Source organism: Lepus europaeus, chromosome 5, assembly GCF_033115175.1.
Source record: "Lepus europaeus isolate LE1 chromosome 5, mLepTim1.pri, whole genome shotgun sequence".
Lineage (NCBI taxonomy): Eukaryota > Metazoa > Chordata > Mammalia > Lagomorpha > Leporidae > Lepus > Lepus europaeus.
In genome coordinates this window covers 128,727,957-128,800,045 of record NC_084831.1, presented here as the reverse complement: position 1 = coordinate 128,800,045, position 72,089 = coordinate 128,727,957, and the positions used below count along the sequence as shown (strand labels likewise).

Genomic DNA, 72,089 nt, shown 5'->3' with positions numbered 1-72,089 from the left:
AAGAACATAGGATAATGAAATTAAAATTTCTTTTTTTTTTTATTTTTTTTATTTTTGACAGGCAGAGTGGACAGTGAGAGAGAGAGAGAGAGACAGAGAGAAAGGTCTTCCTTTGCCGTTGGTTCACCCTCCAATGGCCGCCGCAGTAGCGCGCTGCGGCCAGCGCACCGCGCTGATCCGATGGCAGGAGCCAGGTGCTTCTCCTGGTCTCCCATGGGGTGCAGGGCCCAAGTACTTGGGCCATCCTCCACTGCACTCCCTGGCCACAGCAGAGAGCTGGCCTGGAAGAGGGGCAACCGGGACAGGATCGGTGCCCCGACCGGGACTAGAACCTGGTGTGCCAGCGCCGCAAGGCGGAGGATTAGCCTACTGAGCCGCGGCGCCGGCCTAAAATTTCTGATAAACAACAAATATAGATAAACATGTGACATACTTATACTAAAACAAATTCACCACTTATCCAATATTCTAATTTACCTGGGAGTCCTGTATTTTATCTGCCAATCTTAATTTTAGGTCTTTACTATGATCATCAAGCCTTTCTATAGAGACACTACCGGAACATTCACAGGCTCTGGAAAATGCAGAGGTGAGGCGATGTGTCTGAATCGTGCCCTGTGGCAGCAGAACAAAGACTGAGCTCCTGGAATCCTGAGCCCCAGATGAAATTATCTGTGGTCAGAGCACCGTTGAATGCTTTGGTTGGGCAAGTCATTGGATGAATTTCATTATCTTCCAAACGATTCCATGGAATTGTATGTAGCATATCCAGAGAGGAAAAAAAAAAAAAAAAAAAAAAAAAAAAACTTGTTTAAACAAACCACAAATTATCCAATTTCCCACTTTGAAGGTGACCATTTTGAAGCTACCCAGTCCAAATGTACAATATAGGACTTTTTCTTCTCGAATGGGACTTTCTAAAAACACAACTATATGAACTGCAAATGAAAATACTCACTTAATGGGACATGGTTAACTTAAGAAGAGCTCCTTGTGCATCAACTAGAGCAATCATAAGATAGGATTTGGACACTCATCTTCATTCCTTCCTCATTGAGAAAGTAGAGGAGGGGCCACATTGTGGCACAGTGGATTAAGCCACCACGTGCAACACTGGCATCCCAGTTGGAACTCTGGTTCAAGTTGCAGCTGCTCTGTGTCTGATCCTGCTTCCTGCTAATGTGCCTGGGAAGGCAGAAGATGATGAGCCAGGTTCATGGGCCTCTTATTCCTATTTGGGAGACCCGGGTGGAGTTCCTCACTCTTGGCTTCAGCTTGGACCAGCCTTAGCTGTTGTAGTCAATTTGGAGAGTGAACCAGCTGATGAAAGATCTCTCTCTCTGTCTCTCTTTGTGCCTCTCCTCCCTGTCACTCTGCCTTTCAAATAAATAATAAGTATTAGGAAAAAGATCTTCAGTACAATGAGGTCAAAAGAAAAACAAATCTCTGTTTCTACAGATTTCTCGTCAGTTTAGTCCTAAATGTGGAGATTCCACCACCTATTGCACTCTGTTCTGGTCCTACTCCTGTCTCTCTGGAATGCTGCTTCCATGTATCCAAATTCCTTATTTCTTAGTATCTATTTGCAATTGCTCATTGTTTGTTCTCAGCTTTAAGTTCTGAGTATGTTCCAAAAGCATTGCTCTGGATGTTTGTGTCTTCCAACACATTCTGCCAAATGTGTGCTAATTACTTACCACCCTAGGAATGGTTTCTCTATTTGTCTGCTTGGTGCTTCAGCTCTACTTTCTAATCCACATCACCTGTGCCATCAGCATTCTTCCCCACTGGATTGTCTTCATGCTGGGGTGGCAGCAGGAGGGTTATTCATGTTTTGGAAAGAAACGCTTATTGGAGTCTGATCTGAAAAGAAAATCCCCACAGAAAAGAAACACTAATTTCAATCATTTGTTTATTCTGCTGCAAATTATCATTATTGGATCCTTATTATATGCCAGTCACTATACCAGTCCTTGGGACTATAATTGTGAACCAAAGAAATTTGGTCCCTATTCTTAAATGTGGAATAATGCCAATAGTATTGAGTGTTTCGATAAGAAATCCATAAAATGATATGTGAGGATATCACAGAGCGAGTTAACACAGGTTAGCAGACTTCCCGGAGGAAATGATATTTAAGCTGAATAGCAGTTAGCAAGCATAAAAGAAAGCTGCATGTGTTGGGGTGTGTGTGTGAGGCAACATGTGCAAATACCCCTAATTAGAGAAATAGATCATGATGCATTTGTGGAGACCATAGAAGAGGTTTCAGTGTATCCACAAGTGTCTGCAGAGTGAATACTATATGCCAGGTACTATTCTAGGATATAGGGACACAGCTTTGAGCATGATGGATATTGAAGAGATGCTTAAATTCTAGTGAAAGAAGATAGACAGCAGACAGGGAAGCATTAATAAGACCATCTTGGGACAGGCATTTGGCCTAATGGTTAAGATGCCCACATCACATATTGAAGTACCTAAGTTCAATACTTGACTCCAGCTTCTTGTTGATGCAGACACTGATAGTTGGGTTCCTGCCACTCAAGTCAGAAACCTTGGTTGTGGCTTCAGCTCTACCCAAGACCCATTGTTGGCATTTGGAGAGTGAGTCAGTGGATAGCAGTACTCTCTCTCTCACACACACACTCTCTCTTGTCTATCTCTATCTCCCAAATACATTATTTTTTTAAAAGATAACATCACATATACTTAAGCTTTTTTTTTTTTTTTTAAGGGAAAGAGTTTATTGGGGGAAACCCGACAGACTGGAGGGAAGAGGCGAAGAAGGAAAGAAGAGAGAGAAGGAGAGCATAAGAGAGATAGAGACAGAGGTCAGGAGATAGAGAGAAAGAGAGGAGAGAGAGAGAGGAGAGAGGAGGAAGGAGAGAGAAGAGAGAAGACTCATGTGTTCAGGAACAGGTCCTTTTAAAACCTTGCCGGAGGGCTGGCAGGGAAGTAGGAGCAGTGAATCCCATTAGGATGGGGGTGGAGCTTGACACCAGTGGTTGGGCCATGTGACTACCTGGCTTCCAGCAATGGCAGCGGGGGCTAGAGCCTAGAATGGTGTCAGGGTGTAGATTGCTCCATCAATAAGACTGCATCATTTTCCTAACATTCCCCCCTTTTGTTTTTTATAAAGCAGGTGTTGTATGGGATTACATCAGTCCAAAAGTCCAGGAGGGGAGAAGGGGTGATAGTCTGTCTTCTACAGCTGCTTCCTGCTGACCCGGGGCGACAAGTCTTAAGTTGTTATCTCCTGGGTGGGGAGCCAAGTATATCCTTGTAGCAGCATTTAGTTGACCACCTGGTTGGTGAGGACTTTTGTTTGCTCCCCGATTACCCCCTGTAAACACTTGAACAGGCATGGTAATACAAAAGACAGAGTTAGAATAGCAGCCAATGGTCCTAGGAGTGGCATTAACCAAGTAATGAGAGGATTTCATAGAGGAGAGGAAATGAGGGAAGGGGGGGGGGGTGTCGGTCTCTGGACCCTTGTGAGGACAGTTTGATGGACGTGGTTTAAAGCTGATCCCAACCAAGACCGGGAGAAAGTCACTCATCTTTTGTGAGTAGAGGGGTTTGTCAATGGAGAAAATCCTGAACAATCATACAATATCGAGTGGGGGAGAGGACCACCAATATACACAGGTCAGGAGTAGAGCTACAGATGTTAGAGGCTTTGATTCAAAGGAATGATTTGCCTAAGTGGGCTAGATACAAAGGACAGAGTCATTTTTAGAGGACCTAAGAAAGGTGCTATCTAAGCCACAAATAAGTTCTCCGATTGAGAGTCAAATAGAAACTGACAGAAGGGGCTTAATAATAATCTGGTTGGCTTTAAGGCCTTGTAAGTTATGAGACCCAGATCTATCTCTTCACATGGGGTACATCCTAAGGGAGGTGTGAACCTCCTTGGAAAGGCACTCTGTTGACTTCCATTCCCTGGCTGGCCTGGGAGGAGAGCTGGCCTGTTAAAGGCAGGTGGAATCTCTAACAGGAAATTTATAGTTCTGTCTGCAATGTTACTGACCCTACTTGGCCATCCCCTCAGCAGCAGTGGTCACTTTGGAAGCTGGGCTGAGTGAAGAGCTTTTCAGCTTAGAGCCAATAAGATCTGTGGCTCTGACCTGCCTGTCCTTCAACTCCAAGGCAGTTCCATTTCCAGTGATCCAACTTTTGGCAGAGCTGCCAGGGCTCTTCATAAGCTGACTTCTGCTGAAGCCCTGGCTTTCCATGTTGAAAACCAATGCAGTGGACTGGCCTGTTGGGTCTCTTTGAGGGCAGATCACTGTACAGAGCAGCCATTAACAGACCTGCCACCTATATTTATGTTGACTTAAGCTTGTTTTTTAAAATAAGGTAATGAAATAGAGATTGAATGGTTTGGGAGTAAAGCTGCTCTAGCCAGCATGGGCAAGAATCATGTCTTTGAGGAAGTGACTTTGTGGTGAGCTCTGCATTTTGAGCAGAAGCTTGGAGGGCAAGAAAATCATGAGACAAAGAAGTCATCAAGACTTATAAAAGCCATGCTTAGGAATCTCAGCTTTATCCCAAAGGGCAATGGGAAAAAAACAGACTTTTAAGCTAATATTATTATTACTATTATTATTATTATTGTTTTACTTATTTGAAAGGAGAGGCAGAGAAAGAGAGAAAGATAGAGGTCTTCCATCAGCTGGTTCACGCCCCACATGGCTGCAATGGCTGGAGCTGGGCCAATCCAAAGCCAGGAGCCAAGAACCTCTTCCCAGTGTCCCACGTGGGTGCAGAGGCCCAAGGACCTGGACCATCTTCTGCTGCTTTCCCATGCACATTAGCAAGGAACTGGATCAGAAGTGGACCAGCTAGGACACAAACCAGTGCCCATATGGGGTGCTGGCACCGCAGGTGGCGGCTTTACCTGCTGTACCACAGCGCCAGTCCCAAGGATAGTTTTCTTTTTTTACCAGTGATTATTTTGCTGTTGCTCTAGCATCAGGGGTGGAGAATAGTAAGACAAAGTATGGTCATTGAGTCCCAAAGAATGGAAAAAAAGTCCAGAAATATCTAGAAAGATGTTTGATAGGCTTGTTGAATGACTTGTTGTGGGGTATAAGAGTGGCCATGAACTGAGAGGAGGCTCTTTTTCTTTTTTGTCTTGTGCCCCTCGGTGACTGGTGATGTCATTTACTGTGAAGGGAGATCAAGATGATGAGTTCTCTTTTGGATGTGCTGAGATTGACTACTGGTAGTACATACAATTGTGATGCCCAGAAAATAGATGCATACCCAGGTCTGGTTGGACTTGTGGACTTGGGAGGTATCAGAGGGGCACATCATTAAAGCCCGGGGAAAGTGTGAATCATAGAAACAATGCCTCGCATCCATACAGCCCTGAGGAGCACCAGACTGTAGCTGCTCAGGAATGTGATGGTTTTCCATGCCCAGCCTTATGCACAGTAGACGTTGTCTAAACGCCTCTGCTGGCAGTTGTTAAAAGACCTGTCATGGTGCATGATGACTTTCCTTCTGCAAAAGTTATTAAATACCAAGCTTGCAGAAGGTCCTGTGTTAGACAGGGCATAACACATTAAGCATCCCTTTTGATTGTGTATAGGAGGCCAACGATATGAACAGAAGGCCAAGGATGCCCATCATGTAGGGCTCCCCACCCCTGCACATTGGTTAATGATTACAATAAACAGTAATTGAGTGTGCCAGACACGGTGCTGGAAGGTGGGAATCAAACAGTGAATGAGCCTTTATTCTGGAGCCTCACAGACAATGCAGTTATTGTGGAGAAATGATCATAAATTACTGTGCTCATGGAGCGATAGCTAAAAGATACTGTGGGGAGAGGAGTCATTGTCTGGAGCACAGTGAAATAGAGATGGTGATCCAGGGTTATAGGCCAAATTCCTAACTCACATACAGAGACAGGCAGTTTCAGGTAATAGTATTAACTTTATCAGTACTCTTAAATACTTAAAATACTTTAGGGTACATAAAACACTTGTGAGCTGCTCGGGACTTTGAACTTAACTTTCTTTCTTTTTTTTTTTTTAAACTTTTATTTAATGAATATAAATTTCCAGTGTACAGCTTATGGATTACAATGGCTTCCCCCTCCCATAACTTCCCTCCCACCCACAACCCTCCCCTCTCCCGCTCCCTCTCCCCTTCCATTCACATCAAGATTCATTTTCAATTCTCTTTATATACAGAAGATCAATTTAGTATAAAGGTTTCAACAGTTTGCACCCACATAGAAACACAAAGTGAAACATACTGTTTGAGTACTAGTTATAGCATTAAATCACAATGTACAGCACATTAAGGACAGAGATACCACATGAGGAGCAAGTGCACAGTGGCTCCTGTTGTTGACCCAACAAATTGACACTAGTTTATGGTGCCAGGAACCACCCTAGGCTGTCGTCATGAGTTGCCAAGGCTATGGAAGCCTTCCAAGTTTGTCGACTCTGATCATATTTAGACAAGGTCATAAAAGACAGAGTGAGGATAGTAACCAATGATCCTAAGAGTGGCATTTACCAGGTTTGAACAATTATACAGCATTAAGTGGGGAAGAGGACCATCAGGACACACAGGTTGGGAGTAGAGCCATTGGTGGTAGAGTAGAGGTTATGATTACAAAGGAATGAGGCTTAAGTGTGCTAGACAGGGTCTAGAACAAAGGACAGAGTCATTATTAGAGGAGCTAAGAAAGGTGCTGTCTAAGCTACAATTAAGTTTTCTGACTGAGAGGCAAATAGAACCTGATAGAAGGGGCTTGATAATAATCTGTTGGGCTTTAGGCCTTGTAAGTTAAGAGGCCCAGACCTATCTATCTCTTCACATGGGGTATATCCTAAGGGAGGTGTGAACCTCCTAGGGGAAGGCACTCTGTTGACTTTCATTACTTGGCTGGCCTGGGAGGAGAGCTGGCCAGGTAAAGGCAGGTGGCATCTCTAACAAGAAATTTACAGTTCTGCCTGCAATGTTGCTGACCCTACTTGACCATCCCCTCAGCTGCAGTGGTCATTTTGGAAGTTGGGCTGAGTGAAGGGCTTTTCAGCTTAGAGCCAATAAGATCTGTGGCTCTGACCTGGGCATCCTTCGACTCCAGGGCAGGTCCATTTCCAGTGATCCAACTCTTGGCAGAGTTGCCAGGGCTCTTCACAAGCTGACTTCTGCTGAAGCCCAGGCTTACCACATTGAAAGCCACTGCAGTAGACTGGCCTGTTGGGTCTCCTTGAGGGCAGATCACTGTACAGATCAGCCATTAATAGGCCTGCCACCCATTGCCCTTGATGCCTAGCTTTCTTTTCCTCCTGGTTTGTGTTAAAGCAGACCAGAGGATGCAAGTCAAGGGAGTGCCCATGTCCCATCTCTAATCTTCGGTGGCCTGAACTACAAGTCTATAGTCACAGGCATGTTCTGTAGTAGTTTTTCTAAGGTAGACAATGCCCATGAGGAAAATTATATTCTCACTTTAAAACTTTCTTTCCCTTTGGTCTGAAAGGGAGGTTTTTTCTACTTACTGTATACTTCGCTGATGGCGAAGTGAATCTAGCTATGAGATTATTATTTAAGTTCTTATTTTGGCTATGCTATTGCAGAAAAATGTTAGCCATCTCTTTTATAAGGTCTAAAGATTAAATTGTGCATCCTACAGATTCCTTCATAATAGAATTAGTTTCCTACCTTGAAGAGAATAGAGAAATGAAAGAACAAGTTGGGCTTAGAATAGAGAAATGAGGGAGCAAGTCCTAGATCGCTCACTGACAATAGCAATATCACATGAATACTTAGCAAACCGTTTCAACCATTAGGTAACAACTTAAGAAAACATTTACCAGAAAGTCCAATGCCTTCTATAAATTTTAAGAATCATGTATTTGAAAACACCTCTTAAATATCTAACATGGTGTAGTTTGTTTAACCAGTAAACTTAAGCACAACCATCTAAAATGTTTTTAGTTTCTTTCTACCAACAAGTTTAAAACATGATACACAGATTCAGGTCACACAAATTAAAATGTATCTTTGATTGATTTTAGCAGCTTAAATTTATGGACAATCTTATCTATAAGCCATTTAAAATAAAACTCTTAATAAAATTTCCTATGTGGACATACAACATGTACACACATATAACATAGCATAATAGACCAATATAGCAATTTTAATAATAGCTTTTAAAATGTTTAACTCTTTTTGTAGATTGCCAATTGATTTGAATTGCTTTTTGTTTTTAGATTACTTTAACACATTGCTTTAACAGAGCATCAGAGTTTAATTCTATGTCAAAGAGAAATTGAGCTTCCTGTGATCTTTTGCTGTGAGGTTTCCTTCCTTTACCTTCTTTCATATTGGTGACCATGTTTCTGTGTTTCTGTGTGTAACACATCTTTAAGCATCTTTTGTAGGGCAGGATGAGTGGAAAAAAAAAATTCTTTCAGTTTCTGTTTGCTATGAAAAGTCTTAATTTCACCTTCATTCACAAATGAGAGCTTTGCAGGATATAATATTCTGGGCTGGCAGTTTTTCTCTCTTAGTACCTGGGCTATATCTCGCCATTCCCTTCTAGCTTGTAGGGTTTCTGATGAGAAGTCTGCTGTGAGTCTAATTGGAGATCCTCTGAGAGTAATCTGACGTTTTTCTCTTGCACCTTTTAGAATCTTTTCTTTATGTTTCACTGTGGTGAGTTTGATTACAATGTGTCGTGGTGAGGATCTCTTTTGGTCATGTTTATTAGGGGTTCTATAAGGTTCCTGTACTAAGATGCCTCTGTCCTTCTCCAAACCTGGGAAATTTTCTGCTAGTATCTCACTGAAAATGCCTTCTAATCCTTTCTTCCTCTCCATGCCTTCAGGAACTCCTAGAACCCGAATATTAGGTTTTTTAGTAGTATCCTGTAGATTCCCGACAATATTTTTTAGATTTCTAATTTCTTCTTCTTTTCTTTGGTTTGCCTGTTTCCTTTCCTGTTCTCTGTCTTCTGATATTCTCTCTTCTGCTTCGCCCATTCTGTTTTTAAGGCTCTCTAATGTGTTTGTCATTTGATCTATTGAGTTCTTCATTTCATTGAGGTTTTTTGTCACTATCATAGTTTTATGTTCTATTAGTTGTTTAATTTCATTTTGATTCCTCCTTAATATTTCCTTTTCACGAGAGAGATTTTCTATCTTGTCCATTAAGGATTTCTGTAGTTCAAGAATTTGTTTTTGAGAACTTCTTAATGTTCTTATCAATTTTTTGAGATCCGTTTCTTGCATTTCTTCTATCTCATCATCTTCATAATCTTGAATTGGGGTGTCTTTTTCATTTGGGGGCGTCATAGTGTCTTCCTTGTTCTTGTTACCTCGGTTTTTGCGTTTGTTGTATGGCATGTTGGAGATATTTGGTTTCTTCACTGTGGTGTTTTTTCTTGTTACACTATGGCTCTATATTAAGAGGACTGTCTGCTTTCGGTGGAGCCTTAGAGGCTTGAGATGAGTGTGGACTGAGAGCTGTGTTTGGTTCCTCAGGGTTGAGGGTGTGTCAAAGATGACACTCCCAGGTTAGGCGTGGTAAATCTCTCTCTTTTTTTTTTTTTTTTTTTTTTGATTCAAAAGGGAAGTAATTCCGCACAGCTGAACGTAATTGGAGGTAGTTAGCAGGCGAATGATATACCCACAGGAGCCAGAGATCGGAAGCTCTTTCCCAAGGACCACACAGGGAATCTCTGCTGCCCTCGGTGTGGGCTCCAATTCTCCTGCAGTCTCCCACTGGATTGCCAAGTTAGATGCTAATCTCCTGTTATTTCACCCCTCCCCCCAGAGTCAGGTTTTTCTGCTAGGCTCAGGGCCGGTGCAGACCTGAGGTCGCCCAGCTTATGACGTATGTCCAAAATGGCGCCTGCTCTTTGTCTTGCTCGCCTTTGAGGGGTGAGCAGAGAGAGAGAAACTCGTGTCCGTATCGGTCACTTTTTTTTTTTTTTTCCCTCTCTCTCTTCTAGTTAGCCTGGTGAATTTTTCCCCACGGAGTTTCAAGCCTCGTTCCCTCTAGTCTCCTCTTTCCGCTTGCCCGCTGGTGTCTCGGGCTATTGAGGTTCGGCTCACCTCGCGTTCCAGCGCTGGTGTGTTGAGTCTGCCGCTGCTGTCCCGAACTTGGGCTCCCACGCTCTCCATGCAGGTCCACTGTGAATCACTAGTTCCGGAAGAGTTTCCGCTGCTGTTTCTTCCCCTACTCTTCCTTGACCCTGCAGTATCTCCACTTTTATTAACCTGTGTGTCTTGCTGAACTATCAATGTGCTCCCTTCCTATTCCGCCATCTTGCCGCTTGAACTTAACTTTCAAACACTACAATATGAAAGTCATCTTTGCTATCATATTGAGACAAACCAATGTAATTACATATCAGTTCATGACCCCCTGGGGCAGATCAGGTAACTGAAGGGGTTCTGAACTCTAAGGTAGGAAAGCCAGAGACTGCTCTCATGAATTGCTGATCATTTGTCCCATGTGCCTGGATAAAGCATGTGACCTAAAACTCTGGCCCAAAGATCCCGTAATCTAGGTGAATGGCACATGGCACTCTTTATGTTATGAGGATGAATGGCATGGTGCTCCAGAAACAGATCAAAGAGTCAGGAGATGCTCAGTACATTCTGAGTCTTCTTGTTACACCTGCTAACACTGATATAGACTTGAAGATACAGCTTTTGTACAGGCCTTCCATTTCAAGATCATGTGCTGGGCACTGCACCTTAGAATAGTACTTGAGTCACCCAATTAATTAGCAACATTATTCGGACCATTTATGAAAAAGCTTACCAAGTAGGATGTATGAGCAACTCCACTTTCTTTTTTTTTTTTTTTTAAGATTTTATTTATTTATTTAAAAGAGTTACAGAGAGGGAGAGAGAGAAACACAAAGAGAGAAAGAGAGATCTTCTAGTCACTGATTCAGTCCCCAGATGGCTACAACAGCCAGGGCTGGGCCAAGCTGAATTCAGGAGCCAGGAGCTTCATGCGGTCTCACGAGTAGGTGCAGGGGCCCAAACACTTGGGCCATCTTCTGCTGCTTTTCCCAGGCCACTAGTAGGGAGCTGGACTGAAAATGGAGCAGCCAGGACTCAAACCAGTGCCATAGGGTTGCCAGCATACAGGCAGTGGCTTTACCCTCTATGCTACAATGCCAGCCCCAAAACTCCACTTTCTTGGTAGAGCAAGACTAATGTAGATAAAGAAAAACAATGTATAGAAGGACTCAAATTGCCTAAGGTTGGGATTAATTAGCAGAGATTATTCAGAATAATGCAATAAGGTTGAAATTACACTAAAGATGTGCTTCTAATCCTAACGATGTAATGTAAATTCAGAGTCCACAATGATTGTGGCTGAAGCCATCATGTCAACTCCATGTCTTTCAAATTAATTTTCCAAATATACCAGGATACTTGTTGATTAACCTCAGTGTGAATTTTCAGTACACGTATAGCCTACTTGGTAACACAGGTTTAAGTATGTAAAAGGAGATACTTCCAGCCTTGGGCACTCTAAAAGGGTTAACTAAGGGACTAGCCAGTCAGTCACAGTATCAAGCAATGTACTAGGAGAAAGGTTCTAGTCCCGGTCAGGGCAATGGATTCTGTCCCAGTTGCCCCTCTTCCAGACCAGCTCTCTGCTATGGCCCGGGAGTGCAGTGGAGGATGGCCCAAGTGCTTGGGCCCTGCACCCCATGGGAGACCAGGAGAAGCACCTGGCTCCTGGCTTCGGATCAGAGCGGTGCGCTGGCTGCAGCGCGCTGGCCGCGGCGGCCATTGGAAGGTGAACCAACGGCAAAGGAAGACCTTTCTTTCTGTCTCTCTCTCTCTCACTATCCACTCTGCCTGTCAAAAAAAAAAAAAAAAAAAGAATGAATGACATGGCACAAGGTGAAAAGTCTCCAAAGCCATTTGGGATCTAAGGGCTGAAGCCTGCTTTAGCAGGATGTAGCAAGAAAACAGACCTAGCAGCGACTGCTCAACAGTCTGGAATCTTCTGCTACCTTCTTAAGCAGAGAAAGCTCAGACCCATCTGTTCTGTCCAACAGATGTCCAATCTGGAGGGAGTCTGGAATTAAGAAGTATCTGTCCTCTTTGTCCAGCCCTTTGGCAACAGATCTTCACCGAGCAGAGATCATGCAAAAGAGGTATAATTTCCCCCGAGCCCTGGGCTAATTTTCTCTCCTGATTGCCTTCTCATGAGCCTCAGGAACATAAGAAAATGATGGCATGTACTTCTTGTTCTAAAAATCAATACATGTCAACCTCTAACAGTCGAATCAAACATTTCGTCTAGTACAGAAATGAACCTGAACATTTTGCAATCACATCAGTGCAATGGGAAGGTCACCCGCCCCTCTGAAGCTCCAATGTGGTAGAGCCCACAGCCACTGTGCAGGGACGTAGCTTGAGCTCAGGCCCTCCGAAGGCTGGTGGGATGCCTCCCACCACTGAGCAAATCCCTGTTGTCAAGTAATGTCAAGAAACTTCAAAAATCTGAAGCAAGCAAGTGTAGTTTAGTACATTTTTAAAAATTCAAATTCATTACCATAAAAATGAGCCTCTTCTCTGTCACAGCTTGCAATTCTCTCTGACATTCAATTGACTGATCAGTAGACCTGTGCTTTATAGTAGGAGACTCTTTGCATTCCTCTTTGATCTGATTTCTCCCTATTTAATAGACAATTATAGGCTCTTAAAATCCCAAAGGTTCAGAGACAGCAAATAATTACCAGTAGCAATTTTAGAATAAAGCCAATCTAAATGAGTTCAGTTAAATTATGCAATACTAAGTAGTGGCGTTTTATATTTTAAATAAGGACAGATAACCCAAACCCCAAACAATCTTTATTCGGCCTCCAATTCCTCCTGACAGCTGCCTGTTAAACTTCTGACCTGTTTGTAAAAATCTGCACACCATCTACCAAAGGGATACACACTTGATTGCAAACCTCTGTTCTAAGGACATTAAATAAATTATTTCTTTAAGATCATATGGCAGATCTATAATTAATTAAACCCACCATGATATTACAGCAAAATAATTTAGCTTTTCTAAAAAGGTAAATGTAATTTGCCGATCTGGTATTTGGAAGAATGCTTTGCCCAAAATCAATTCCTTTAGTTTCTAGAGAATAGAAACTAGAGGCAATCTCATTTTAATTATATCTCTTTATTGCTAACAAAGGAATGATTTATGCAATTAAATTAACTGGCTAGAAAATTATTCTCAGCTGGGCTGTCCTAATTCTTTGCTTTCTGAATTGCAGGCTCTTACACTTTCCTATGTAGATTAATTTTTCTGATATGCAAACAATGCCTCTTGTGTTCCTCTTTTCCATTTTTTTATTCAAAAGTCTCCTTTTCTTCCTGCCAATGACATGAGTAATATTTGTTGAACTGCTGGGCTTTGACTAGTTTTTTTTTTTTTCTTAATGTTAAAAAGATGAAAAAGATCTTTTATTTCCATTCTCATTATTCCCGAACACAGCAAGATTTGAGGGTTTCTTATCTGTGGTACTGGGAACAGCAGCAGGAACATGGAAAAATGGCAAAAATGTCAAAGCCTGCAAAATTCGAAAGCAATTTCAGCAGCCCCAGAAGTTGTAAATGAGCAAATGCTTTCAGGGCTATCTTTCTTCATTGCTTCCCTCTATCCCTCGGCTTTCTCCACTTCCTCTCCCCCTAATCCCAGTCCCTCTCTGTCTGTCCCAATTCCTACAAAATGCAACCAGGTAAATAATGCACTGTAATATCAGCAGTCGTAAGTCAACATTTATGGAATAAACTTAGCGAGCAGAACACTGAGTAGGTTGAGGGCTTCGCAATTACAAAGAAATTCAAAGACATTCTTCTTGTTCTTAAGTAGCCGATGATTCAGGAGGCAATTTGGGGTAGAAATTCTTATGAAATAAAATGCATCTCTGTATTAGTGCGTTAAAGACCGAATGTTGAGGGAGTGGGCATTCGGCATAGCAGTTAAGCTGCTGCTTGTGACGTCTGCATTCAAGTTCCAACTCTGCTCTAGATCTCAGCCTCCTATTACGGCACAGCCTGCGGAACAGCAGATGATGGTCCAAGTAGTCGGATTCCTGCTTCACAGGTGGGAGACCTAGATTTGATTTCCTTGTTCTAAGTTTTGGCCTGGCTGAGCCCTGGCTGTTGGGGCATATCATGTGGAGAGTGAACTGATGGAAAGGAGTTCTTTTTCTCTCTCTGTTTATTTCTCTGTGTCTCTTGTCAAACAATATAAATAGTTTTTTTTTTTTTAAATAGAATGCTGACATTATTTGGAGAATGAAGGTATTATTTAGGACCTAAATTAAGTGAGATTACTTTTAAATGCAGCCACGTGTTGTCACTTAATGATAGAGACACATTGTGAGAAGTGTGTTGCTGGCTGATTTAGTTGTGTGAATGTCACAATGTACTTACACAAACTGAGACAGTCACAATGTCACAAGGTGTTATAATCTTTTGGGACACCGTCCTATACAGTCCGTCATTGGATGCCATGTGCTTATCTCCTTACTCATTCTTTTAGGATAGAATTAGGTGAAGGTTTGGAAAATAGCTAGACTGGCAAATAATAAGATGTTTAAAAATGGCAGAAAAGCGTTGAGCTGCATTTGTTTCCCCCTCAAAGCTTTAAGTATGTGTGAGATGCATGCTTCTTGGTGCCTTCACCTTTATCTCCTAGACAAGGATCACAATCTTCCTTTGAAAAATGCTAAATAATAAAAGCTTCGGTTTTGTGGACCATATGGTTTCTGTCACAGCTGCTCAACTCTGCCACTGTAGACAAAACATGAACAAATGAGTGTGGCTGTGCTCCTGTGAAACTTTATTTACAAAGCCAGTAGTAGGGGCTGAAGCTGTGGCCTAGTGGGTAAAGCCACTGCCTGAATTGCTGGCATCCCATATGGGTGCTGGTTTGAGTTCCGGCTGCTCCACTTCCAATCCAGCTCTCTGCTATGACCTGGGAAAGCAGTGGAGGATGGCTCGAGACCTTGGGCCCCTGCACCCACAGGGGAGATCCAGAAGAAGCTCCTGGCTCCTGGCTTCGGATCAGCTCAGATTCTGCCATTGCAGCCATTTGGGGAGTGAACCAGCAGATGGAAGACTTCTCTCTCTCCTCTGCCTCTCTGTAACTCTGTTTTTCAAATAAAATAAATAAAACTTAAAAAAAAAATCCAGCAGTAGGCTGGTTTGGCCCCTGGACAGTGGTTTACCAACCCCTGCATTAGCTTCTACAAGTTGTTTTTCACCATGTTTAGGAAAAACAGCCCTATTCACTCCAAAAACGGAAACCAGAAAGTGTTTATTGGACCCCAGAGAGTACAAGGCATGATAGTAGGCCCTTAATCATGAATGGCAAGTATTTTACCTTCAAGGATCTCACAATCTAGTGGATTTAATAACCTTAGGGGATTCGAAAGTCACAAATCACTGGGGCAAATATAACAATGTACCTTTTTAAAAAAGTATCATGGAAGAAGAGAAAAAAGGCAAACCACAAATAGAAGACATTTGGAAAGCATATAATGGACAAGAATAGGAATATAGAATTGTTGAAAAATATATATGTACTTGAAAGCAATAAGGAATAAAATAAGTTACCAAATATAAAATAGCCAAAAACCATGAACAGGTAATGCACCAAAAAAAATTGTGGACAATAAACATATGAAAATATGTTTATCCTCACTAGTAATCAGGAAAATAAAAATGAAACCGCAATGCAACATCATTTCATGTCTATCACATTGGAAAGCATCAAGAAGTCTGATTATGCCAAGTGATAACAAATAAATGAAATAATTGGAAAAGACAAATGCTGCTGGTGCTAATAGAAAATGACAAACCACTCTGGAGACCTCATAATTCTACTCTTTGGCATACTTGTATATCCCAGAGAAATTTCACTATGTGTGCATCAAAAATCACGCTAACATTGGGGTGGGCATTTTGGTGCAGTGGGTCAAGCTGCCACTGAGGATGACTGCACCCCACAAGGAAGTGCCTGGGATTTAGTCCTGCCTCCATTCTGAACCAGCTTCCCGCTAATGCATCTGGAAGGCAGTAGTGTTGGCTCAAGGCTTGGGTTCCTGCTACCCACAGAGGAGACCTGGGTAGAGTTTCTGGTTCCTGGCTTTGGCTCGGCCTAGCTCAAGCTACTGCAGGCATTTGGGGAATAAACCAGCAGATCAATGATCCCTCTCTCTCTTTCTCCTCCTCTCCTTGTCACTCTGCCTTTCCAGCAAATGAATATTTAAAAAAAAACATGTTAAAATTCCATAGTGCTTCATACATTTGTATGATGAGTATAATGGCAAAAATAGTGTTTGTTGACTGTGACCTTATGGTAGATATTTATAAATCTTTAGAAATATTCACTTTTATGCAGGAAAAAAGAAAAGATGGATGTAGGCCTTTAAAAAATGGGCCATAGTTTTAGCTAGAGAGTTAGGAAAAACTTACAGAGGCTGCCTGCATGACTGGACATTGATTCCTAGACCTCTTCCTCCACAGCAATGACATCTAACGTTTCATGCTGATGATCTCCTATGAAGACTTTGAGGTGCTGTGTCTCCTGGTTATGAAAGCAGGACTATCTTAGCAGGTGGACTGCACCCTGTAACCACCATTGGGAGGAAAGTCAATTATCCTGGATGCAGTCTGTGGCTGCCAAATCATCAGAACTTCCAGAAGACAGACAGATTTTGAATTCTCCAAGAAAAAAAAAATATACCAAATCAAGACATACATGGGGCAGGTGGTTGGTGGTAATCCCAGACTGTCACAATAGAAATTCAGTTAAGGAAGGATTTATATCTGTTTTTCTTATATAGCAGCCTGTGCTGAAGGAGCCAAACTGGGCTCCCCAAAGTTTTTAGATTTTAATCTTTGAAATTGCATCTGGTTTATGAAGTTCAATCTATGGGCCACTAAATTTTGGAAATGGAGCTAGTAAATGTCTAATGGCATTTCTTAAAAGTTGATATAAAATTGCTATTTAGAAGCAACTCATAATTTTGTTCTAATGTATATTGGAGTCAATGAAAAAACACTCTGATTAAAGATAATATAGGTCCAGTTTAGACAAGACTTGAATGCCAACTCAACAGTTTAGACTTGAACTAATAACGACATTGGCAATCATTTTCTGTTTTTGGGCAAGCGAAGCAACTGGTTGCCACTAAGAACCTCTCTGTGCCAAAGTTTCCCATCTGTTTCACAGGCGATAATGAGAGCTTCATCTACCAAGTCGTGCTGTGATCACATTAGACAAGTCTAACATTCCAATCAAGAAAAGGGTATGTTGTAAGAGATACACTCATATCTTCAGGTGATATTCAGCAAGACAAGCAGACTACTCAAAGGAAGGATCCAATAACTTTACCTTAAGACGTTTCCTCTATGCGGTTGGTAAGGGTCTAGAATTCCTAACCTTCCAAAACAGAGTCATCTTATAATTCCCAAAGAGAACTGCCTCTTTGTATTCATAACTTTCTGCCATCCCCTTCCATATTACCATGGTTAATCTATGTGATGAGTAGAACATGGCAGAAGTGATGGTATGTCTCTTCCAAGATTAGGTGATGACGACATTATGCCTTCCATCTTGATTTCTCTCTATATATATCATTTACTTTTAGGAAAGCTAGCTGCTACATTAAGCAGCCTTATGAAAGCTGTTTGGTGAAAAACAGAGGCCTTCTGGTAACAGTCAGCAGGACCTGAGGCTCTTGCCAAGTCCTTTGGTTGAGCCGAGTTGGAAGCAGATCATCTAAGGCCATCTTAGAGCCCTATCCAAGCCTTTGGACCACAGCAGCTATGGAAGTCGATGGACTGCAATCTTATGAGAGCTCGTAGACAAGAACACCCAGCAAAACTGTTCCTGGATTCCTTGACCCTCAGAGATTGTGTGAGATAGTAAACACTTTTTAAGCTGATAAGAATCAGAATAATTTATTACATAGCAAAAGTTGCTCATTCTTTTATGTAACACAGGGATATGGGCAACATTGAACAATAACATCTGAATGAAGAGAAAGTCTTTAAGACTTAACAGTGTCCACGGATACTTCTAGAGAACACAAATTGCCATTCTCACTTCCATTTCTTCCAACAAACTCAGACTGAACCTGTGTATGGTGGGCCCTTGGGAAAAGTCTGTTGACTTACTGAGGGAAGAAGCAGACTAGATTCTGTGAAAGTAATGGAAACCCAACCATGGGTATAAGAGGAGGGAGCAAACAGAATGGATATGTGTTCAAGGAGGACAGCCATCCTGATTTGCCCTGAACACAAGGATTTCCTGAAATGTGGGACATTCAGCACTAAAATCAGGACATATCATCACAACCTTGAAAGGCAAAGAATTTGGTGATGTGAGAGTAGAATCAATGACACTGAGGTTGGGAGGGCCATCAACTCTGGCTACTTGCTGTGCTATTTGACTACCCACCCACAGAGGTTTATGTGTTGGAAGCTTGGTCCTTAGGGTGGCAGGTACTGGGAAGCAGAGGTACCAGTAGGAGGTGGGACCTAGGTTACTGAAAGGGGTTGTCCTTGGAAAAGGGCCCTGGTATCCTGAAGTGAGTTCTTGAAGAGCCAGCTGTTATAAAAGCCTGAGCCTGGCTCTACCCAAGCTCTCTCTGACTTCTTTCATGATGTGATTTCTTCCTCTTGTAGGCATTCCCTGATACAGGAATCTACCATGAGATCTTCACCAGAGGTCAAACCAGTGGGGTTGCCCAATCTTTGCACTTTCAGCCTTCAAGTCTGTGAATAAAGTAAATCACCTTTCTTTATAAGGTTAGCCTGTCTTGAGTATTTTGTTAGAGCAACAAAAAGCTGAGTAATTCAGCACTCAAAGTGTGATCCAGCAACATTGATATTTTATACTGAGTGTTAAAGAAACACAGCGATAAAGAAACACAGGATCTCAGGCCCTACTCAGACTACTAAGCCAGACTCTTGGTTATAATAAGATCTCCAGGAGACTCTTAATACCTTTAAAGTTGACAACTACTGCAGGGGCCAGCGTTGTGGCATAACAGGTAAAGCTGTCATCTATGATGCCAGCATCCCATAGGGTCACCGGTTCGAGTCCTGGCTGCTTCACTTGTCATACAGCTCCCTACTAACAGTCCAAGTGTTTGGGCCCCTGCCATCCATGTGGGAGACCTGGAAGAAGCTTCTGGCTTCATCCTGGCACAGTTCTAGCCATTACCACCAACTGGGGAGTGAACAAGCCGATGGAAGATCTCTCTCTCTCTCTCTGACTCTGACTTTGTGACTCTGACCTTCAAATAAATAAATAAATCTTAAAAAAATTAAAAACAGAAGCACTGCAATAAAATACTGGTGCAAAGAACTCCACTCCATTTGTGAAGTGGTTCCTGATGCTGTGGTTCTCTAACTCCTGAGACACTCAGTGGCTCTCTAAAAGGGACACCTGAAGAATCAGCTTCACCTGGAATTGGCTGAAATGCAAATTCCAGAGCCTGACCCCAGACCTATTAAATCAGAAGCCTGGAGGAATCATCTGTTTTACTTTCCAGGTTATTCTGATGAATCCTGAGGTTTGAAAAAAATCCTCATTTTAATGCCAGGCCATTGCTATACCTATGCACAACCAGCAAAGAGCCAGCAGTGACACCCTGTGGAGCCAAGGGAAGTTTGCACCTCTTCTGCTTTTCTCCCTTAATAGGATAAAATCATGCACTCAAAATACAGTGCTAATTTCTTTTCCTCCAAACTCTGTTTGAGGATCCTGTGCCCTTTTTTTGTCATGCAGACTAGATTATTTCATCCAAAAAACATTTATTCATTTACCAGCAACTAGGTGGACAGTGTTTTGAAAGAGGTAGTACAGAAGACAGAAAGCACATTCAACTGGTCCCACAGAAATCTATTGAGTTATATCTGTAGCAGCACCAGCAGCCATTAGTGTTTGCTCTGACTGGTACTGCGCTCTTGTGTTCCAGAACTCACTCATTCATATATGCTTGAGATGCATTTGCTATAGCATTATATTTTATTTTTTTTTTTTTTGACAGGCAGAGTGGACAGTGAGAGAGAGAGAGAGAGACAGAAAGGTCTTCCTTTTTACATTGGTTCACCCCCCAATGGCCGCTGCGGCCGGTGCACCGCGCTAATCCAAAGCCAGGAGCCAGGTGCTTCTCCTGGTCTCCCATGTGGGTACAGGGCCCAAGCACTTGGGCCATCCTCCACTGCACTCCTGGGCCACAGCAGAGAGCTGGACTGGAGGAGGAGCAACCAGGACAGAATCCAGCGCCCTGAATGGGACTAGAACCTGGGGTGCTGGCGCTGCAAGCAGAGGATTAGCCTATTGAGCCACGGCGCCAGCCATATATTTTTTAAAAAACCATTTAATTATTTGAAAAGGAGAGAGGGTGTGTAAGTGTGGGGCCATGTTGGGGAGAGGATCTTTCATGCTCTGGTTCATGCCCCAAATGGCTGGGGCTGGGCCAGGTTGAAGCCAGGAGACTGAAGCTTCATTCAGGTCTCCCACATGAGTGTGGGGCCATCTTCCACTGCCTTCCCAGACATATTAGCAGCGAGCTAGATAGGAAGTAGAGCAACTGGGACTCAAACAAGCACTCAAATGTGGGATGCTAGCATTGCAAGCAGTTACTTGCTGTACCACAATGCTGTCCCTGTTATTCCATTTTATAAGGAAAGTAATGTGATGATTGACTTTAGTTTATGCTGTTCTTAAAGTGATCGCCTAGGATTCTTATACTAAAATCACTTAGTATGCCTATTTCAAGTATAGAACTCTGAAGACCCATCAAATCAGATTTTATACAGAGAGGTTAGAGAACTTCTGTTCTACACTATATTGCCTATATCAAAATGTTGACTTCCACGGAAGTGGGTGTTTAGGCTCACAGTTAAGATCCACATGTCCCACACTGGAGTGCCTGAGTCCAATTTCCAGCTTTGGCTCTCGACTCCAACTTCTTATTAATGCAGAACCTGGGAGGCAGCGACGGTGGCTCAAGTAATTGGGTTCCTGCCACTCATTTGGGAGACCTAGATTGACTATCTGACTCCTGTCTCAGGCCACAGCCCAGCCCTGGCCATTGAAGGTATTTGAGGAATGCGATAACTTCTTCTTTCTCTCGGCCTCTCAAATCAATCAATCAATCAATAAAAATACTTCAAAGTATTTGGGATCTCATTCTGTCAAAGAGGTATAGAAAAGTGAGGAAAGACAATCAAGTTTGTACTTTAGGGGAATCTATGTGGTGGCAGTAAGATTGGATCCGGGCAAGTTGTTGGTAGTAGGGACTTACTTTACAGGATTATCAGAGAAAAAAGGATGTCATACTGAGACAGCAGTGTCAGGGGGTGTGCACTAGGTTAATTTCCTAAACGACTTCTCATTGTATGTTATCTCAGATTTTTATCTCAGGAAAATTCAACTTTACAAGTTACATGCAATCTGGACTAGACGTCCAGAACCGACTACTAGGGGTGTAATGTCAATACAACTATTTTCTAAGAGGCTGACATAGTCACACAGAGGGTTAAGCTACCTCTTGCAATGCTGGAAGCCAATATCAAAGTTAATGTGCCTGGGAAGGCAGCAGTGGAAGACCAGGATGGAATTCCTGGCTCCTAGCTTCAGCCTGGCCTGGCCCTGGCCATTGTGGCCATTCGGGAAATGAAGCAGCAGATGGAAGAGCTCTTTGTCTCTTCCTTTCTGTCCCTTTTCCAAATATTTTTTTAAAAATTTTAAAAAATTCAAGAGGCATAGGCCGGTGCCATGGCTCAATAGGCTAACCCTCAGCCTGCGGCACCAGCACACCGGGTTCTCGTCCCAGTCAGGGTGCCGGATTCTGTCCTGGTCACTCCTCTTCCTGTCCAGCTCTCTGCTGTGGCCAGGGAGTGCAGTGGAGGATGGCCCAAGTGCTTGGGCCCTGCACCTACATGGGAGACCAGGAGAAGCACCTGGCTCCTGGCTTCGGATCAGCGCGGTGCGCCGGCCGCAGCGGCCATTGTGGGGTGAACCAGTGGAAAAGGAAGACCTTTCTCTCTGTCTCTCTCTCACTGTCCACTCTGTCAAAAATAAATAAATAAATAAATAAATAAAAAAAAAAAAATTCAAGAGGCGGAACAATGGAGATATATGGATGGAGAGAATTCCCACTCACCGGTTCACTCCTCAGGTGCTTCCAGCATCAAAAGCTGATTCTGGCAGAGGGTAGATCCAGGGGCTAGCAATGCAACCCAGGTCTTCCATGTGAGTGTCAGGGACCCAACTACCTCAGCCATTACCTGCTGCATCCCTGGGTCTACACTAACAAGAAACTGGAGTCAGGAGGCAGATGAGGGTATCAAACATAAGGCACTCTGAGCCTTATGGGTCTTAACCGCCATCCCAAATATCAGCTCAAAACAAATTTTTTTTTAAGGATAATAAATACAGGGTCAAGGTGGAATACTAGAATGTCACCCTTTCAGTAAAATTTTAAAATACTATTATCTGTTTCAACTTCCATATTTTTCCTAAATTGTGACTTTTGTCGTCAAGCACTGTCACTTTAAAATTTTTAGCCTGTTTCAACCTTTCAAATCCACAGCTATTTTAGCATTGGTTATGCAAGTTGTGTTATGCCCCCTGGTGGCAATATGGATAGGAAGATGAGAAGCATATTTCAATCAAAGGGAGAGTGCCAACTTAATTGAACTAGGTGGCAGGCCCTGAATTTGAAATGGAATTTCATATAAAACTTTTCTGGTCTTACTAAAAATAGGAAACATCCCGTTAAACTAAAATCAGATGTATTAACTTCAGCCTGCAAGGTGCATATTTCAATTTCCCTTGCTTTGTCACAAAATGGATTAGCTCCTTGAAATATGTCAGTTGAACTTGAAATTAAATATTTGCTCTACATATGGCTAAGTAGCTGAACTCATAAAAGATAACTAAAGTCTGGATCAGAACACTGTTTCCTTCACAACCAGGCCTCAACATAGCCCACATATAGGTGATATCATTTGCTTCTTGTATTCATTTCCCTGTCTTAAGAAAATGTAAAAAGGTTATATGCCCCAAATACTCATTTTCAAGAAGGCTCTGGGAATAAATTCTAAATTTTTAAATTTATCTCCTAATCAAAATAGCCAAATATAAATTTTCATGTGGATTATATTGAGGGCCTCTTCAATAAGGCTTTTGGGGACAAAAATAGGTAAGTGAAGCTATCTAATTACTATAACATGTGCTGATATTTAGTGTGAGAAATGAGTGTTTCTTGCTGAGTTTGAATAAACTTGGCCTCCATGGCTCTGTTATTTGATCACAGAAAAGAAAAAAAAAAAAGGCCATTTCTCAGGTAAACATTTAAGTTACTACCAACTGCATGGTACTATGCTAGACCTGAAAAAAAAAATTTTTTTTTTTTTGACAGGCAGAGTGGACAGTGAGAGAGACAAAGAGAAAGGTCTTCCTTTTTGCCGTTGGTTCACCCTCCAATGGCCGCTGCGGCCGGCGCATCGCGCTGATCCGAAGCCAGGAGCCAGGTGCTTCTCCTGGTCTCCCCCCCATGCGGGTGCAGGGCCCAAGGACTTGGGCCATCCTCCACTGCCTTCCCGGGCCATAGCAGAGAGCTGGCCTGGAAGAGGGGCAACCAGGACAGAATCTGGCGCCCCAACCGGGACTAGAACCCGGTGTGCCAGTGCCGCAAGGCAGAGGATTAGCCTGTTAAGCCACGGCACCGGCCTAGACCTGAAATTCTAAAACAGAAGTACTTACTGGTCCCAAGTGAAAAACATATATAAAAATTCTGATACAAATTATAGTTAAAATAACCACAAAAAAAAAGCTGGCAATTAAGATATTTTTAGTTTATTCCATAAAGAGAAAGGTTCCCTACAAAATATTTAAGAGTTCCATTGAAGTAGTTACATCCAAAGAAGTTAACAGGCATTTATGTTCTAACAATGGATGTTTCAGCAACCTAACAGAAACTGAAACGTTTTATTTTACTGTTTAGTTAAGTATTAATCGGCTATCTGTGCCTATTGGGTGCTGTACAAGTTCTCAAACTTTGGAATCAGATTCGATATTGTTGTCTCATTGTCCTATAAAAGTTTTGATTTTAATATTTGGGTTTTTTTTTCTTCACAGCAAATGCCAAAACCCTAGCCTCACAAACATATGACATGAAAAGGGATATAATGCGGCCTAACAACACCACTGAACTATGGTGAGCTAATACAGTAGTGTCTGACAGATATGAAGTCCTGTTGTTTCCTTTGGAAATTCAAAGTATTCCACAGTTCCTCTTTCAGTTAAAAATTGGCACCCTTGCAAGACAGTTTGAAAGGCCAAAAAACTGCACAGATCACTGATATAAACTAATCTGCACATCAGAATACTCTGATGACTCTGTAGGTGGCTTTGAGACTGGGAGCCTGGTAGGACTGCCCCAAGTTCATCAGGTGACAATGAGAATACAGATTGCAACATGAGCAAATGAGAAGTGAAAAGTAGGTGTGGGCACATTAATCCACAATTCTTGCTACTAGATGGATATAAGGGAGGGAGATTAACAGTCTAAAAGTGGATGAGTTCCTTTTCCAACACAGGCAAAAGCATAGTGATACAGTTCACCACAATGGTTTTAAATATTTGATAATCATATTTGAATATAATTGGTTTCTCTTGCAATCCTGTACTTTTTTTATGCGTGAAGAACATTATTCTGAAAGGGCCCGCTGGGCTTCACCAGAAGAATGCTTTCGTAAGATTTAGACACATACTGGCATTGAATATACAAGACTGAAATTCAGGCGGTATATGACAAATGTATATAAATGTAGAAGTTGTATGAATGTTTAATTCATGACTGAAGCCACAGCTAAAGGTAAAAATTTTCAAGGAGGATTATAGTGGGTATGACAAGGAAGGTCAAGGGAAGAAGCCAAGATGACACAAATGCTTAGGAGATGAACAGAAAACAAGGCCCTTGGATGGAAAAAGTTAAAAAGGACAGAGAACTAAAAGAACCAAGGCAGTGGTGTTTCTGAGACAAATGCAAAGAAGTATTAGATGGGTAGAACTGAGGAAGATAAAGCAATAAAAAGCATCCACAGAATTTTAGGAACTAGGAATTTTCTGGTGATCTTAGAAAAGTTCACAAGATTACTATGGATAAAAATAACAATGTCATGATGAAATGATGAATGGGGAGCAAAACACTCACAAGAAATCTGGTTATAGGGAGTAGGGGGAACATTGCAGTCACTAAAGCTGGAGAAAAGTCCATTTTAAATTTAAGATGACAGAGGTAAGGTCATGTTTTATGCCCACTGACTGGCCTCACTGCACGACTTTACTATGGATCAAAATCTGTGATTATTTAAAGAGAAGCAAGAAAGGGACAGGGCAGTGGTTTGACTGCTTATCCCCTTCTGTTCTTCCCTGGACACCCAGCTTTTGCTGTTCTTTCCAATCCAGGGCCTTTCCCCTCACTGAAAACCTCTATAAACACATGAACATTTTATTAAGCCTGACAAAACCACCTGGAGCTCCCATGACTGTCATACTAACAGATAATAGGAGCTGAGTGTCTACCATGCCAGACACTGTTCTAATCTGATTCTTCTCATAAAATCCTAATAGCATCAATGAAGAAAGAAACACTCAAACTTTCTCTTTCACATAATTACATTAGAAAGTGTGGTATAGTGGGACCATTCCAGACTATCATACAGAGCATGGTCAAATTTTGGCTCAGCTATTTAATTTTTCAAGATCTTCACCTATAAAGTAGAAACAATAAGAAAAAAAAAAAAACCTAACGTTGCTAAAGGGAGAAATAAATGAAATCCCAACTACAATGTTTATAGCACAGTCAGGGCTCAATAATGCCACAACTCTGTCAACAAATTAACAACAGCTATGAAATTAACAGAAAAAATATATATATACACATTTCATAGTCAACAAATTAACAACAGCTATGAAATTAACAGAAAAAATATATATATACACATTTCATAAGTACTGGTTTTTGTTTTGCTCCTCCTCCTACTGACAATAAGGGGGGAAGAATACAGACAGGAATAACTGCACAAGTTACTTTAATTATAAATTAATAAAAGTCTACTTTAAATGCGTATCTAATAACAATTTATATGAGTATATAAAAACTGATTGAGCCAACATTATTTGTTACTTCTGATACTTCTAGTAGTTTCAACTTCACTCTTCCCTTCCCAAACAAAAAATTAAAAGATGGCAAGCCATTTACAAAAAGACAAGTGATGCTGCTAATCAGGTTGACATTCTGAACATCCTCCTCTTCAGTTCAGCTGTTTTTTCATCTATCCTATCATAACACTCCTCTGTTGCCTTTTCAATGCCTTCATGGTATTTCTCCAAAGCAGTTTTCAAGTTTAGAAATATTTCCTAAGTAGAGAATGAAACAGAGTAAGAATTATTCCATGTAACAACCTAAACTAAAAATGAATTAGAAGAATTTCATTTGTATTTATTAATATTTTAAAGACTAAACTTTCATGCTTCCACATGTGCATGTGTGCCTGCTGTTATTAAACATTCATTCTACTGCAAATTCTCAAGTATTTATGGTAACTGAAAAGCTGATTTAAAAAAAAGTAGAGAATAGAAAAAGAGTGGTTACCAGAACCTGGGAAGAATGTAGGGGAGGGACGGATGGAGAGAGGATGGTTAATGGGTACAGGGGTACCACTGGATGAGAGGAATAACTTATAAAGTTCAGTAGCACAGTGGGATAACTATGATTGACAACAACTAATTAAGTATTTCAAAACAGCTAGTAGAGTGGATTTTAAATATTCCCAATACAAAGAAATGATAAATGTCTGAGGTGATAGATATGCTAATTACTCTGATCTAACCATTACACATTATATACAAGTATTGAAATGTCATACTGTATCCCATAAATACTTACAATGTGTCAATTAAAATATATTTTAAAAATTCATTCTGTAAACTATAATAATACATTAAAACAAAGTGGAGACATGGGATAACAGTTAGGGTCCCAAGGAATTCAGAATAAGCTTATAATTACCAAGGAAAAAATTTTACTTTTGAGCTTTCATGTTAAATACCTGGATTATTAAGGATAACTATAACCTCTACATTTGACCCTAATCATTCAAAAGATGTGTAAAGATTTAATAAGTAATCTATAAGACTGAAAAAAAATTAGTATCTTTTAGAGTTGTTTTAATAGATCAGGTATTTCTACTTAAGCAATGATGAGTTTTCATATAAACCTACATGGATATGCTAAGAAGACAAAATGAGAGCTGAACAATTTTAAAAGATTTAATAAAATCAGAACTAAATTATTCTATGTTGTCTTTAATCTCATACTCATTGAACATAATGTTGATCCCCTATTCATTTTTCTTAGACAAAACAATTTGCAAACAATCACACAAGAAACAGTGGTATTCTGTAAGTTTTTTCCAATGAAATCAAACAGCAGCCCTTTTCTAACAGGAGAAGAAAAAAAGTAGTAAATAGATACAATGTTCTCAAAGTACCTCTCTCATTAACTTTTTTTAACCTATAGTTTTGTCTACTACTTATCTTAGCTAAATCCTAATATGGACACTATCTGGCATTGAATAAATTAAATAATTTAATGTAGTATTAACTCATTGTGTTCCAAAAAAGAATACTATTTCTAGCAACTCTGCCACCTATGCAAGTCTGAGAACTATCACTCCAAATTAAGTGAATTAAATAGATGTATAAGGCCAAACACTCAAAAAATCTTAACATTGGTATTAAATAATACAAACTAGGGCATTTTTAGATTCCAATGTCTAAGCAGGCATCAAATTATTATGAATATGACAGAATACAAACCATTGGGAAAACAGAAAATTTCTGAAAGTTTATTTGTTAAATCATGTAGGAAAAATAAGATGAATTAGTTGTTGGCTTGTGTGAATGCCATTTTTAAAAAATCAGCACATTTAAATTTTAACTGAAAAGTGATCCCGGTTAAATATGAGAAAAAGAGAGGGAGGAGATGTACAATTTGGGACATGCTCAATCGGACTTGTCCCAAATGGTGGAGTTAGAAATGTGCCAGGGGATTCCAATACAATCCCATCAAGGTGGCATGTACCAATACCATCTCACTAGTCCAAGTGATCAATTTCAGTTCACAATCAGTTCACTGATAGGTCTAAGAGTCAAAGGGATCACACAAACAAGACTAGTGTCTGCTAATACTAACTGATAGAATCAAAAAGGGAGAGAACGATCCATTATGGGAAGCGGGAGACACAGCAGACTCATAGAATGGCAGATGTTCTAAACAGCACTCTGGTCTCAGCCCTTAAGGCATTCGGATCTGGCTGAAGAGCCCATGAGAGTATTGTAGGCATGGAAAGCCAAGACACTCTGCCAAAAAAAAAAAAAAAAAAAAAAAAAGAAGAAGACCTAAATGAAAGATCTCTGCAAGTGAGATCCCAGTGGAAAGAACGGGGCCATCAAAGAAGGAGGTACCTTTCTCTGAAGGGAGGAGAGAACTTCCACTTTGACTATGACCCTGTCTGAATAAGATCGAAGTCGGCGAACTCAAAAGGCTTCCATAGCCTTGGCAACTCATGACTAGAGCCTAGGGAGATTACTGACGCCATAAACAAGAGTGTCAAATTGTTAAGTCAGCAACAGGAGTCACTGTGTACTTACTTCTCATGTGGGATCTGTCCTTAATGTGTTGTCCAATGTGAAGTAATGCTATAACTAGTACTCAAACAGTATTTTTACACTTTGTGTTTCTGTGTGGGTGCAAACTGATGAAATCTTTAGATACTAAATCGATCTTCTGTATATAAAGGTAATTGAAAATGAGTCTTGATGTGAATGGAATGGGAGAGGGAGCGGGAGATGGGAGGGGTGCGAGTGGGAGGGAAATTATGGGGGGGTGGAAGCCATTGTAATCCATAAACTGTACTTTGGAAATTTATATTTACTAAAAGAAAAAAAATAAAAAGAAAAAGAAAAAAAGAAATGTCACACTATAGCACATAAAAAAAAAATCAGCACATTTAGCAGTTGTAAATCAATTTAACCTCCTAGTTCTATTGGGGTATATGTTTATTCACAGTAAAAAGAAAGTTGAATAAATTTACTAAAAAGCTATTACTTGTGAAAAAGTATCAAAACTAAGTGTGGCTAAATAAGGATACATGATCTATGAATATCTAAAGCAACCACTTAAATATGCACAAAGGAATACTCTCCTGAGAATAAACATGAGCAGACTTCCAGTGAGTCAATTCCAGAGGTAGAGCCACAATAAATGAATGAAACAGCCAAGCCTAATTCCTGCTGCAAGTCCGCAGAAGCAAACATCTGAAGTCCTAAGCCAACCAAAGCATTCAGAGACCTTCCCATGCTAGTAATGTACAACGAATATCACAATGAAGACTGGGCAAAGTAGTTAGAACAACATAGCAGTTGAACAATTGTACCTTAAGGTTTGATCAATTACTCTATGCCAAACTGAAGCAAAAAATACAATGCAGTGAAGAACTTAGTTCTACTCAACATGTTTATCTTGGAGAAAAAGGAATGGAAATCAAGATTGCAGGTTACACTACAAAATGAGAAATAATGAATGTGAATGATAGATTTAAACTGATTTTGATATTTTGTAAATATAGGTTGAATAAGTAAAACAAAATCTTAAAAACCCACTATTATTTCTTAATAGTAAAATCCTGAATAAAAAGTTATTACTGGAGCACAGCAGGTTAAGCTGCTGTTATGACACTGGCATCCTACATGAGCACCAGTCAGAGTCCCGAACTCCCAATCCAGCTCCCTGCTAATGCACTTGGGAAAGCAGAAGATGGCCCAACTGCTTGGATCCCTGCCACTCATATGGGAAACGCAGATGGAGTTCCAGGTTCCAGGCTTTGGCCTTGTCCAGCCCTGGCTGTTGTAGTCACTTGGGGGAATGAACCAAGTGGATGGAAGATTTCTCTCTGTAACTCTGCCTTTCAAATAAAATAAATCCTTTAAAAAAAAAAAAAGTAATAATCAGGTTAAAAGCATGGTTAAGAAAATCTTAATTCAGCAGAATTCTATGTGTAAGACAGGGCTCCTTTAATTGATCACAAGCTCAATGAGTCTAAGGCAAGCTGCTGCTACTAAAAATCCAATTCAATATTATGCTTAACAAAAGAATTGCACTTTGGGGTTAGCCATTCTTATTTACTTATTTTTAATTTTTAAAAAAGATTTATTTCTTTATTTGAAAGGCAGTGACAGAGAAAGAGGGAGGGAGAGAGGGAGGGAGAGAGAGAGAGAGAGAATCTTTTGTCTACTAGTTCACTCTGCAAATGCCCCCAAAAGTCAGGTTGATGCTGAATAGGCTGAAGCCAGTAGCCAGGAACTCCATCCCGTTTGCCCACGTGGATAGCAGAGGCCAAAGCACTGAGGCCATCCCACACTGCCTTCCCAGGCACATTAGCAGGCAGCTGGATTAGAAGTGGAGCAGCCAAGACTTTAATCAGCACTCTACGTGAGATGCCCACATTACAAACGATGTCTTAACCTGCTATCCCACAATGCTAGCCCCTATTTTTTTAAGTTTTTGAGAGGCAGAGACTGAGAAAGAAAGGCAGTTAGATATAGAGTTCCCAGCTACTGGTATGTTCTCCAAGTGCCCTCAATGACCCAGCCAGGCTGAAGCCAGGAGCTAAGAACTCAAGCCAGGTCTCCTAGTGAGTGGTAGGAACCCAATTACTTGAGCCATCACCACTGCCTCCCAGGGTCTGTATTAGCAGGAAGCCAGAGTCAGGAGCCAGAGCTGAGTATTAAACCCAGGTACTCCAACACAGGACAAGAGCATCTTAACTGGTAGACTAACTGCTGTCAAGGAGTTCTACATTTCAAATGGAATAATGTTAAGAAGTAAACAGAATAGAAAAGACAGTAAGAAGGATAGTAATGAATCTGAAAATCAATCTATCTAGAGAATGGCTAGAAAATAGGCTGACTAACCTAAACAAAAGAAATTTGAAAGTACCCATGATTATTATCCACAAATGTCTGAGGAATTAAGTTGAAGAGGCTACAGATTTTTCCAAACAGTTGAGTTCAACAGAATACAGAAATTAATATTTTAAATTCAAAATAAAAAATAACATTCTTACTAACTAAAACTGTCCTTGTAGAACAGCATGTAGTTTTATAACTCCATACAACTGAAAACAATTACGCAGAGCCTGTCAGAACTTCTCAAAAGCCATGCTAAAAAATACAAATTCAAGGGCCAACCTGGTAGATTCTAAATAATATATTTGGATTGGAGTTTGTTCATTTAAAATTTCCCCATTCAATTTGAATACAAAGTATTTTGAGAAACATGCTAGTTGGCCTTTCAATTCTTTTTTTTTTTTTTTTTTTTTTTGACAGAGAGTTGGACAGTGAGAGAGAGACAGAGAGAAAGGTCTTCTGCCTTCCCAGGCCACAGCAGAGAGCTGGACTGGAAGAGGAGCAACCAGGCCTAGAATCCGGCATCCATATGGGATGCCAGCACCGCAGGCGGAGGATTAACCAAGTGAGCCATGGCACTGACCCCGGCCTTTCAATTTTAAAAATATGTATGGAAAGTATATTACATATAAGGCACCAACCTAGGCACGGTTTTATATGACACACTAACGTTAACAAGACATGGTTGTTACTGTCAAGAAATGTAAAATTGCTATTGGTGAGACATATACACTCCCAACAGGTTGGTAGTGTTATACAAGGTAGACACAGGCATCTTTCACAATTGCTAGACAAAGATAGCTCAAATTTGAATTAGTAACTAGTTACTAATTAATAGCTGGTTTATTAACTGTAGTTAGACTACATAAAGACACATAAGTATTTGTTGACTTGGTTTATGTAAGAGGTAGGATCAGATAATCACCTAACATCTTTCTAATCCTCATTCTAGAGTTAAAAGGCCAAAGACTGAGTCTTGGTGACTAACCAGTTAAGGGGCAGGAAAAAGACAGATGGAGAATAAAAAGAAAAGAACAGAAAAAGCCCAACAATGTATTGGGCAGACCATGGAAGAGAAACATGACCATTTTCTTTTACATTCCTTTCATTTCCTTTTTCCCTTCCAACTGAAGTAGCATTATCTCAGGGCTACTCCATTACAAGGATAATAGAAAAGGCACTATAAATAAAAGTAAAAGGAAAAACCCTAGGTGTCAATTTCTACTCCAGAGAATTAATAAGAATGGATTTTAAGCTTCACATCAGTCCTTCCAATATGACGAACCAGAACACTAATGAGTATCTGGAAAAGATCAAACAGCGGCTGTTTGAGAACCTGAGGATGCTGCCACACGCGCCTGGGGTCCAAATGCAGGCGATTCCTGAGGATGCCATCCCGGAGGAGAGTGGTGATGAGGATGAAGAGGACCCTGACAAGCGCATCTCGATCTGTTCCTCTGACAAACGAATTGCCTGTGAGGAGGAGTTTTCTGACTCTGATGAGGAGGGAGAGGGCGGGCGCAAGAATTCTTCCAACTTCAAGAAAGCCAAGAGAGTCAAAACAGAAGATGAAAAAGAGAAAGATGCCGAAGAGAAGAAAGAAGTCGCAGAAGAGGAGAAAACGAAGGAGGAGAAGCCAGAAGCCAAAGGGGTCAAAGAGGAGGTCAAGTTGGCCTGAGCAGACGTCTCCAGATCTGGCTCCTGGCCGCTTTCCCACCTTTCTCCCTTAACCCCTCAAGATTTTATATTTTCTATTTCTGTGTATTTATATAAAAATATATTAAATATAAATATCCTGAGGACTAGACAAGAACCAAGGCCCTGAGGCCAGGGTAGCCAAGCTGGGTAAACTCTTATAGCTGCTGCCCTGCCAGCCATCCCTCCCCAGTTCGATTTTAAACCACAAAAGGCTCCAGGTGTGGGTAGAAGGGAGCTACAAGACACACTAAGGTGTCTCCCTACCAGGTATGGAAAGGTGCCCCCTGTTGAACATTCTAGGAGGGTAGGGGTGGCTGGGTCCTCAGGGACTTCCTATTCTTTCCAGCCCCTAAGGTGACATTAGCCATTTTTAGGTTGGTTCTGTTGTCGTCATACCATCCCGCTGGCCTCAGGTGAGCCCCAAAACTAGTGCTGCCCGCCCTCAGTCTTCCCCAGCTCTGCAGGTGGAGGCTGGCGGCCTAGCTTCCTTTTTGAGATACTATTTTCATTTTTGTGCGACTCTTTGTAATAAAATGGTACCTTCCTATACCCAAAAAAAAAAAAAAAAAAAAAGAATCCTCATAATTAGGAATGACATGAATTTACATTTTAAACTCATGTGATTATCTGAAGCTAATTTCTTTTGAACACACTCACCTGAGACTTCAGTTTTTCCCTTTCGGTGGCATCTTTTAGTTGTTGAATTGCAGACTTAATTTTTTGGATTTCTTGATTTATTGTAGTTACTCGCTCACAGACAGCACCTCTTTTTTCTTGAACTTTATTGCAATCCCTACAGGGAAACAGTGACAGTTAATAGATAATTCCTCTTAAGCATCTAAAAAGGTAAACACTCAATTCTAATTTTGATTCCAAAGTGATCAGTGTTTGACAAAAGTAAAACTTTTCTCAAGGAACAAAGGGAAATAGATGAAAATCCTGAAATGCGATGCTACACATCATGACATACAGTGAAGTCTTCACCAAAAAGACATTCTTTAAAATGGAGGTTTTTAAGTTACACTTCCCCAGTTGAACCAGCACAACCTTTCTGTAAGGCAGTTTGGCAACAAATACGAAGTCCTCAGGTTCTGCCCTTTTTCTTCATTTGTATGAGGCAGTGTGGAGGAGATGCTCAAACCCTACTGAAAGAATGGCATCCTGGACATGTGTGGGACATGTATTCTGAAAACACATTCTTGGGATGATGGGGAAGAACTCTATTAATGAAATATCTCAACCTATTGGCTAAAAAACCCCAATGTTTAGCAAAGTATTAATTCTTCCTTAAATAAAAACAGTAAGACTTTTCCTCAAAATGTGGATGTGACAACTCTATTGGCCAACTGGACCAGTGGACTTATCCTAATGCAACCACAGACCACCATCTCTAAAGTGCACTGAGGCTTCTGCCTCACTGCGTTCCTGAAAGCAAGATGGGTCATGAGCAGCTCTACTGGAAGCTACCCAGAAAAACTTGGCTAGGGTTCTCACTCTTGCCACATCTGCTCAAACAGCATGGTCTAATCCAGAAATATGGCCTCAATACGTGCCACCAATGTTTCCGTCAACATGAAGGATATTGGCTTCATTAAGTCATGTTAAATGATTTTCTCTGAATAGGTTGTCCAAGACATCAATGGTATGGAAAACCATTCTGGCTCTGTGTACACAAAATTAAACTTCAATTAAGAAAATACAGCGTGCTGAAAAAAGTAGTAACACCAATACCCTTTCTGAAGAATTACACAAAGGCACTACAATCATGGTATCTAGAAAAGGAAAAAAACCTCATAGCTAAAACACCTCCAAATCTAGACAAAGCATTATAAGTTTCATAATTAACTCATCTGTTTTAGTCACCTGAAGGTAGAATACCTTCCAGAAAATATGCATATTGTAGTTTGGGACTCCTGGACGGGGAAGATGTATTAGCTTTTTCTAATTACTTTCTAATGCACTAAAATTGAAAAGAACTGCATACTCAATTACTGAGCGTTTGTACTGCTTAACATCCTCATGCTTCTTATTTATTTTGAATTGTGCTGTGGCAAGTTTTTCCTTCTTCACAATCATCAGTCGTTTGAATGAATTTTCTTCAGTCTTCAATCTCTTCAGTTCTGACTCATCACTCTCAATTTGGTCCTCCAAATTCAGGCTCTATGTTTTAGGAGAAGTATTTGAAGTCAATACAACCAATTAAAGAAAATGAAAAAGTTATTATCTATGATAAGCTTTAATAAAATATAATTTTAAAATGAATAAAACTGTTTAAACCCAGAAAGCCCAGCAGAAAAATGCCACTCTAACTAAAGGAGATGACAAGAAAGAAAGAAAGACACAGTAACTCGAGAGATACTTTGATGAACTATCCTGAGCTAGGACAGGAACAGAGACACAGTAAGAAGATGGGCTCCAAGGCTAGGGTTGAGAGTCAGGGTCTGAGATAAGATAGTAGCACCAGCATCCCATATGGGCACTGGTTTGAGTCATGGATGCTCCACTTGTGATCCAGCTCCCTGCTAATGCACCTGGGAAAGCAGCAGAAGATGGCCCAAGTCCTTGGGCCCCTGGACCCACGTGGACCCAGAAGAAGCTCCTGGCTCCTGATTACAGATTGGCTCAGCTCCAGCCATTGTGGCCATTTGGAGAATGAACCAGCAGATGGAAGACCACTCTGTGTCTTTATGTCTCTCTGTAACTCTGTTTTTCAAACAAATAAAATAAATCTTAAAAAAAAAAAAAAAGGTAAGTCCACATAATATTTAAAAAAAAACCAAACAACAAGAAGAAAAGGTAGACCTTAGACAAAATGCAAAACAGGACTTGTCAATCTTTTTTTGGTGATTCCTGATGGCAGATAAGAGGACTATGAAGTTAGGAAAGAATACTTCAGGCAGTATCACCTTATTGTCCTCAAAAAAAAAAGAAAAAACAAAACAAACAAAAAAAAAAAAACAACTGTTTTCACTAATATGTTAGAAACCCAGCAGGCAGTCTAGATTAAGATGATGAGTTAAGAAGTGGAAAAGAATTTTCAGGTGTCTAGCCCGAGAAACTTAAGTGACAACAATAGCTCTCATTTTTTAGGGCAGAGACATTAAATGTCATAAACTTTAAATCTCTATATAAATCTTAGATATGGGGCCAGTGCAGTGGTGTAGCTGGTTAAGCCACTGACTGCAGTGCCAGCACCCCATATGGACACCAATTCGAGTCCCAGCTGCTATACTTCCTGATTCAATTCCCTGTTAATGTGCCTGGGAAAGCAGTGGAGGATGGCTCAAGTGCTTGTGCCCCTGTACCCATGTGGGAAACCAGAAAGAAGCTCCTAGCTCCTGGCTTAGGCTTGGCCCAGCCCAGGCTGTTATGCCATTTGGGGACTGAACTAGAGGATGGAAGACCTCTCTCTGTGTCTTTCCTTCTCTTTGTAACTATGCCTTTCAAATAAAATAAATTTAAAACATAAAGAAAATAAAATAATCTTAGGTACAATGTTGGGCGCCATGCTGAAACTTTATGCTTACTGATTATAAGATCATTTCCAAGTATTTTAACACATTTAAAATTACATTACCATTTTCCAAAATATACATGCCAATGGTCTATGTTCATTCTTACCCATTTCTTCTTAGGGCTAAAATGGTAGCTATTGCTCTGTTTAATAAGAAAACTGTCTTATTTCCCAGCATATAGTGCTATATCAATTATACTTAGAACGATCTTTTTTTTTTTTCCAGGAAAAAACTAACAAAATGTGAAAACAAATCCAAGGAATTACAGAAAGATATTACATAATAAAGACATGAAGACTCTATACCATACAAACCTCTTTTAAAATGGTGGTTAGTTTTTCCCTATTATCTGCAAGGTCCTGTATCTTCTTTTGATATAACTGCACCTCTAACTGACAGGATGGCAGGCGGTCTACTGAATCTCTGTAGATTTCATATTTTTCCATCACTTCTTGCTTTGAAAAAAGAAAACAGAGACCACAGTGTTATTCTCCTTTATGAAATGGCAATGTCAATTTTTTGCTCTTTAATAATTTCTGCACTTAAAACTGAAAGCTTCAGAGAACAAGTTTCTAAATCAGTAACCCAGCACTTTTACTGACAAGTGTCCACACACATATAATTATGCTTAACTGTCAAATATCTACCCTCAGATAAAGGAAAAGTGCCCTATTTTACTATAGCATTCATTGAAATATCTTCCAAGGGTTATTTATGAAGACATTAAAATAGTTCACTCTGCAAATACTCAAACCACTTCTGATTATTACTGGGCAATCATATTACCATTTATAATCTTCCCATTCATTTACATAATTGTTATTACTACAGCTAGTTATTTTAAGAAGATTAATTCCTCTTCTAATATTTAAAAATGAATACACATTTACCACAATCACTGTAACAATACAAAGACTTCTCCCTTCTCCCCATTGGCCTGCCCCCTGGTCCCACCTTATTCACTAGTTCTATATCTCTGCAGTGAGATGCCCAGTCGCATTACTGCTCAGTTTTCTATGATGTCTTTTTCTTGCTATTTCACGGATACTTCTTGCATATCAGACATAATCCTCTTACCTGACATATGCAATTTAAATATGTTCCAATAAGCCTAGTTTTTGGGTTCCCAATCTTAATTTTTTTTAAAAAAAATCCCAGTTAAAGATTAAATACGTTCTCCTAAATTTGTTATATTTTATCTTTTAATACACAGAATTTATTTTTCTAACTGGCATAAGGGATAGACCCAACTACCTTTCCTTCAAGTTGAATATCTAATATCTAATTGAAACAGAACTTTCTTTTAGATGAACCATCCTTTCCACCTAGATACATAAAGCCATTTCTGGGCTCTCATTTCTATTATGATAATTTTTGTTTACTTCTGTATGATAATATTAATTATCAGGAGTCGTCTTAATAAGCTCAGAGATAAGCCATACTTTTTTTCATCAGTAGCTTAAAAACCTTGCCTCATAAATGATGCTAAGTTGTCTATCCACTTCTAATTTTGTCCTATCCCACTTCAAACCACCTCCCAGTGATCTCTAACCTTGAGCATACCTTGATCCCTCTTCACAGAATTCATATACGCTAATCCCTCTGCCTTGAATGTGCTTCCATGTAAAATTTACTGATAACTGTTAATCGTTCAGATATTATATATATTATATTATATATTATATTATATTTATTATTATATTATATTTCCTCTTCTGATTCTCACAATACTAAATTGGCCCCCCTCCATAACATTATTTTAAAACACCCTATTTTTTCTCTGTTTTGTTTTTTAAAATGGATTTTAATTTTTTAGAGCAGTTTTACATTCAAGCAAAATTAAACAGAGGGGACCAAGATTTCTTGTACACCTTCAGGCTCCACACATGCATGCCCTTTACTCTGTCAAAGTACATACTATGATTTCTAATTATGCAATTGTTTACAAAATCGCTTAATATTTTTCTCATGTATACTAAAACAACTAGATCTTGGGAGTACGTAACTGTTGTTTTCAAGGAATTTATTGATATGTTAGATTCTCAGGGTCAACACAATTGCATAGTAGTTACTACAACATGATTCTCATCAATTCACATGTTCAGAATATTTGTTTTCACCACTCACAGCAAACTCTCAAAACTCTGCTAAACAACTTATCTCATGTCTTGAAACTTTTCCCCTCTATATCTAGTTTTAAGAAGAGATATAACTGGAGGCAAATTCAAAAAGTGAAAGAGGAAGTAAGTAGAGATAATCTAGGATCCAGAAAATTAACACAATTAAACAAGACTGGCCAAAAAGAAAACACATAGGAAAGAATTAAAATGAAAAGGAAACTCACCCTGGAATTTTTAAGCTTCTGGACTGTATCTTTCATTTTTTCTTTATAATTCTTCAGTTTCTCTGGAGAATCCACAATTTTTGTTTTCAAACTGTCTTGTATTTCTTTCAAAGAAACTACTGACAGCTTTAGTTCATTCTGTTCAGAAAACATTTTTATATATAATATATAATAAAATGGTGATTTACCACATCAATCATGGAAAAGAACAAAAAACTAGTCCCACATTCACTGTAGAGGGGTAAAATTAAATTTTGACCATATTACTTGCCTGCTTACTTGCTCATGATTAAGTGTATGCCAAAAGGCAAGCTCCCTAGCATGACACTCAAGCTCCTTCATTACACAGCTACTACCTTCCTTTTCAGTTTCATCTGTCACAAGTTGCCTACTATATCCTATAATATGGTAATAATTGTTTTTAGTTTAGACAATTCTAAGTGATACCTTTTTTAAATTTTTAAAAAAGATTTATTTATTTACTTATTTGAAAAAGTGACACACAGAGACAGAGGGAGAGAGAGAGAGAAAAAGTAGTATCTTCTAGCTGGTTCACTCCCCAACCAACCACAATGGCTATGGCTGGGGCAGGATGAAGCCAGGAGCTTGGAATTCCATCCCGGTCTCCAACATGGGTGGCAGGGGCCCAAGTACTTGGGCCATCTTCCACTGCTTTCTCAGGTATATTAATAGGCAGGTAGATCAGAAGCAGAGCAGCTGGGGCTTGAACTGGCACTGTGATATGTGATGTCAGTATTGCAGGTGGTGGTTTAATGCACCAAACCACAACTTCTAGCTGCTAATTCTTTGATAAGTATGATTCTCCTAGAAAATCAGCATGCCACTCCTGTCTGCCCACTGAATTTCTATTGATCCTTGAAAATCCTGCTACCATTTCCTTTACATTCCTTCTGTAAATAGCATAATTAATGTATTACAAAGCTATAAATAAGGGTTTAATACCTGTTTCCAAATTGGCCATGCAATTTGGAGTTGTTATCTTTGTTCTCTGAGTCTCCAAAGAGCACTGAGAAGATGCTCAATATATGTTTGTTGAATCAAAACAAAATCCTTGGGGCTGGTGCTGTGGTAGAGGAGGTAAAGCTGCTGACTGTAGCACTGGCATCCGATATAAGTGCTGGTTCAAGTTTCGGCTGCTTCATTTCTGATCCAGCTCCCTGCTAAAGTGCCTGGGAAAGCAGTGGAAGAAGTGCTTGTGTACCTGCACCCACATGGGAGAACCAGAAGAGCTTGCTGGCTCCCAGCTTCAGCATAGCCCAGCTGTGGCCATTGTGCCCATTTGAGGAGTGAACCAGTGGATGGAAGACCTCTTCCTCTCTGTATCTCCCTTTCTCCATCTCGCTCTCTAACTCTGCCTTTCAAATAAATAAATCTTTTAAAAAAAAAACAAAAAGCAAATTCCTTCTCATGAATTTCCCCCATAGAGGGAAGCAAAGTGTAGGCTATCCAGATAGTCTCTTAGAACTTTTCTGCAAATCTAAAAATTGTATATTAAAAAAAACTCATATGAACCTTCTTTCTCAAATACTTGTTGATAGTGTATATATTGTTTTCAGATATTATGATTCCACACACTGACATGAAAGATTTCTCAGCAATATTAAGCAAAAGAATTGATTCACAGATCAACATATAAAACAGATCAATTCTGTGAACAAAATTGTTTCTACAAAAAAACCGACATGTTTCCACAAAAACAGAACCACCAAAAAGTGACAAGTGACTATATGTGCATGTGATGTCACAGAGAAAGAACAGTGTTACCTCTAGGTGAAGAGGGCCGGGAAAAGAAGAACTTTAATTTGAGTATTTTATAAGATGGATGTTTTGTTATATGACTTCTGTAATTTGTCTAAATTTTAACTTAAAAAAAGGTTCTTACCTTTTGAATGGCTAACTCAGAGGCCAAAACTGAATGTCTGAAATACTGCATTTCTGTTATTTCTATATACTCCATCTTGGAGTCAGCAAACCACCATACTATCTACTCTTAACGCTCTACAAAATTAGTCATGTTGTTTACAACAGTGTTGACTTTCACTACTTTTCTTCCCTTTATGAAAAGCTAAACTTGATATAATTACAAGGTGATTTTGTTTTAACCTAGTTTTAAATGAGACAAAAACAAATGAGTAATAAAATTGAGCCACAGTCAGTACTACTCAGAAGAAGGCATTTGCCAATAAACAAAAAAAAAAAAAAAGACATATGATAATAAAGTACATTTCAGGTATATCTAAAATATATATGTTAAAATAATAGGGAAAACATACTACTGAAAAGTAGTAAGATGAATGGGACAGGCCTTCCTATGTACACAATTAAAGTCCAAAATGATAAAGACCATAACTATAAGACACATAATTAGACAGTTAACATCTTATTAATGGAGATTTTTTTAAACAAGCTATACAAATAGTTTAAAAAATGAGAGTAACTACAAATCACTGAGATGTAAAAATCACTAGAATTAAAGACATCAAATTAAAAATTGAAGTTTTTCTCTGTAAGAGAAAAAAATGAGTATCAAAGGAAAACACTAAAAACATCCAATTTGGCAAGGGTGTAGAGAAAGGAACATACACGTTTTATTGAAGTTAGTTTCAATATGTGTCAACTGTAAATGTTTATTTCTTTTGACCCAGAAATCCTAAACTTGGGAATTTATTCTAATATAAAAAGCAGGAGCTGTGTTGTGGTGTGGCTGGTGAAGCCACCACTTGTGATACTGACATCTAATATCGGAGTGCCAGTTCAGTTCCTGGTTGCTCCACTTCCTACCCAGCTCCCTGCTAACGTGCATGGGAAAGTAGCAGAAAATGGCCCAAGGCCCCTGCTATTCACGTGGGAGACCTGGATGAAGCTAAGGGCTCCTGGCTTCTGCCTGGCCCAGCCCCGGCCTTTGTGGTCTCACTTGGAAAGTGGACAAGCAAATGGAACACCTTTTTCTTTCTTTCTGTCCCTTTCTCTGCCACTCTTTCAAATACATAAAGCAAATCTTAAAAAAAAAAAAATCAATCCGATGCAGAAATATACATTAAGTTCAGATATATGTTAACACTCATATACATACATTTATGGTTAGCAAAAAACAAGCAACGTAAGTACTGGGAGACTCAAAGAATCCACATTATGGTACATATAAACAATGCATAACAATATACAGCCATTAACACAACAAAGATCTATTGGCAACTCCTGATAACTATTTGGACTATACTGTTAAGTCAGGATAAAAGGCAGCTTGGAACATATTGAATGTAATACAATTAATGTAAAGTTACACACATATATGTAAATTTGCATAAAGAATGAAATCTATGATATATATCAGATGGAATGGTAAGAGCTCGGTTTTGTTTTTTTTTTACCTTCTTCATCCATTTCTATATTTCAATATTTTGTAAAACAATAGACATCTGTTACATTCAAACTTAAAGTTTTATTTTCAAGGAAAAACATAAGAAATATTTGATTAAATAACACACACTACTAAAATATTCCTCTAAAATACACATTCAAACTTTAAATGCTAAAGTTGCTTACCAAGCGTTTGGTTTTCTCTGAAATCTCTGACTTCTTTTGGGAATTTCCTTCCTGCAGCACTAGCTAAAGGAAAAAGCAGCAAATGCTTTACAATAAATCAAATCAGATTCACATTCAGCCACTCACTGCTTTCTCATAAAATAAATGTAAGAAAGGAATTAAGTGAGTTAGACGAGATATTCTTAAATGTTCTCCATTCACAATGTCCATAGGCCAAAAAAAACTAAGAGTTTCTTTACTAAGTAATTAAGCATAAATAACTGTACACATATACATATCCTGACAATAGGGAGCCCATGGAAAAAACAATACATAGTAGTTGAAAGGAAAAATATTTTTACCTTATCCTCAAAACAACCACCACTACTTCCAAATTGGATGTTTCTATATAAATTCACATACCTTGGAATCAGACTGGACATAGACATAATTACTTCCTGTTCCACAATGATTTTCATGATATTGCTTCTTTTTTTTATTTAAGGTAAATAAATTTCATGTACTTCATATATATAGATTTAGGAGCACAGTGATAACTTCACACCCTACCTCCCTCCTGCTCACACTCCTACCTTTCCTCTTCCTCTCTCATTCTCTTCTCTTAATGTCTACAATGAACTACTTTCAGTTTACTTTATCTCGTAAGATTAACTCTACACTAAGCAAATAGTTCAACAAATAGTAAGAAGAAAAAAAGCACTATTGGTTGCTTTCTATTGTAGAAATTGCAGTATGTAGAAAAAATCCAGCTTCCCATAGATATGAAAGGAAAGTAATATGATCTCACAACAAAACTGCCATATGCTAATAATAGTTCAACAGGTAAATGACAAATGTTATTACAGGGTTTCCCAGGAAAATTCACAGTAATATCTGGAGACACCCTTGAGGGTTTGCTGCAGTCTCCAGTTTGCCACAGAATGTAGTTTAGGGACAAGAGAATACTAAAAAATTGCATTCAACACTATAGTACATAATTTTGACAACACAAACCATCATGACTGTACATGGGCAAAACAATCACACATCATTATAAGAAGCACAAATAGGCACAGCAATCAATATATTCCAATTATTTTGCAACTAATGCAATGTGCTCTTACCACCAGTACACGCCTTACCACACCTATAAAAAAAATTTTTTTTAATTTGAAGGTGTGTCACAACAGATACCGTTTTTTGACGGAACTCCTGATTCAGTGATTGTTGCAGCTCCTGAATATCATCTGTAAGTTGCTTAAACTCCTCTTGCTCTTCAACTGGAACAGAACTAAAGATAATAAATTAAAATAACGTTTATTCCTAATTTTGAAGGGTCAAAATGAAGTCCCTGCCCTTAAATAACTGAGATGAAGAAAATATTGTTTTCACTGTTCCTGAACTCCATCCTTTCCTATGACAGTCTACCAAAGAGAGAAAATAAACATCAGATGAGCTCCATTAATTTTCTACCATCAAATCTACAACTCATCTTCTACCACCTACCCCTTCTAACTCCATTTGTAATAAAGTGAAAATGGTATTCCTTTTCCTGTTCAATGCTAATTTCTCCACTTCACTCTGGCTCTCATCTCTTGACATCTCTTACTCTCTCATACCATCCGTTCCTCTGCTGTAGTCCTTGCAAACAACACTTGGACATGCTCAAATCTCTTGCATGCTTATTCTTAACTTTAGTTCCTGCTCACCTATTAGCCATCTGTTTTCATACTCCTATAAGTTCCCAGTTTATAGCATTTGTCCACTTCTCTATTAAGTTACCTTTTCCTCTATCAATTTGTATACTAGGATACTGCAGGGCTTTGGTTAATAGAATTGGTAATGTTTTGCAGCATTGTGTCACTTTTCTTTTGATGTGACTTGTGGTGTCTTATGCTAAATTTTAAGATCTACTGCCCTTTCCCAGTCTTTCAGCCTACTGCTGCTTATAAAGGCAATGTATACCAGGGGTAGGTTAGAAAAGGTCTCAACCGAAATAAAAAGCCTAAGGACATCAACAAATTAGAAGGGATATAATTTAAAAAAAAAATTTTGTTCAAAATCAATATAAATGGTCCCCAATTTAAAATGGCTCCACATAAACAATTTTTTTCAACTTTACAAGGACACAAGAGTGATAGAAACCCTATTAGGAATTTTGATCTTTTGTGCAATGTGCGGTCTAAGACTTTCTTATGGGCTGAGCACAGCAGTGAACCATATCTCCTAATCAGCCACGTAATCGTGAGGGTGAACCACCAACACTCTACAGCACACTACGTGGCTCAGCATGTTCAGATGTTCAGTACTCTCTCAGTACTGAGTGTATTAAATTCATTTTCAAGCTGTAGGATTTTCAGCATACAACTGGGTGGTATGTCCCTATAAGCCCCTATACCAGGATATATGTAGTAAGAGGGTGTGGAGCATCTGTATATATGAGGGTACTTTAAACAGTTTGTGGAAAATAGACTTAAAAGATTATTTTGGTGCAAAAAAATTGAAATTTATGCAAATGAAGAATCTTCAAAAAGTTTATTAAAATGTTTATGAAAAAACATGGATTTCAAAATTCTATGGTGCCAAAATCACCATCTTTTTGGAGCTGGTGTTGCGGTATACCAGATAAAGCCATTGCCTGTAATGCCAGCATACCATATGGGTGCCAGGCCATGTCCTACTGATTCACTTCTGATCCAGCACCCTCATAATGGCCTGGGAAATGCAATGGAAAGTGGCCCAAATGTTTGGGCCCCTGACACCTCTGTGGGAGAGCCAGATGAAGCTCCTGGCTCCTGGTGTCAGCCTGGTTCAGACTTGGCCATTGCAGCTATCTGGGGAATGAACCAGTGGGTGGAAGATTCCTCTCGCTCTCTCTTCTCTCTGTATAACTCTTTTAAATAAATACATAAATCTTTAAACTTTTAAAAGTATTCTCAAATAAGGAAGGCCAAAAAGCATAATTGTTTATTGAGCTTTTTCTATGATCTGTGGGTCAAAACAAAACAAAACAAATTCTGTCTTAGGAACAAAAATTTTAACAGAGTTAACAGATCTAAAGGAAGAAAGAGTCTGGACAGTTAATTCATCTACCTGAGATATTCCATATATAATTCAGGGAGGAAGTTAAGAGTTTAAACAAATCAGGCTAACATACTGAAGAGAAAGAAACCAAAGAGTAAATAATATAATTAAGAGAATAAAAACTAAATTTTGTCTGTTTTGTTGGACAAGGCAAACTTAAATACCATTTATTAAAGAAGATAAAAGACACTCAAGGTGGACTCTAAGTTGTAAAATATAACTTACAATTAATTTTTCATTTAAAACTGCATTCACGTATCTGACACTTACTCAAGTCTCTCCAACTTCATTAATGCCTCCTGGTGAGCAGTATTTAACTGCTGCATTTTGTCCACAGAGGATTTCTATTAAAGCAATTTTAATAATATTATATTAGCACTTTTCAACACAATCATTGACATATTTTTATTTCTAAAATCCAGAAGCACAAATTGCAAGAGGTTTATTTACTCTATAATTTTTACCATCAGAAATAAGAAATGTATGATAGTCATGCATTCATAACAAATGAATTAGACTTCTGCTGACCACTTACCATAGTCAGGTCCTGCACTAGGTGCTGGGAATTTCCAAGACTAGCTTAGAATTCCTGAATTCCAACAGTTCAGTCACCATTAAGAGTCAGATACAGGAATAAATGACTACAAAGCAGCTTGCTACAGTAATGAATACAGTGGGGACAAAGAAGAATTGACATCTAAAACAATGTTGGTAATGGCTGAGGGTCATGGAGGGCTTTTATACAGGTGATAGATGTCTGAGCTTTAACTTTAAAAATGAGGAGAAATTAGCCAAACAAAATCACATATGTGATGGTTGGCAAATGCATGTGTAAACTCTGAAGAATGTATGATCTCTAGAAATTACAAACTTAGCACGATTTGTGCCAACTATTTATCTATAAAGCTCAGTACAGCCAGAGCTCAAACCTAATTGCTTGATGTTACTTGTATGCTTTTCTGAGAGTCCAGAACTGAGGACAACTAGGTATAAATCACAGATTATCCAGAATGTTCCAACATGTTCTAAAGTATAGAAGGAAAGTACGTTTCTACTTGGTCCAATGTATTCAATCACTTTATCAAGACTTATAGTACAATGCTGGGCATGTGTGATATACAACTTGGTACAATTAGGCCAGTATTTAAAAGGCAAATAAAACTTAGCTATCTCAATTATTTAAATAACACTATACTACCTATGCAATATGAAAAGAAAAACTTATCAGTATTCTCTTCGCTAACATTTCCTAATACAGGAAAGGAAGATTAGTTAAAAGAATTAAACAAAACAACTCAGCCTTTCCCAAATGTTACAAATATCAAAGAAAATCTCATTCTAGGGTATGCTTTCCAGAAGTACAAAAATCTGCATCTTTATATAAATTCAATTCTAAAGGCCATTCAACAATTTCATACCCAAGACAAATATTTCAAAATAGATTAATAGCTCATAAATGATATTACTGATCTGGTATGCAAACAAAAATGTATTTAAGTCTTACATATTGCCAAAGAAATTCCATATATGTCTCACGGCAGGCTTCTCTGAAGTGAATAAAGTTGATAATGCCACTTAAAAACCGACTTGTCCGTTTTGCTTCTAAAATAGAAAACAAAACTCTTTAAAAATATATCTTTAAAACAACCTAAGAACCAAAATTCATCCTCTCTTGCCATATACTCTGCTCATGGTGTATAAAATAAAACTGTGTACACTCTAACAAAATATTGAACATTTGCTCAAACTTAAACATAAGAGTTACTTTAGTAACAAAGAAAAAAACCAGCAAATTACTCTTGGCCACAAGGAAACAAAAGGACCAGATTTATCCTCCCATCATAAACAACTATAAAAACAGACACAACATAGGAAGTGACAAATTTCAGACAATGGACAACAGGCAATGTAGAACAGAAATCTCCAACAGAATCAAATAAATTCAATCCTGTAAATGCACCAGCTTGCACTGTGGAGAGTTTTCAGGCTATACCCCAATTATCATGTTCTCACCACATCAATGAGTCTATCTATTCCTAGGTATTTATTCAGAGAAATGAAAACATGTCCACACACAGATTTGCACGCTAACATTCAGACCTTTATTCAGAATGACCAAATATTACAAACAATTCAAATGTCTATCAACTACTCAGTGGATCAGCAAATTGTGCAATACACTTACAGTACTCCAAAATTAAAAGAAACAAAATACTAACAAATGAAATACCATGGATGAATTTTAAAACTATTATGTGTAAAGAAACCAGACATGAAAGACTACACTCTAGGGGGCGGAGCCAAGATGGCGGATAGTGAGGACGTGTGCCTTAGTTTGGGAAAATAAACTTTCATAAAAGTGGAATTACTGCAGCCTCAGGAAAAGACTCAAGAAAAAAACTGCAGAGGAAACGCTTCCGGATCTCGTGGATGAGACACAGAGGACTTACAGGGAACCCACCGCGTGGAAAACCAACCGAGACGAGCCGAGTGGCAGCGGCGGGAGAGGAGCCAGAGCCTCAGAATCTCGCCAGCGCGGGAACGGAGGAGGAGGGTAAGACAAAGACCTGAGAAGTCCGAGACATTGGGGGGAGGGGGAACAGAGGCCTCTCCCTTCACTCACCAAGCAAAACAAAGAGCACCGCGATTTTACATATGTAAAGCTCAGCCAAACTCAGTATCTTTAGCGAAACTGGAGAACACATTGAGCGCTGCATAATCTCTGTGTATGGTCCCAGGGGTAGATCAAACGAATACTCACAAAGGCCAGATTTCAACTACACTCAACTCCACTCCCAACTGAGTCAAAAAAAAAAAAAAAAGAGAGAGAGAGAGAGAGAGCGAGCCAGCAAGGAGCAAGTGAGTGAGAAATCTGGGAGAGTTGCTCTTTACACAGCCTTAAACCTGAAGAAACAAGCATAGCTCTCTGGCCACACCCATCACAGCCCCTAAGGCTCCAACAAAGCAGACAGCTCACTTAGAGGCATAGTATAACGAGAGAAAAAAACAAAAACAAAAACACCACAAATTATCTCTAACATGCCAAGAAAGAAACATAGAAGCGGAGGTTCCAAGAACAGGGAAGGCACTATGACGCCCCCAAGTGAACAAGACACGCCAATGCAAGATTATGAAGATTATGAGATAGAAGAAATGAAAGATACAGATTTCAAAAAATTTATGATAAGAACATTAAGAAGTTCTCAAAAACAAATTCTTGAACTACAGAAATCCTTAATGGACAAGATAGAAAATCTCTCCCGTGAAAATGAAATATTAAGGAGGAATCAAAATGAAATGAAAAAACTAGTGGAACATAAATCTGAGATAGTGACAAAAAACCTCAATGAAATGAAGAACTCAATAGATCAAATGGCAAACACATTAGAGAGCCTTAAAAACAGAATGGGTGAAGCAGAAGAGAGAATATCAGAATTAGAAGACAGAGAACAGGAAAGGAAACAGTCAAATCAAAGAAAAGAAGAAGAAATCAGAAATCTAAAAAATACTGTCAGGAACCTACAGGATACTATTAAAAAACCTAACATTCGGGTTCTAGGAGTTCCTGAAGGCATGGAAAGGGAGAAAGGATTAGAAGGCCTTTTTAGTGAGATACTAGCAGAAAATTTCCCAAGTTTGGAGAAGGACAGAGACATCCTAGTACAGGAAGCTCAGAGAACCCCTAATAAACACGATCAAAAGAGATCCTCACCACGACACGTCGTAATCAAACTCACCACAGTGAAACACAAAGAAAGGATCCTAAAATGTGCAAGAGAGAAACGCCAGATTACTCTCAGAGGATCTCCAATTAGACTCACAGCAGACTTCTCATCAGAAACCCTACAAGCCAGGAGAGAATGGCGAGATATAGCCCAGGTACTAAGAGAGAAAAACTGCCAGCCCAGAATATTATATCCTGCAAAGCTCTCATTTGTGAATGAAGGTGAAATTAAGACCTTTCACAGCAAACAGAAATTGAAAGAATTTGTCGCCACTCGTCCAGCCCTGCAAAAGATGCTTAAAGATGTGTTACATACAGAAACACAGAAACACGGTCACCAATATGAAAGAAGTTAAAGGAAGGAAACCTCACAGCAAAAGATCACAGGAATCTCAAACCAGATATTAGAAAACATCTTTGGCAAATGGCAGGGCAAAGTCACTCCTTCTCAATAGTCACATTGAATGTTAATGGCTTGAACTGTCCAGTTAAAAGACACCGATTGGCTGACTGGGTTAAGGAACAAAACCCATCCTTTTGCTGCTTACAAGAAACCCATCTATCCAACAATGATCCATACAAGCTGAGAGTGAAAGGCTGGAAAAAGATATACCACGCCAACAGAAATGAAAAGAGAGCGGGCGTAGCCATCTTAATATCGGACAACATAAACTTTACCACAAAAACTGTTAGGAGAGACAAAGAGGGGCACTATATAATGATTAAGGGATCCATTCAACAGGAAGATATAACGATTATCAACATATATGCACCTAATCATAGGGCACCAGCTTATTTAAAAGACTTGTTAAGGGACTTAAAGGGAGACTTAGACCCCAATACAATAGTACTGGGGGACTTCAATACTCCACTCTCAGAGATAGACAGATCAACAGGACAGAAGATCAACAAGGAGACAGTAGATTTAAATGACACTATAGCCCAAATGGATCTAACAGATATCTACAGAACATTTCATCCGACATCTAAGGACTTTACATTCTTCTCAGCAGTACATGGAACCCTCTCTAGGATTGACCACATACTAGGCCATAAAGCAAGTCTAAGCAAATTCAAAAGAATTAGAATCATACCATGCAGCTTCTCAGACCACAAAGGAATGAAATTGGAAATTGGCAACTCAGGAATCCCTAGAGCACGTGCAAACACATGGAGATTGAACAACATGCTCCTGAATGAACAATGGGTCATAGAAGAAATTAAAAGAGAAATCAAAAATTTTCTGGAAGTAAATGAGGATAACAGCACAACATACCAAAACCTATGGGATACAACAAAAGCAGTGTTAAGAGGAAAGTTTATATCAATAGGTGCCTACATCAAGAAATTGGAAAGGCACCAAATAGATGAGCTTTCAAGTCATCTCAAGGATCTAGAAAATCTGCAGCAAGCCAAACCCAAACCCAGTAGGAGAAGAGAAATAATTAAAATCAGAGAAGAAATCAACAGGATTGAATCCAAAAAAACATTACAAAAAATCAGCCAAACGAGGAGCTGGTTTTTTGAAAAAATAAACAAAATTGACACCCCATTGGCCCAACTAACTAAAAAAAAAAGAGAAAAGACCCAAATCAATAGGATCAGAGATGAAATGGGAAACGTAACAACAGACGCCACAGAAATAAAAAGAATCATCAGAAATTACTACAAGGACTTGTATGCCAGCAAACAGGGAAATCTATCAGAAATGGACAGATTCTTGGACACATACAACCTCCCTAAATTGAGCCAGGAAGACATAGAAAACCTAAACAGACCAATAACTGACACAGAAATTGAAACAGTAATAAAGGCCCTCCCAACAAAGAAAAGCCCAGGGCCAGATGGATTCACTGCTGAGTTCTACCAGATATTTAGAGAAGAACTAACTCCAATTCTTCTCAAACTATTCAGAGCAATCGAAAAAGAGGGAATCCTCCCAAATTCTTTCTATGAAGCCACCATCACCTTAATTCCTAAGCCAGAAAGAGACGCAACATTGAAAGAGAATTACAGACCAATATCCCTGATGAACATAGATGCAAAGATCCTCAATAAAATTCTGGCCAATAGAATGCAACAACACATCAGAAAGATCATCCACCCAGACCAAGTGGGATTCATCCCCGGTATGCAGGGATGGTTCAACATTCGCAAAACAATCAACGTAATACACTACATTAACAGACTGCAGAAGAAAAACCATATGATTCTCTCAATAGATGCAGAGAAAGCATTTGATAAAATACAACACCCTTTCATGACGAAAACTCTAAGCAAACTGGGTATGGAAGGAACATTCCTTAATACAATCAAAGCAATATATGAAAAACCCACGGCCAACATCCTATTGAATGGGGAAAAGTTGGAAGCATTTCCACTGAAATCTGGTACCAGACAGGGATGCCCTCTCTCACCACTGCTATTCAATATAGTTCTGGAAGTTTTGGCCAGAGCTATTAGGCAAGAAAAAGAAATTAAAGGGATACAAATCGGGAAGGACGAACTCAAACTATCCCTCTTTGCAGATGATATGATTCTTTATTTAGGGGACCCAAAGAACTCTACTAAGAGACTGCTGGAACTCATCGAAGAGTTTGGCAAAGTAGCAGGATATAAAATCAATGCACAAAAATCAACAGCCTTTGTATACACAGGCAATGCTTCGGCTGAGGAAGAACTTCTAAAATCAATCCCATTCACAATAGCTACAAAAACAATCAAATACCTTGGAATAAACTTAACCAAAGACGTTAAGGATCTCTACGATGAAAACTACAAAAACTTAAAGAAAGAAATAGAAGAGGATACCAAAAAATGGAGAAATCTTCCATGCTCATGGATTGGAAGAATCAATATCATCAAAATGTCTATCCTCCCAAAAGCAATTTATACATTCAATGCAATACCCATTAAGATCCCGAAGACCTTCTTCTCAGATCTAGAAAAAACGATGCTGAAATTCATATGGAGACACAGAAGACCTCGAATAGCCAAAGCAATCCTGTACAACAAAAACAAAGCCGGAGGCATCACAATACCTGATTTAAGGACATACTACAGGGCAGTTGTTATCAAAACAGCATGGTACTGGTACAGAAACAGATGGATAGACCAATGGAACAGAATAGAAACACCAGAAATCAATCCAAACATCTACAGCCAACTTATATTTGACCAAAGATCCAAATCTAATCCCTGGAATAAGGACAGTCTATTCAATAAATGGTGCTGGGAAAATTGGATTTCCACGTGCAGAAGCTTGAAGCAAGACCCATACCTATCACCTTACACAAAAATCCACTCAACATGGATTAAAGACTTAAATCTACGACCCGAAACCATCAAATTATTAGAGAGCATTGGAGAAACCCTGCAAGATATAGGCACAGGCAAAGACTTCCTGGAAAATACTCCAACAGCACAGGCAGTCAAAACCAAAATTAACATTTGGGATTGCATCAAATTGAGAAGTTTCTGTACTTCAAAAGAAACAGTCAGGAAAGTGAAGAGGCAACCAACAGAATGGGAAAAAATATTTGCAAACTATACTACAGATAAAGGATTGATAACCAGAATCTACAAAGAAATCAAGAAAATCCACAACAACAAAACAAACAACCCACTAAAGAGATGGGCCAAAGACCTCAATAGACATTTTTCGAAAGAGGAAATACAAATGGCCAACAGACACATGAAAAAATGTTCAAGATCACTAGCAATCAGAGAAATGCAAATCAAAACCACAATGAGGTTCCATCTCACCCCGGTGAGAATGGCTCACATTCAGAAATCTACCAACAACAGATGCTGGAGAGGATGTGGGGAAAAAGGGACACTAACCCACTGTTGGTGGGAATGCAAACTGGTTAAGCCACTATGGAAGTCTGTCTGGAGATTCCTCAGAAACCTGAACATAACCCTACCATACAACCCAGCCATCCCACTCCTTGGAATTTACCCAAAGGAAATTAATTTGGCTAATAAAAAAGCCATCTGCACGTTAATGTTTATTGCAGCTCAATTCACAATAGCTAAGACCTGGAACCAACCCAAATGCCCATCAACAGTAGACTGGATAAAGAAATTATGGGACATGTACTCCATAGAATACTATACAGCAGTAAGAAACAACGAAACCCAGTCATTTGCAACAAGATGGAGCAATCTGGAAAACATCATGCTGAGTGAATTAAGCCAGACCCAAAGAGAAAAATATCATTTGTTTTCCCTGATCGGTGACAACTGAGCACCAAAGGGGAAACCTGTTAAGTGAAACGGACACTATAAGCAACAATGAACTGATCAGCTCCTGTCCTGACTTTAGATGTACAATGTAATACTTTATCCATTTTAGTATTTGTTGTTATTGTTGTTGTTCTAGTACTATTGGTTGAACTCAGTAATTAACACACAATTATTCTTAGGTGTTTAAATTTTAACTGAAAAGTGATCCCTGTTAAATCTAAGAGTGGAAAAAGAGAGGGAGGAGATGAACAATTTGGAACATGCTCAATCGGTCTGGCCGCAAATGGTGGAGTTAGAAACGTGCCAGGGGATTCCAACACAATTCCATCAAGATGGCATGTACCAATGCCATCGCACTGGTCCAGGTGACCAATTTCAGCTCACAATTGATAGCTCTGACAGGTCTAAGACTCAAAGAGATCACACAAACAAGACAAGTATCTGCTGATACTGACTGATAGAATCAAAAAGGGAGAGAAAGATCCAACATGGGAAGTGGGATACACAGCAGACTCATAGGATGGCAGATGTCCTAAACAACACTCTGGCCTCAGAATCAGCCCTCAGGGCATTCGGATCTGGCTGAAGAGCCCATGGGAGTATAGCAGGCATGGAAAGCCAAGATATCATGGGAAAAAAAAAAAAAAGACCTAAATGAATGATCTCTGTGAGTGAGATCCCAGTGGAAAGAACGGGGCCATCAAAGAAGGAGGTACCCTTCTCCGAAGGGAGGAGAGAACCTCCACTTTGACTATGACCCTATCGGAATAAGATCAAAGTCAGCGAACTCTAAAGGCTTCCATAGCCCTGGCAACTCATGACTAGAGCCTAGGGAGATTACTGACGCCATGAACAGGAGTGTCAAATTGTTAAGTCAGCAACAGGAGTCACTGTGTACTTACACCCCATGTGGGATCTGTCCCTAATGTGTCGTCTAAAGCCAAGTGATGCTACGACTGGTACTGAAACGGTATTTTTATACTTTGCGTTTCTGTGTGGGCGCAGACTGATGAGGTCTTTGCTAATTAAATACTGAAGTGATCTTCTGTATATAAAGAGAATTGGAAATGAAAAAAAAAATAACCTGGTGTTAAAATGGAAATGGCATAGAAAATTAATTAATTTGAAAAAAAAAATTCTGTAGGATCTCTGTCTTTAATGTGCTGCACATTGCTATTTAATGCTATAATTAGTAATCCAATGGTAGTTTTTTCACTTGATGTTGCTATATGGGCAAAAAGTTGAAATCTTTACCTAATATATACTGAACTGATCTTCTGTATACAAAGAGAATTGAAAATGAATCTTTACATGAATGGAAGGGGAAAGGGGAGGGTGGCGGGCGGGAGGGAAGTTATGGGAGGGGGGAAGCCATTGTAACCCATAAGCTATACTTTGGAAATCTATATTCATTAAATAAAAGTTTAATAAAAAAAAAAAAAAAAAAAAAAAAAAAAAAAGAAAGACTACACTCTAAATTCTAAAAGGCAAACCCACAGTGACAGAAAACAGATTAGGGATTGCCAGACAATGGGAGTGGCTGCAGGAGACAGCAAAGGGATGTGAAGGAACTTTTGGTGGTCATGAGAATATTCTACACATAACTGTGGCAGTGATTACACAATAATAAACATTTCTTAAAACTAGTCTACTTTACCTTTAATTGGTGGATTTCTGTTGTGTGTAAATTATAGATCAATAAACAAAGACCCCTAAATGGCTAAGAAAAACCCAAATTCTTAAATAGCACACCCAATCTCCTGCAGCATAAAATGATTTGATGAATATCAGAATCAAATTAATGAAGAGACACTTAAATAAACGTGGCAGACTTATACATTCTCATACAACATCATGACTATTCTTATTACTGCTAAGAGATAACTATTACATAGTAAAAAGTAATACTGCCATAATTTGGTAAAACTGGTATGATGCAATATCACACTTGCATATAATTTGTATTTATATTCTCAAGTATACAGAACATTTTTGAAATGTAAGGACTTAATATTGTTTTAAAAAACAAAACTTCTGTAAATTTACAGAAAAAACAATTTCAATAATAAGATACAATAAAATCACCCTACAAGATGGGATACATTTTCTAAAGCCAATTTAAGTTTTTTTGAACATTGATTGATGAAGAGTACAACAGCAGATTGAAGCCAGACACTAGAATTTGTTTTAAGTTTACACTTACTTGGATATAGAATATCAGCAATCTCAAAATCATTCACCCGGCAGATGGGCAGAAATGAATCCCTTGAAGATGAAGTGGAGAAAGAATATTGAAGAGTCTATTGTAAATTACATACTCGGCTACAGAAAACAAACCTCTTATCAAAAAGAGATTTCTCAATATCAAAGGACCAAATCAGAAGTCTACTACAATGCATGATATAGCACTAAAATCTATTTTTTCTAGATATTACATAGATTCATATATAACAAGGTATAGTTACATCTTCTAATAACAACAAACACTCATGGAAACCCTAAGACACATTAAGAACTCAAAATCTTCCACAATATAGCAAACAGAATGGGGATTTGGCACAGTATTTAAGACACACCTTGGGTCGCCCACATTCTGTATCAGAGTGCCAGGTTCAAGTCCCAGTTCACCCACTTCCAGTACAGCTTCTTGTTAATATGCACCCCAGGAGGCAGTGGGCGACAGCTCAAATACTTGTGACCTTGTCATCCACAAGAGAGCCCTAAACTGAGTTCTGGTTTACTGCTTTGGCCTGCTCCAGTCCCTGCTATGGCAGGCATTTGGGGAGTGAATCAGCACTCCCTAATCTGTCTTTCTTTCAACATAAAGAAAATAAATTTTAGAAATTTTAAAAAGAAGACAGAAAAGTGTTGGAATTATATATTACACTTTTATCTGAAAGCCCCCTGAAAGTACCACAGTGGAGGCAGTTCTATTTGGTGGAAATCTGTAATTCTGAATGTATATAGGATGGAGGAGAATGGGAAATAGTAGACGTTCTTTCCCACCAAAAATTGTGTTAAGAAAGTTTAATGTTAACATAAATATGAATGTAGACTAAGAATACTCACAGATGAATAAATAAATTACTGACTGGTAAGAAGCCTTCCATTATATGTGGATACATGACTTCCGAGTTCACTGGCATCTAAATGTAATAAATCACAAGATCTAAGATACACATTGAACAGACAGCATGAGGAAAATCTTCAACTACAAGAAATCTTTAACCATAGATTAAAACCAAAATATATTAACTTATCATTAAACTGTTTAACAATTGAAAAATCCTAAATAACTCAGATCTTTAAATAATATGCAATAATATTGGTGAAATTCTAATAACATTTCTAAGAAATTCTAACAATTCTAAGAAATTCTAAGGTGAATTTTAGTGTACCTTCAGATGCTCTAATGATTTTACAATGAAACAAGATCAAGAATATTGACTTCCTACCAGAAATGCCTAATTAGCTAAAAGCTCAGTTGTCTCATGTCAATTATTTCAATGTTCCTGCATATCGTCCATTGTAATACTTTGGGAGGCCTACCTTAGGAGAGAATGACACCTATGAAGATTTTCCTGTTGTTTACTACAGCCTCTTGAAGGCAAACCCATAAATCTCTGAGTAATCATGTAATATCAATAATTTGTGTCATTTACAGCTTTTATTCATTTTCATATTACTAAATTTACAGAAACTACTTACTATTCTAAGATTCTTTTGCAGATTACATCAATTTTTATGTAGCACTTTGGACTTATTAAAAAAAAAAAAAAAAAAGAACTCCCTATTCAAAAGTCCAGTATGAACTGTGAGCAGAACTAAGAACTGTCATCAAAATACCATCATTTTAAACTCACCATGTAAAAATGCTCCAGTCGAATTCCATATACTATTTGTAAGGCTCTCATGTAAATCATGTGCAAGACTTCAGGCTATAACAGAAAAATCACTTTTAATGTCCTGATGCATGGCTTTAAAACTGTATCACTATCATTATTACCATCTAATATTGCAAAGAAAAAAATGACAAAATACCATCTCCATTGAAATTTCTTAATTCTTCTAAATTTTAAAACATCTTATGATACTCATCAGTTTGTTTATACCTCGCAAATGGTCAATGAGATCAGTTGTTTGAGAATGAAAGGTAGCATATCCAAATCCAATCTAAACAAATCAGCTATCTTAAGGAATGGAGGGAAGTTCAGTCTTTCACAATAGGCTATCAGGCATGAGGTAGAAATAATGGAACACTGAGGGTGTATTTTTTTTTTTTCAATATAATGGAAAACCTGGGCTGCTGCTATAGATATTAAGGTATCCTTAGATTTAAAGTTTAAGGGAGTATTTGATCTAGGAGGCATAAATTTACCAGGGTAGTGTAAGACTTGTAAAATCTTCTAGATTAGCAACTCCCAAATATTGGCTTATGAATCTGTTCCGATCCATACACAGATTATTGGGTGAGCACTAAACTGAAAAATACAGGGAAAATACAGTGCTAAACTTTTCATAAAGCTAGATTTTTTTCAATTTAAAGGCCTATCATTTATTTTTAGACTATTTCTTCTATTTGGAAGAATTAAAGTGTTATAGAGATCAAAAAGTTTGAGTTCCACATCATTAAATTAGGTTTCACTATGCTATCACTTCAGTACAAGCACAGGAAACTGGAAGGAGACTATGGGATTTTCTGTGACATATAAATAGTTCATTTTTGCATTTAATAACTAAAGATATAAAGAACAATGCCTGTCAAAACAAGCCAATTTCCCCCTGGGGCATAATGTACAAAAATTAATCTATAAACTTCCAAAGAGGATTGTTTCTAAGCATTTTTTTGTGGCTGGAAACCACTCGGAATAAGTTATATCAAGCCTACCAATAAATGATATCCTCAGACCAACACTCCAATAACAGAGAAAATTTAATATACTTTAATATCTATGGTTGAGAATTTTTTTTAAAGAAAACAAGCATAGTAAAGAATGGAATTCCTAACGGGAATGTAGAAGTTGCACCACATAACAAAATTAATGTTATTTTAAAATTCCACGAGGTATGAGATTTTCTCTAGATTAAAATGATTGGCCTACATCAAATAGGAGAGTATATGCCTTTCTTGCTACTTTATAAACCCAGAAGCTTTGTTTTTAAATGTCACTATCCACATTCCAATACAACCATATTTTACCTTTGGATTTGGATAAAGATCATTCTTGGAGAGGTTTTTACCATCAGCTCCTGTTAAGAACTTGTTGCGAATATGAATCACAATCTCAGCTACATTATATCTGGGGAAAGACAAAGTTTCCATCTTGGGAGACTCCTCTTAGTCTAAAGGAAGAAAAAGCAAAGATCAGAAATACTACATAGTCATTCTCACTAACTAGAAACTGACAAATATAAGGACAAAATTAACAAAGCAAGGTTGCACTACTTACAGTAGTAATAATAATCAACAAATACACTTATAAGATAAAAACAAAAGATATATAGATAGATGGACATATAGATACTCCTTTCTAAAGTAACAGCCATTTTCTCCTAATTTTCCTAATGATATTCACTTCTGGATGGAAGGGAGGACTTTGGCTGAATAGACAGATGGAAACCAAGTATCTTTTTTTATATTTGAGGCCAAGGGGTCCTGCAATCAATATTGAGAAATAATCCTCAAAGTAAGGCACAGAAGCCGCACTATCAGCACATATATATATATATGCTATATGTAAGCAATACCAACACAGGGTAGGTAAATACATTCCGATTTACATCCTATTCAACATACATAATGTGGTGGCTAACAAGGCTTGATATGGAAGTTGGAGAGATAAAAGACAGAATAAATTAAATGATGTAATTGACAGGAATTCCTATCATCAGAGTGTGAATTTAAAGAAAAATAAAAGCACCAAAACTTATTTTCCCTATTGTATTCAGACAAAGAATTATTGCTACCCATGTCTCTAGAAGAGTAGTTCTCACAATCCTTCCCCCCTCATCCTTTCTGGGACCACATTTGACAATATTTGGTGGCATTTTTAGTTGTTAGGACAGGAGTGGCTATTGCTATTGGAAACTAGAGAGTAGAGGTCAGGGATAAAAACAACCTACAATGCCTAGGGTGAACGTACCCTTTCCCCCAGCAAACAATTATTCAGTCCAAAATGGCAATAAATTTAACAGTTCCAGGATTTGTTTCTAGAACTCTAACACTACAGAGCTTTACCTGTGCCTGATAGAGCAGCAATAGGAGCTTTAACAGCAGCAACAGGATGCTAACAGCATTAGCAGCCAGGATGCTAGCCACTCAAACACCTGTTTAATTACCTACAGATTCCTCCCCTCCAGGGAAACAGGGAGGCCCAAGATCCAGTGTGATTATGCTCAACTCTGCAAAGAACCTGAAATGGCCCATACTCTGGAAACCCATTTCTTTGGCTTCTAATGTTTCTTAAAATAGCAGGATTAAAGAGAAGCTCTGACAACTTTCCTAACCTCAAATCAGTGTAGGAAGCCATTCTAAAAGGTGACTGACACATGATTCTGCGGGAACACGAAAACATCTAAGAGTCCACTAGTTCTGAAAAAATTTGTTTCCACTTAGATAACTCTTCCTCATGCTTCATAGAAACGTCTGTTGTAACTTCCACCTGCTGGTCTTATTTCTAGTGACTACCACTACATAGACGGTATTAATCCCTGTCTCTACGACACTGCTTTCAAAAACGTGAAGAAAGCTATCAACCTCTGCGAAGTTCTCTTTAGGGTAAACACAGCTTCTTTACCTAAAGCCACTCCATATATGATATTGTTTTATAAACATGGTTCTCTCTATGGTGCTCTAGCTCAACTGCAATCAACATGGAAGATTTCTGTGGACAATCCTGTGTGGGTTTTTCCCTACACACCTGGCAGTCAGTCCTCTGCAGCCACCAGCTGGTGGTCCTCTAATGCAGTTCAATTCTAACACTCACCTGCAGTCAAATTCCACAGGTGGAGGGAGGGCTCAGTTCCCAAGGCTGCAGCATCCCTCACCCACTTCAGACACCCAGTGCAAGTCTCAGGTTGTTTTACCTGTGCTGTGGCCCACCAGCTACAAATCGGGATCCTCACGGCCCTCTCTTTGGGTTTCATTAATTCACAGAACTCAGGGAAATGTTTATTTTACTGGTTTTTTTACAAAGGATACTGCTACCAGCCATAGCACACAAAAACACAACAATCAGCAAAGAGTCCAAGGACTTTATAAGCTGTATATCAGGAAACAGGGATAAAGACTAAACATAAATTTCAAGCTATCACACCATCCTACTTACCTTCCTCTCAAACACACTGTTTTATGTGTTGACCAAACTGAACACAACACTCCAGATTTGGTCTGCCTAGGGGAGAGTACTCCTACAGTAGGCAATGGCCTCTGGTGATCTAGTCTGCAGCTATCCTTACTACTTCCTGGCAAACACATGCTCATGATCAACTCAAACTTAAGAACCTCTTCAACATGACCCACTTATATGAAGCCTGCACTTCTCCATGTTATTCTCAGGTAACTCATTATTTTAACCTTAGGCAAGGATTTGTATTTTCTACTAATAAACCACATAATCGTAAGCTTTCATTCTAGAGCTTGTTATCTTTTTAAATCTAGACTCTGGCACCTCCCATAGTAGGTGTCCCTTTCAGCATTAATATATATATATATAAATATATATACATCCTATATTTTTAAAGTCATACTTTAAAAACTGTTGATGAAAGAACTGGGCCAAAGACTACCAAAAAAATTCATTTTCCAAAACAAGCCACATCTGGATTAGAGATTGCCACAACAGGAAGAGCAGGTGTGAAACACCTCATAATTCCTACCACACATCCCTTTCCTCTCACATGCTTTGTACACTCTGCTTTTAGATTAATCCTAATACAACATAAAACGCATCATGTAACATCTACACAAATATACATCAATTACTTTACCCACTAAAGCAAATTCAAACTTTTCTGCTTGGCTTCTAAAACGTTCACCAAGCGAATGAACTTTTGGCTACAAGTTAGTCTCCTCCAAGCTTGATTGACAAACTTCCAATGCCTTTGGGATCTCCTGCCACATCCAAACCCTATCCTTCCTCCACAGAACAATCTCAGTCCCAGGTCACTCATCAATACGTGAGTGCGGGGGAACTGAGGAAGACAGCCCTTCCAAGCACACAGTCTGAGTGCATGGGCAGGATAGTAATTGAAAAATGACCCTCCGACGGCTGAGCAAGTAGCCGAAATTAACTGCTACTTGCTCCTCGGGTTTCTTCTTCCTTTGCAACACCGCGGTGCTGAGCACAGGTGTTGGAAGAATGCCTATTACATTTCACACACTGCGTTTTGCCAAAACTAGCTTGCGGAGGTCACAATTCAACACAAACAGAAATGACTCCCGATCCCAATGAATTCAACAAAAAAGTTCTTCTGAACGCATGCGAGGGTACTCCAAACAGTCCGTGGAGAATGGAATCTAAAAGTAAGTGTATTTTGCTGCAAACATTTTTTGAGAACCATGCAGAGGAGCGAGGAAAATGATCCCGTTAGGCACGCGTAGTGCCACTCACAGGCTGCCCTCTGACTTGGATGAGGTATGATAGCTTTGCCTTTTGCTGCATGGTTTTGGGATTGGGTTTTGGCTAAGACATACTGAAACAACCAAGATCTGGCCGCTGCACCCGAGCGGGCCTCGCTGTCAACCCCCTTCCTGATACATGGATTTTTAAATACACAAGCTTAGCCTGACCAGCTCCGGGTCAACTCGCCCCACAGTCTATGCCGCATCCGTTAACAGCCTTAGCTTCACTGGCACTGAGCCAGGTCTGCTCCTGGACTGAAACAAAAGGAGCCGCAGGCTCGCCCCAGCCTCCAGGAGCGCGCTCCTCCGGCCCGGCTCCCCGCACCACGAAAACAGCCAGGCCGCGGTCCCGACGCCAGCGGCGGCCCGGGACGCCCTCGGCCTCCCTTCCTCCCGCGCCCGCTCACCTACCGCCGTAGCCGCCCGCAGGAGGGCGGCAAATCCCGGTAGCCGTCACGGCCAAGTCAAAACTCAGCAAACACCAAACCGTTGTCGCTTTTCAAAACTGCCGCCTCCTCCTGGAAGTCCCGCCCCGTCCCGCCGAGCGCACTTCCGGCCGCGCCGGGTGCCGGGTGGGCTCAATAAGCCCCAGGTGGGCGGCGCTTGCAGGCGCGTGCCGGGCTGCGCGCGGAACTAGTGTTCGCGGACTTGGCGTCTAGTCGGACCCTGGCCTCGGCAGGAAGCGTGGGGGCCGCGGCTTGGGGGCGGGTCCGGGGTTGGGCCTTCGGCGGGGACCTGGAACTTTACCGAGAGGGTGCCCAAGTGCAGCGCAAAAGTTAATGGAGGGCTCAAGGGCACCATGGCTAAGCTCAGGGTGACAAAGGAGAAAGAACCAGGGGCTCCCAGTGAACCAGGGGTAAGTCATAGAGTCCCCGAGTTAACGATGCCGGCGTTGCTTGAGCGTTGCCGAGCCGGCTTCTGTGGCAGAGCTTACAGGCATCACCCCCTGGAAGCGCCAGTCACGTGCTGGTGCGAGTAGGGGAAGGCGGTTAGACCCCGTCGGCATCGCCTGGTAAGACGGCGCTGATAAACCGAGCGGATTACCAATGGCCCTCAGCCGGGCACAAGAACGTACGGGGAGCCTGGCCCGCTTATGGACGCACGGACTCCAATCTTACTTCCTAAGCGCGACTTGGAGGGGCAGAAGGAACCCAGCCTTGCGTCTGCTCACATCTTCTATTGCAGCCACGAACACTGGGCTGAGAGACAAGTGGGTTGTCCCTCCTTACACAGAAGGTGACACTACCTGGAGTAGATCCAGGTCTCGCAAGCTTAGCTTCTCTCTCTCCCCCTCTCCCCCTCCCTCCCTCTCTCCCCTCCCCCCTCTTCCTCTCCCCTTTCCCCCTTCCCCCCTCTCTCTCCCCTTCCCCTCTCCCCCTTCTCTCTCCCTCTCCCTCTCTCCCTCTCCCCCTCCCCTCTCTCCCCCTCCCTCCCTCTCCCTCTCTCCCTCTCTCCTTCTCCCCCTCTCCCCCTCTCTCCCTCCCCCTTCTCTCTCCCTCTCTCCCTCTCCCCCTCGCCTCTCTCCCTCTCCTCTCCCCCTCTCCCCCTCTCTCCCTCTCTCCTTCCCTCCCTCTCTCCCTCTCCCCCTCTCTCCCTCTCTCTCCCCCCCTCCACTTGGAGCCAGCCACTAGGGGGCTTCCCACCGCTGACTGTTGCCCCAACGTGCCCTTCCCGAGTGTGTTGGATTCTACCAAGGAGGAGCTGCACCTCTTGCAAATCAGGATCTTGCTCCAGAGGATGTGCCAGGCCTAACTGCAGGGGAAACTGGGGGTGGGAATTATGTTTAATTGAGGTTTGGGGCAACCGAGAGCTTGCATTTGGCTACAGGGTAGAGCATTTTCCCGTGAGAGGTCTGTTTAATGGGGAGTCTGGATTGAAAGACATGAAAAACAGTCTGAGACTCCCCTCCCATACAACAGTTTAATTCAGTGTAATTGGTTCTTAAAAGTCCCACCTCTAAATCTATAATAAAGTTTCCACCTTCTTAGTACCATTAACATAAGACTTTGGATGGGAAGCCCATAATACATGGGCCTTTGGTGTATAGTCAACATGCAAATTAGTATACAAGCCATAGCAAAAGCCAACTTCAGAATGCGCCATAGGGAAAGAGGCAAATGAGGTGAAAAAAGACAAAAACAGGACAACCATTTTATTGTATCTATAATAAATAAATGTGTGAGTCTGCCTTTTAAAATTTGGCTGCCTGATGCCAAATTGTCAGTGGATCAGTGTGAGGTGGAGGGATAGAAGGACAGATTTATCACCCTACATTTTCTAGAGTTTTGTCATTGTCCATAAAGACGCCAACTGCTGAAGAAAATTAAACTACAGTACAAAGATGCACGTTGACCTGTGATGAGGTTATAGACTGATAAACCCACTTTAAAAAATATAAGAGTTGAAAATATGTTTTTTATATAACCAACTTACTAAACATCATAGCAACATAGTATGCCTAAGTAGGGTTGTTTAGGTTTTCACCCTGCTAGTGATTGCATACCTGACTGGGAGCTGCAGCTTCTTGGTTCATAGCCACTGGCTGGCATCACAAGAGAGTACCATACCACATAATCACCAGCCAAGGAGAACTTCAAAATTCAAAGTATGGTTTCTCTTGAGGGCATGTCACTTTTATACCATCATAAAGTGGAACCTTGCATCAGGGACCAGTCTAGATTCTTACTGTAAGCATCGTCTTTATCCTCTCCTATATGTTCTCTCACGCCCTGTATCTGCTCCTCTATTTCATTTTCTCTGTCAGTTCTCTTGCTATTACCTCCTTCTCAACCTACACTGCTGCTTTATCTATATCCAGATTCCCTGTGTCCAGTGATCTGACCCAGGTGCCTGTCAAACCATAACCCTGAATCTAGCCTGAAAATCCCCAGCTTGAGCACCCTGGAGAAAGTAATGCAAAGTGACGTTTGTCAGATTCTTAGTCTGTAACTTCAGCTTTTCTCTGATTCATGGCAGTCTTAATTTACCATTAGTCAGCTTCCGGTCCTGTAAATTTCAGTAATTTCTCACAAGTCTTACCACTTTTCTCAATCCCCTTCCCAGACTGTTAGAAAGTGACCAGGGTAGTTGAAAAGGTATATTTCAGACACTTACTAGTCATTTGCATCTGCAATTTGTTGTACCTGTTCCCTTCCTAATTTTAATTCCATGCTCACTTTCTAGATTACCCTTTAAAGACTTTATGTCAGCTCTGAAAAGACCAAATGGACCTTTGAAAGACAAGACTGGGATGCTCACTGAGACTATGACAGTCTTCCGCTGTTGGGACTCTATCTTTCATGCAGGTAGTTTTCCTGTGGTAGCTACTGCTTTAAATCAACCTCCTTTTTAAACAACAAGAATTCCAAACTGTTGTTTCCAATTTGCTTTCAGCAGATTGGTAAGGAAATAAAATTGATTCATTAGGTCTAATGTGGTACAAACAGGTGTTTCAGCTCTACACCCTGTTAGCTATCAGCCACCTATTCATTTGACTAGGAATTACCAAGAAGGTACATTTTCAGTACCTTCTTCCCAATTAATTGAGAGAATAAAAGCCATCATGAAACATACACTTTAACTTCTGCCTCCTCATTTCAGTGTGAAATTTATCTACTTTTTTCTTATTTTCCTATCTCAGAAAATAAAGTTTATTCCCTCTACCAATGCTATGGATCACTACTTTCCTTTCTAGACCTTTATTTTTTTCCCTCCTACACCATTATACTATATATTCTTTACAATAGATCTGTCCCTCCTTGAAAGATTACTCTTTGGGCATCCCCCCCCCCCTTTTTTTTTTCCTGTATGTATCTTATTGGGTTCCTTTTCTGCTTGCCCTTTAAACAGTATTTCTCAAAGTTCCAACCTTGACTTATTTTTCCATCTATATCTTCCTGGACAATATCCACTGTCATTGTTTTAACCTATTTGCTCATAGACCCTAAAATTACTGCTATGCCCAACTTCTCCTTTAAAGTTCAGACTTTTATTTCCTCCATTTGGGAGGGCTCATGAGACCTTCAAATTCTAATTTGTCTTTTTCTTTGATTTCCCCTACCGATTTTATCTCACCACCTTTAACCTTCCCACCACCACATCAGCTACCAAATGCATCTTGTATGCAGCAGCCAGAATGCCCAGTCTCAGATGTGAAGCTGGCCATTTCACTTGCTTGCTTAAAATTCTACACTCTCACTCCGATCCCTATCACCTGCAAAACAGAATGCAACTCCCTAACCTGGTGTGCTGGGGCCTCCATGATGTTGCCACTGTTTACCCTTTCAGTCTTGTCTCCCGTCATGCCCACTTTCCATTCATGAGGCTAGTTTAAAACACACTGCGAGATCTTCTCTTACTGCTGTTGCCTTGGAGTGTCCTGATGTTCTTTGGCTAAATCTTCTTCATCCTTGCTTATTAGTCAGAGGCCTTCCAAGAAGTCTTTCTTTCTTCCACAGTCTGAGTTAGTTGACTTAGCTCCTTTTTTTGACAATTGTTTATTCATTCAAAAAATAAGCATAGGGCCCTTATATTGTACCAGACACTAAGATCAATAATGGGAATATGATAGTGGACAAGAAATGTTTTAATTACCCATCTAATAATTTCCTATGTTCTCATAGGGAAGGGCGACAATAATTTTTTAAAAAAGAAAAAGGAAGGAAAACAGTTCAATCTGATTGGCTCCTTATGTTCAGAATAGTTAAGAACTGCCAGGATACAAGATGAAGAACATGTTTGTAGATCAAGGTAACAATACTTTTGAAGGCCTGGGCCTGAGGATAAAGTGCAGTCTAGGGACTGAAAGATTCTAGACAGGGCTGGCGAGATGATGGTAAGGAGAACTAGTAGTGGTGGTAAGGAGTATGGACTTCTTGAGGGTAATACTAAGATGGAAGGGCGTTAGCATGATTAGGTTTCTGTTTTAGATGATGATTCTGGCTATTCTGAGAAAAGGAATCAGTTTCTTTCCAAGGTTAGAGGAAAGGATGCCAATTAGTTGGTCTCTAATCATCCAGAGGAAAGAAGATAATAGCCTCTACTAGGATATTGTCAGCATGGATAGAAATAGATCCTAGAAGAATTTCAGATGGAAAATCAAAACTCTGTGATTGATTAAGTCATGAGGCATGAGTGGGAGAAACCAAAAATGAAGTTCATAAGCAAGGCTTCATGAGGACAGAGACTACCCTATTTGCTGTCATGCATATAAAGCTTAACATTAAACTGCATTCTAATCGCTTGACAAATACCTACTGAATGAGAGTTTTCTAGCCTGAACACCTAGGTAAATGGGATGTCATTCTCTGATTTGGGTAACATAGAGGCAAACTGATTTTGGGGGGTGCGGTTACTTATAATTCAGTTTTGCACATGTCTAATTCATGATGCCTATACATAGGGCAGTTGTCCAGCTACATGGCCATTAGATAAATGATCCTGAAACTCAGGTTCTGAGGTGAATTCTTTGCACTCTTAAAAAATAAAAGTTTACGTTATATTGAAATGATCTGCTTCCTGTCTGTTTTCACCACTACACAAGGCTGGTTCTTAATGACCTTTCATGCCCTAGCATCAAACACTTGGGTATTACTTGGGTTCCCAGTAATACTATTACTGGGAACTATTCCTTTTTAAGCATGATGCATCCAGCAGGAAAAAGTGATAATAGCTTCTAAGGAGAGAAATTGAGGATCAGCGTGAAAGAGATTTTGTTTTCTATAGTTTAGTTCTTTTTGTTTTCTTTCCCCTCACATTTGTTTATATTCCATATGAGAAAAGCATGGCAACAAAAAATGTTTTCCATTGCAATTTGTACGACTTGTAATATTTCTCATCAGTAAAGTGGGATGTTGGAATGCTGTTTGGGATGCTAGCATTTTTGACCATGTTACTTTGTTGAATGATTTACAAACTTTGTGTATCAGTGCCATCATTCAGTCTACTCATATGACTCATATTTATTGATATATTTAAAATTGTGACTAACTGGGGCTGGCACTGTGGCATAGTGGGTAAAGCTACTGCCTGCAGTGTAGGCATCCCATATGGGTGCCAGTCAAAGTCCCAGCTGCTCCTCTTCTGGGAAGACAGTAGAAGATGGCCCAAGTTCTTAGGCCCCTGAACCCACATGGGAGACCTGGAAGAAGCTCCTGGCTCCTGACTTCAGATTGGCACAGCTCTAGCCATCGTGGCTATTTGGAGAGTGAACTAGTGGATGGAAGACCTCTCTCTCTATTTTTTTCTGCCTCTGTCTTTCTGTAACTCTGCCTTTCAAATAAATAAATATTTTTTAAAAATGATGACTGACCATGAATAACAGGCTGAAGTGATATTGTGAATACAAATTTTATAACAACATCAGGCAGAATATCTTTGAAACTGTGTTAAAGATATAGCTGAAACCTCTAAAAGCAGGAGCATCATTGTTTTATACCTAAGAAACAATGATATGTCTCCCCTACCAACCAACATTTTGGCTTACTAATGTTACAACTAGCATTTAATATGCAGGGACCAGTGTTGTGGCACAACAGGTTAAGCTGCTACTTTCGACTCTGGCATCCCATATCAGAGTGCTGTTCAAGTTCCAGCTATTCTGCTTCTCATCCAGCTTCCTCAAAATGAGCCTGGGAAGACAGTGGGAGATGGCCCAAGTAGTTGGGCCCCTGCTATCCATGTGGGAGACCCTGATGGAGTTCCTGACTCCTAACTTCAGCGTGGCTCAGACCTGGCTATTGCAGCCATTTGGGGAGTGAACCAGTGAATGGAAGACTGATCTCTTTCTCTCCCTTCCTCTCTCTCTTTTTCTCATTCTCTCTTCACCTATTGTTGCCCTGCTTTTCCAATAAATAAATCTTAAAAAAAATTTAATATGCCAAATCCTTTATTCACAAGTGTTGGAATATCCTTTACATATATTATCTGTAGTTATGAATTAATAATGAAATGTTTAATATTTTTATATGTTTTGAATTGTATAATGTACTATATATATATATATATATATATATATATATATATATATGTAGTTGGGGCCCTGATAAACTGAAAACAAACTAGTATTTAAACATTAGCAAATTATTAACATTTTTGTATGCACAATGCATTCACTAGGTGGCGCTGTTGTATAAATGATAATCAGAGTTTTATGCACTTTCTTTTACATAAGTAAACAGTGATAAACATTGAACACAGTGTTCTGGTTGAAAAAAGAGTCTAAATTAATTGACTTCAAAATACATGTTTGTAGTTCAGGCTTAAGGAGAAAAGCAGCACTGAATTCAAAGTAGCTTTCTGCTTTTTATAGCTCTTTCACTCCACTATGTTTTTCTTTATTAGTTTTAGTACTTTAAACAATATCTTTAGTCAAGATACAAATGGAATTTTTAGTTTTAAATCATAAAATATTATCCATTGCTAACTTGTGATGAGCTCTAAGCCAGATCCAGGAATGCAAAAAAATGGTAGTATCTTTTCCCCAAAGTTTCACATCAAGCTGTATTATGTTAATAGTACAGGGGGCCGGTGTTGTGGCACAGTAGGCTAAGCCTCCACCTGTGGTACCAGCCTCCCATATGGGTGCCTGTTCTAGTCCTGGCTGCTCCTCTTCTGATCCAGCTCTCTGCTATGGCCTGATAAAGCAGTAGAAGATGGCCCCAGTGCTTGGGCCCCTACACCTGTGTGGGAGACCCTGAGGAAGCTCCTGGCTCCTGGCCTTGGATCAGCTCAGCTCCAGCTGTTGCATCCTTTTGGGGAGTGGATCAGCGAATGGAAGACCTTTCTTTCCCTCTGTAACTTTACCTCTCAAATAAATGAATAAAATATTTAAAAACAAGTCATTAAGTTATTATTATAACTTACTTTAAAAATACAGAAAAGTTGAGATTATCAGCCAAAACAAATTTAACATTGTTAAACTATCCAATACGACTTTTTAACTTAATTTTTAAATTCTATATATTTCCAGTGTTGTCATTATAATATCCAGAGGTGTTTCAGTTATTTCAAAGAAATTAATGCGATAGGAAAAATCATAATTTTCAAAAATGTATTTTCCTATTTGGAATGCAGAGACAGAGATCTCTCATCCACTGGTTCACTCCCTAAGTACCTACAATAGCCAAGGGGCTGGGCAGGCCAAAGCTACACACCTGGAACTCTATCTGGGTCTTTCACGTGGGAGTGGGACAGGGGGAGGAATCCTAGTACTTGAATCTCATGGGGTACACATTGGCAGAAAGCTGAATCAGAAGCAGAAGAGCCAGGACTGAACCAGGCACGCTGATATGGAGTGTGGGTATCCCAAGTGGTGACCAACAGCTGCACCAAACACCACCCCCCAACTCTAATTTTGAAACTGCATACATTTTAGAAAGGTGTCTTAGTCTGTTCAGGCTGCTATATAATAAAATACCGTGAACTGAGTAGCTTATAAACAACAGATGTTTCTTACAGTTCTGGAGGCTGGAAAGTCCAAGGTTAGGATACCAGCAGATTTGGCATCTGGCGAGGGCATCTTTTTTAGACTGTAAGTGGTGACTGCTAGCTGTGTCCTTGTGCAATGGAAGGAGTGAATGAGTTCCTCTTAACACCCCCCACCTCCCCGCCGTTTTGTTTGAAGTTTATTTGAAAGTTCCACACAGAGAGGAGAGGCAGAGAGGTCTTCCATCCACTGGTTCACTCCCCAACTGGCAGCAATGGTCGGAGCTGCTCCGATCAGAAGCCAGGAGTCAGGACTTTCTTCCAGGTCTCCCACGTGGGTGCAGGGGATTAAGCACTTGGGCCATCTTCTACTGCTTTCCTTGGCCATAGAAGAGTTGGATCGGAAATGGAACAGCCGGGACTCCAAACGGCATCTAAATGGGATGCTGGCATAGCAGCCGGCAGCTTTACCCACTATGCTGCAGCACCGCCACCCCCTTGCTCTTTTTATAGGGAGCTTATTCCATTCATGAGAGCACTAACCTCCTGACTTGATTACCTCCCAATGCCTCACCTCCTAATACCATATCTTGAAAGTCAGGATCTCAACATGTGGAATTTGAGGTGACACAGATGCTCCTATCACAGCAGAGAGGAAATCTTAGAAATGAAGCCAGTGTCATACATTAGGAAAGTTTAGGATAATTTGCCTTTTGTCATTTTCAGGTATTATCATTCCCTTGGTTTTTGGTTTTTTTGGTTTTTTGTTTTTTGTTTTTTTTTTTGTTTTTTTTTTTTTTTTTGCTTGTTTGTTTTTGCTTTTTTAATGATAGTGATTTCTATTACCTGGGCTCTATTTAAATGAGCCCTCAGAAGAAAATCACTTCTAAGCTCTCAATATCTTCCCAGAGCTCTCACAAAAAGGAGACTGTATCTGAATCTCTACATGTTGTATAAGGACCCAGTAACATCTGATTTACTCCTTGGTCTTAAAAAATATTGCCTTTCCATTTTCTCCCACTATTTATTGAGAAAACTCAATGTGGCAAACATAAGTTGACTATATAAATTAGAAATTAATCCCTGAATATTTTTCCTAGAATAATCTATTAAGATATTTTCAATGTTGGAACCGAATCCTTAATATTAGGAACTGTCTTTTCCTTCCTCTACTGTGTAGCTTAATCCTCTACAGCATACTTCACAGAAACAGTATTCGTTGTTGTGAAAAGCTGTGTGATAGAGTTTCCTTTTATTTGCGCAGGTTGTATCCCTGAATCTTAACAAAGTTTTTATCCCTAAATACCCTCTACCTTCTACCAGCTCCTACAACCTATTATATGCAAAATCCAGAGATGTATAAAGGGTTAGAGAGTTCTTCTGGGAGAATTTAGTTTGTTGATTATGTTGATCTAACTATTGTGTTCCTTTGTGTTGTTCCAGGAATTATGTCTCCCTCCTTACCCTTGGGTGAACTGTCAGTCTCACAAAGACATTCTGGGCCTTCACAGATGTCCTGTGTATGTACTCTCTCATTCCTAATCCTTTTCCCCACTCTGATGTGTTTCTTCCACCCCTGATTTCTCTAGGAGCTACCATCACTCCAAACAAAATAAAGTTCTAGACTCTCTCAGTTTCTTGTGTTATTTTAACTGTGTCACAGCTTTAGCCATTTGTTGATTACTGGTTATTTCTGGTTCTGTTCCTTTTTCTTTTCCTGACTTGATATTAACTAAAAACACTTGATACATTTATTCGACCCTGAGGATTAATTTCCTTCAGAAGCCACTACTTGCTCTA

General features: G+C 39.6%; 1 protein-coding gene across 4 annotated transcripts; it reads right to left on the bottom strand.

The window, feature by feature from the left end:
- Positions 1-24,121: 24,121 nt before the first annotated feature.
- Positions 24,122-62,391, bottom strand: NUF2 (NUF2 component of NDC80 kinetochore complex). Of its 4 annotated transcripts, none has more exons than XM_062192656.1 (14): positions 62,273-62,391; positions 58,443-58,585; positions 57,106-57,180; positions 56,312-56,388; positions 55,446-55,507; positions 46,775-46,872; positions 45,541-45,614; positions 43,381-43,477; positions 42,208-42,270; positions 38,641-38,778; positions 36,611-36,751; positions 34,766-34,941; positions 33,439-33,574; positions 24,122-26,472 (listed from the first exon to the last, which is right to left on the bottom strand). In XM_062192656.1, the coding sequence occupies exons 2-14, from the start codon at positions 58,563-58,565 to the stop codon at positions 26,338-26,340; spliced, it is 1,395 nt and encodes a 464-aa protein (XP_062048640.1). In that variant the 5' UTR covers positions 58,566-58,585; positions 62,273-62,391; the 3' UTR covers positions 24,122-26,337. The 4 variants fall into 4 exon arrangements, with proteins under 4 accessions (XP_062048640.1, XP_062048639.1, XP_062048641.1 ...); XM_062192655.1 differs by having other exon boundaries at positions 62,277-62,391; XM_062192657.1 differs by having other exon boundaries at positions 58,443-58,542; positions 62,277-62,391.
- Between the last annotated feature and the right edge of the window lie 9,698 nt (positions 62,392-72,089).

What these genes read in the sequence shown, in the direction of transcription:
- NUF2 (XM_062192653.1), bottom strand. Translation starts at nt 60,725, where the DNA reads ATGAGCATGTGTTTGCCAGGAAGTAGTAAGGATAGCTGCAGACTAGAT. An exon ending in TGGAATTTCTTTGGCAATAT is followed by an intron (nt 45,615 to 46,774) that starts GTAAGACTTAAA and finishes TTGCTTTAATAG; the next exon opens with AAATCCTCTGTGGACAAAAT. An exon ending in CAGAGAAAACCAAACGCTTG is followed by an intron (nt 38,779 to 42,207) that starts GTAAGCAACTTT and finishes TTTTCTGAACAG; the next exon opens with AATGAACTAAAGCTGTCAGT.